This window comes from Papaver somniferum, chromosome 4, assembly GCF_003573695.1.
Source record: "Papaver somniferum cultivar HN1 chromosome 4, ASM357369v1, whole genome shotgun sequence".
Lineage (NCBI taxonomy): Eukaryota > Viridiplantae > Streptophyta > Magnoliopsida > Ranunculales > Papaveraceae > Papaver > Papaver somniferum.
The window spans coordinates 112,935,776-112,989,621 of NC_039361.1; the positions used below are offsets into that span (position 1 = coordinate 112,935,776).

At 35.2% G+C, this 53,846-nt stretch overlaps 5 protein-coding genes and 1 long non-coding RNA gene across 12 annotated transcripts; 3 read left to right on the forward strand and 3 right to left on the reverse strand.

Annotated features, from left to right (window-relative positions):
- Positions 1–2,270: 2,270 nt before the first annotated feature.
- Positions 2,271–5,567, forward strand: LOC113276360 (chaperone protein dnaJ 16-like). The gene is made up of 12 exons (XM_026525958.1): positions 2,271–2,429; positions 2,563–2,878; positions 3,085–3,208; positions 3,388–3,470; positions 3,583–3,694; positions 3,790–3,894; positions 4,057–4,107; positions 4,231–4,320; positions 4,419–4,527; positions 4,645–4,793; positions 4,872–4,925; positions 5,029–5,567. Exons 2-12 carry the CDS (start codon positions 2,733–2,735, stop codon positions 5,314–5,316), a joined length of 1,311 nt encoding a protein of 436 aa, XP_026381743.1. The 5' UTR covers positions 2,271–2,429; positions 2,563–2,732; the 3' UTR covers positions 5,317–5,567.
- A 115-nt stretch (positions 5,568–5,682) lies between these two features.
- On the reverse strand, positions 5,683–7,125 carry LOC113276361 (peroxidase 31-like). The gene has a single exon (XM_026525959.1). The coding sequence runs from the start codon at positions 6,962–6,964 to the stop codon at positions 5,957–5,959; it is 1,008 nt and encodes a 335-aa protein (XP_026381744.1). The 5' UTR covers positions 6,965–7,125; the 3' UTR covers positions 5,683–5,956.
- A 10,156-nt stretch (positions 7,126–17,281) lies between these two features.
- LOC113276362 lies at positions 17,282–22,221 on the reverse strand. 4 transcript variants are annotated; one of them, XR_003324336.1, is made up of 6 exons: positions 21,938–22,221; positions 21,628–21,747; positions 19,378–19,632; positions 18,542–18,591; positions 18,032–18,114; positions 17,282–17,588 (listed from the first exon to the last, which is right to left on the reverse strand). It is a non-coding gene; the product is annotated as an uncharacterized LOC113276362 (long non-coding RNA). The 4 variants fall into 4 exon arrangements; XR_003324335.1 differs by having other exon boundaries at positions 18,538–18,591; XR_003324338.1 differs by lacking the exon at positions 18,032–18,114.
- A 5,914-nt stretch (positions 22,222–28,135) lies between these two features.
- On the forward strand, positions 28,136–30,859 carry LOC113274198. 3 transcript variants are annotated; one of them, XR_003322854.1, is made up of 4 exons: positions 28,136–28,261; positions 29,723–29,812; positions 30,127–30,244; positions 30,367–30,827. XR_003322854.1 is itself a non-coding variant. In XM_026523662.1 (4 exons), exons 1-4 carry the CDS (start codon positions 28,215–28,217, stop codon positions 30,519–30,521), a joined length of 369 nt encoding a protein of 122 aa, XP_026379447.1. In that variant the 5' UTR covers positions 28,147–28,214; the 3' UTR covers positions 30,522–30,859. The 3 variants fall into 3 exon arrangements, 1 of the variants encoding a protein (XP_026379447.1); XR_003322855.1 differs by having other exon boundaries at positions 28,147–28,261; positions 30,116–30,244; positions 30,367–30,859; XM_026523662.1 differs by having other exon boundaries at positions 28,147–28,261; positions 30,127–30,203; positions 30,367–30,859.
- A 3,561-nt stretch (positions 30,860–34,420) lies between these two features.
- LOC113276363 (multiple organellar RNA editing factor 2, chloroplastic-like) lies at positions 34,421–36,968 on the reverse strand. The gene is made up of 4 exons (XM_026525960.1): positions 36,467–36,968; positions 35,501–35,598; positions 35,326–35,391; positions 34,421–34,805 (listed from the first exon to the last, which is right to left on the reverse strand). The coding sequence occupies exons 1-4, from the start codon at positions 36,883–36,885 to the stop codon at positions 34,663–34,665; spliced, it is 726 nt and encodes a 241-aa protein (XP_026381745.1). The 5' UTR covers positions 36,886–36,968; the 3' UTR covers positions 34,421–34,662.
- Positions 36,969–37,280: 312 nt separating this feature from the next.
- On the forward strand, positions 37,281–43,728 carry LOC113276364. 2 transcript variants are annotated; one of them, XM_026525961.1, is made up of 8 exons: positions 37,281–37,525; positions 37,749–38,114; positions 38,236–38,493; positions 38,762–38,886; positions 39,113–40,027; positions 40,601–40,662; positions 41,050–42,263; positions 43,293–43,728. In XM_026525961.1, exons 4-8 carry the CDS (start codon positions 38,822–38,824, stop codon positions 43,509–43,511), a joined length of 2,475 nt encoding a protein of 824 aa, XP_026381746.1. In that variant the 5' UTR covers positions 37,281–37,525; positions 37,749–38,114; positions 38,236–38,493; positions 38,762–38,821; the 3' UTR covers positions 43,512–43,728. The 2 variants fall into 2 exon arrangements, with proteins under 2 accessions (XP_026381746.1, XP_026381747.1); XM_026525962.1 differs by having other exon boundaries at positions 37,281–38,114; positions 38,247–38,493.
- Positions 43,729–53,846: the final 10,118 nt, after the last annotated feature.

The following is a 53,846-nucleotide window of genomic DNA, read 5'->3' on the forward strand; positions in this document are numbered from 1 at the left end:
AACATAATCATTTCAAAAAATCCTGAAGACTAGTCAACCATCTATGCCAAACTCTCTTGAAGAGCATACTCCTTGGAAACGTTTTTGGAATGTCAAATGCATACCCCCTTCCCTAGAATTCAGATATTTCTACTGGAGATTGCTCCAAAAAGGTCCGCCCACTGCCACCCCTATGGAAGATTTGTCCGTGGATCTAACCAAGATTGCAGGCTCTATAAAAATGCTCTTCAAAATTTGGATCATTTGTTCTTTTATACCCAATACAAAGTTTGTGTTATTTGCTTCCCCTATAAATTTCAGTCCTGATCTTAACCCAAACTTGTCTATTAAAACCTGCATCAGTGGATGGCTAGGGAAAGCTGATTGGTTTCGATTATTTTAGATAGGGAACTAATTTATTCTTGGCTATATGGAAAAGCATAAATGAAATGACATTCAATAATGTGAAACCAGATATGGACAAAATTATAAAAAATACATACTACTGGCATGATTTTTATTCCCGGCTAGAGGAAGATGACACCATTTCTTACTCCCTTCGTCCCTAAATAGATGACCTATTTATTTTTAAATTTTGTCCCACTAATAGATTTTTTTATTTATAGAAAAGGATAAATTTATTAAGACTCAACTAAACAATTACATTGTTTCTGTCAATCTCCAGATTGACAAGACATAGAGATGGAATCATTTGGCATCGAGAAAACAAACATAGTGTGAGTGGCCATACTACCTAACGATGTTTGGGTCAAGATAGTTCTACCAGCTTGGTTAAAGAACTTACCTTTCCATATGCCCAACTTACTGCCAAAATTATCCATCATGTTGCTGAAGGATTCCTGCTTATTTCTCTGAAGAAGAAGGGGGACGCCAAGATACTTTTCCTGCAAACCAATTCTCTTTATATTAAAAATATTAGTGATTTCAGTCTTAAGGTTGTTATCAGTTTTTGGACTGAAAGCAACTCCGGACTTTTCGAAGTTAATTGCTTGTCCAGAAGACTTGCTAAAGTTGTCAAGAATGTCATTAAGAGTTCTAGTACCTGCAGGACAAGCCTTAGAGAAAATTAGAATGTCATCAACAAAGAATAAGTGTGTTATGAGAGGGGCAGTAGGAGCTACCTTGAGACCAAATATGCTATTACTGTTCTGAGCAGCAGTCAGAGATCTAGATAAAACATCCATACACAAAATAAAAAGATAAGGGGACAGTGGATCCCCTTGTCTTAAACCTCTTGTTGGTTTAAATATATCTCCCGCTGAACCATTCAATGATGGCTAACGAACTGAAGGCAGTTTTGTTGTTGTAAGGAGGCCAATAAGCTTGCACTGGAACATCTTTCCCTAAAAGCAATGATAACCATAATTTTTTTGTATCAATATCATTATGTGCTTTTGTAATGAGAAATGTCAAGCATACATATTTTCGTTTTCTGAAATTTTCATGCGGAACTGAAAGGTTCAAGAGGCAGGCGCATCGCGCGTGCGTGTTATACTAATTAGATAATAACTCATTCTTTCTCTATTTGATCATAATGTTTTTGCAATAACGTTATCAAATAGTTTCTACGTTATTCCAAAATAAATGTTGTCATTCATAATTTGTCTTTTAATTAATTAATATTATTTGAAACATAGCATTTCCATAACAAAAACCCTGTCTTAGTTATTTCTTTTTATTTGTGTGAAAGGTGAAAAAAGTTTCTAAAAGATACCGTTGTCCCTTCACTGTCATTTCTCTCCACTCTCTTCGATTTAAATAAATGGATCATTACGGGAATTACTAAATATTATTGATCCAACTTGTATGATCAATTTTGGCGGAGATGACCGATATCTCGTCTAGATTACAATCTTGGTCTTTTACCGAGGAAAATCTCTTAAATCTTGAAAAACAGGATTTGACCGAGACAAGTTAACAAGTCTAGGGATAGCATTGTAAAAATCGAAATGTTGTAAGAAACTTGATTTTCTTTAAGAGGTATACAATTTGAAAACATGAAATTTCATCATGAAATTGTATACATGAAATTGAACACTGTAATTCTTACCGAGTCACTGATGATCTGAGTCAACTCAAACAAGTCATATGAATCCGATTCAGACTGAGTCCACGAGAAAAAACACAAGTGCACATGATCTGAGTTTATGGGCATGAGCTGTTGACTAGCTATTGATTATAGAGAATCTCTATGGAAAGGAAAAAGAAAACAAATAAATAAAGCCTAAAAATGCGCCATTCTTCTCTTTATTTGTAAAAAACTTAAATTTGTGTTTCTCTTTTAGGTTTTCACTTCACTTTATACATACATAATACACAGTGTATAAACAGTGGTAGCAAGAAGAAACAAAAAATGGAGACTGTTCTTATACCACTCACTGACTACTCCAAAGGAATGTATGAATCAATGAATAAGTTAAATAGAAAAGGTAAGCCCTTTTTTGCGTGTAGTAGATAGATTCTTACAGTTACAAACCCTTTTTTTCTATATAAACTACCAATTAAATCTATCCATAAATTTCCACTCTATTTTTTTTGAAATTTGGAAACTGGGTTTTGAAGGTATCTCTCTACAAATTAATTATTAATGATTGAATTTGGAGTAAGAATGAGAATTCATCAAAGGGTTTGAAGGATTTGCGAAGAAATTTGTTATAAAGACATAAAGTTTGGATTTTTGCTTTTGAAAACTCGAGATTTGGGGTGTGAAGAAAAATCAAAAAATAAAAAGAATGTCGACTCACTCTAAGAAGAGTGGGGAAAAGAAAGATGAAGTTGGAAAGCAACAACAAAGAAGAGATCCTTATGAAGTTCTTGGTATCTCTAGAAACTCTACAGATCAAGAAATTAAATCCGCTTACCGAAAAATGGCTCTCAAGTATGTTTTTTTTTGTTTGTTTGTTTGTTTTGCGTGAATAAGGTTTCATATTTTTAGGTTTAAAATTTTAGGGATTCAGAATTAACTCTTAACATTAGGCTTTTAGAACTCGGGTTTTGTTGTTGTCTTTACGGTGTGGTTGATGAGTGTCCGGCTTCCTCATTGTTTTGTGTTGTGTTGGATGTCTTGTTTATTGAAATATTTAGGTATCATCCAGACAAAAACGCTAATGATCCTAAAGCAGCAGATACTTTTAAGGAGGTTACGTTTTCCTATAACATTCTATCTGATCCAGACAAAAGGCGGCAGTATGATTCTGCTGGTTTTGAAGTAAGTTATTTACATGCACAGATAGTATGTGCCAAGTATAGTTTTGATGATATCCGCGTCCTGAATTTGTATAGAGGCTTCGTCCGAGTCAGTAATGGTTCTTGATTCGTTTACCCCATATGCATTTAGTAGGAATTCAGAGTTGATTATAAGGTTTATGTATAATTGATTTTATATAGGCCGTGGAATCAGAAAGTCAAGAATTGGAGGTCGATCTTTCAAGTTTAGGAGCTGTTAACACCATGTTTGCCGCACTTTTCAGGTAAGGTTACTTCTGAAGAGAGTACACATGTGGAGAGATTACTGTTTTCATGGAGACCTGGACTATGAATGATACAAGAATTTGATTCTCACTTCTTATTTGTGCAATATAGTAAGCTTGGAGTTCCTATCAAGACTACTGTTTCTGCAACTATCCTTGAAGAGGCACTGAATGGTGAGGTTACAGTTCGTCCACTTGAGCTGGGGCAACCTTTCAACAAGAAGGTTAGGTTTCTGTTTTCTCGTTCTTTTTTACTTTTTTTTCTTTTTCTTTTTAAATCTTTTGCTTTAGTTCTTAAACTTTTGTCATCTATTTACAGGTAGAAAAACAATGTGCACACTTCTATTCTGTAACGGTTACAGAATGGGAAGCACAAGCCGGGTTAGTTTGTAGAGTGCAATCACCAGATAAAAGCAAATTCAAGGTTTGTGTTAAGTGTAAATCTTGTCTTGTTGGAGAACTTCTTGTAAGGTGCTCCAGAATTTTTTTGTCTTCCTGCTGCAGTTTGGTTTTCAGGCCAGCTAGCTTGTATTTTGATTTCTTTACAGTATATGCTGTAATAATCCCTTTGACTGGTTTTATGCAGCTGTTGTACTTTGAGCAGGAACAGAATGGTGGATTGAGCCTTGTACTTCAGGTACTTTAAAAACTTTATGGTGATTCTTATTCTTTGGAATTGGATTATGCTGTTTGGGAAACTTGCTTGGAAAAATGCATCTTTCGGTTAATATAATAATAATTGCATAATTTTCTGGTTTAGGAGGACAGTGCGAAAACAGGAAAAGTTACATCTGCAGGGATGTATTTTCTTGGCTTCCCTGTGTACAGATTAGAACAAACTGCGAGCTCCGTGAGTCAACACTGTAAATTATTTTGAAATTCAGTTTCAAGAAGGGCATTTCTTCTCTGTTCCATCCTTCGATTTTTGATTGTTGAATGTAACAATAGGTGGGATCTGCAAAAGATCCTGACGCCACCTTTTTCAGAAAATTGGATGGATTTCAGCCATGTGAATTAACTGAGCTAAAAGCAGGCACCCATGTATTTGCTGTTTACGGTGAGTCTTATGCCTTGTTAACTCAGTAAAACGTGTTACTTTTCTTCAACATGCAAATCTCATATGCCCAAATTTCCCTTCCCATACTTCCTCTGATGGATATTAATGTATTTCTAGGCGACAACTTTTTCAAAAGTGCTAGCTATACAATAGAAGTTGTTTGTGCTGCACCATTTTCAGAAGAAAAAGGACAACTTAGGGATGTGGAAACTCAAATCTTAAGTAAGAGGGTCGAACTCTCAAAGTTTGAGAAAGAGTACCGAGAGGTTTGAAATTTCCTTCAAACATATTTTTCCCTGTTGAAATAATTGGATATGGTATATACTAATACGCGGAATTAACAGGTCTTGGCTCAATTCACCGAGATGACAAGTAGATATGCACAAGAAATGCAGTCCGTGAGTTCATATTCCTCATAGCTCTTGTGACCTAATTTCATGGTTTGCACGGAGGATTTCTAATTATAGAAATTTGACACCTTTCTGTATTTCTTCCCTTCAGATAGATGAGCTTCTCAAGCAAAGGAATGCAATCCATGCTTCATATACAAATGGTCCAGCCCTAAAACGGAGCTCAAGTAGTAGAAAGATGAGACATTCCTTCAAGGATTCCTTCAAGAGTGCGAAAGAGGAGGAAAGAGAAGAGGACGAGGAAGAAGAGAAAGAAGAAGAGGAAGATGAAGAAGACACTCCATCTAGAGAGAAGAAACCTAGCACGACAAAGGAGGGGATTAAGAAAAAGAAATGGTATAATATCAACATCAAGCTGGATAAGAGGAAACCTTGCTAAAAATTTACGCAGCTCAGATGCCACGGTCATTTGTTTTCCATCTGTTCCTTTTCTCTTTAACTTGGAGACGAAGAACGAAGATGCTAATGGATGGATAGATCCTATTTTTGTAACTCTAGCACTGCAAAGACAACACCTTGCTGTCATTCTTTTTCCTCCTGTTTCAGTTCTTGTTAATTTTTCCAAAGAATCAAATGAAAAACAGTATGATTTTATTTAGTGAAAACTAATATTTTGTTCCTTGGGTTCCAGAATGCATGAGCAAAAAAAATAAAAATGAATTCATTATGGAAAAAGGGGCTGTCATCAACTCACTGCATGTTCCACCGGGGATCTCCACCACAGGTGTAAACAGTTGAAATCAAATTACAAGATCAATACAATTTATTCAATTTTGTTTTAGTAAATTACTCAAATTACATGCAACAAATAACTTGAAAAGAATGCTTATACAATTACACTGGTAAAACTTCCCACTCAAATTTTAACCAAAAGAACAGAAGAACAAGGGGTTCTGATTTTGTTTGAATAGAAATCATTCACACCCATTTTATCATCTTAACTAATCCCATATCTGAATATAAGCAATCAACATTCTGACTCATATCTGAATAACAGTAATTTATGTTTTGGTCTTTGTTTAAGCCTTAATAGAGTTGAAGGCATCACATCGGTGTCGAACCTCTCCCTTGTGTCCAGTCTTTATGCCCAACACACTAAGTTTCTCCATTGCATGAGAGAACGCCTCAAAGAATGCAGTCTGATTTGTCGCATACAATATAGCAAAGTTTTTAGTCCTTGGGTCTTTAATCAACGCATTATCAGAAGCTAATAATCCCAAACCTCTTTGTAGATTCTGATAATACATGTTATCGAATTTGTTTGGCGTAATCACGTCGTTGAAAGCAGACATGGTTGGGTCGGTCTTGTAAGAACCACAAACTTTCTTCAATCCATCGGCGAATTTGGGGTTCAAGTCAGGATCAACTTGAGATGTCTTGCTGTGGCTGAAGAGTCTATCGGCAAATTCTTTACAATGGGAGAAACCAATTGTGTGTGCACCAGTAAGAGCTACCATTTCTTGGACAGAGAATCCCTTTGCATGGAACAGTTTGATGATTTCATCCATTGACATTTCAGATTTAGGCAAATTAGCTGGGACACGGGAAGCTTGTGATACAAATCCATCTTTACGACCCAGACGAACATTGTAGTATGGTCCACCAACCATGATCACAAGGTCTCTAGCAGCCAGAGCAAGAATGTCAGAACAAGAAACAACACCTGGACAGGCAAGCTCGAGAGCAGTTTTGGCACGAACAACGACATCAAAAGCGTCTCCGGGGAGGGAAAGATTGATGTCCGCGTCACGTTCAGCTTTGTTGAAGGCATTGGATGCTATAAGAACAGAACCGTCACAACCTTCAACCATGCAGTCATGGAAGAAGAGACGTAAGGTGGCGCCAGCGCTGGTGGGGCTGTTGATTTGTTTGGTTGTGATGACATCTTGAATTATGGATTCAAATTTTGGGCATGATTTTGCGTAATAGTCCTTGCTGAGTTTGGATTCAGAAGGAAGAAAATGTAAGGAGGAAGAGACAAGGAATATGACAAAGAAAAATTGTAAAGGTGGTAAAGATAGAGCCATGGGTAGAAAGATTGGGATTGTGATCTGCTTCCTCGCAAAAAGGTTGGGGGACAAGAGGAAGCAGATGTCTTTGTGAGAAAGTTTGAGGAAAATGTAGGGGGTGGTGAGAGGAAAATGAAGGGTGAAGGTGGAGGATTTTGAGTGTTGTGGTTGAGAGAAGTTTTAGGAGGGAGAATGTTTATATTTAGTGTATTTGTTTTGTGGGGGAAAATTCAAACATGAGAATTATAGATGATGAGAATGACAGAGTAAGTAAGAGAGAAAAAAGATGAAACAATTTTCTAACATCATTCGACTTTTCTATACCTTAAGAACTCCTAGAGACTAGGCATTTGGGGCTTGTTTTAGACATTTTGACCATACATCTAGTTTTGCTTATTTTTCTAACTGAATTTTCTCTATATTTGTAACTATCTATACAAATAGATTCTAACTTTCAGTTGTTCGATTTCGGACTTCAGATAACGCCGGCCAGTTTTTCTTTTTCTTTTTTAATAAGAAAGAAAATTTTATTCAATCAATCAAACTATAATAATGAGTTTCTCTCTAATGAGAGTTCGAAGCCACTGATGGATTTTGTCCAACAAATAGGATTACTGCTAATTCTAGCCTGTTTTGCCAAACAATCTGCTACATCACTGAACAACATGCCCACTTTATATGGCTTTTACGAAGCTCTAAAAAATCCCTTATAATTGGATTACCGAAAAAGTGGGGGTCTAACAACCTCACCCAATAATTCGCTTAGCAATCTGTAAGGACTAACTCCAATATACTTTCAAGAGAATCAACTAGACAGTCAGACTCAATCTTAAAAAAAGTATATCAAGGAGTTATATCTCAATTTCTCAATTCAATTCTTACTCAAGCACATAGCAACCTGCGAGTCTAATTGAATACAAGAGAAATTAGCTTGAACGGTACCAAAGACCAATGTTCAAGTATCAATCAATTTCAATCAACAGCCAAAGGTTGGATTTACCAATTGATCGATTCAACGCCCAGCCTATGATATTTCAATTATATAACAAAATATAATGAAGAAAAGAAATAACACAAACACCAGAAGTTTTGTTAACGAGGAAACCGCAAATGCAGAAAAACTCTGGGACCTAGTCCAGATTGAACACACACTGTATTAAGCCGCTGCGGACACTAGCCTACTACAAACTAACTTCGGTCTGGACTGTAGTTAAACCCCAATCAATCTCACACTGATCCAAGGTACAGTTGCGCTTCTTACATCTCTGATCCCAGCAGGATACTACACACTTGATTCCCTTAGCTGATCTCACCCACAACTAAGAGTTGCTACAACCCAAAGTCGAAGACTTTAATAAACAAATCTGTATCACACAGAACAGTCTACAAGAATAGATAAATCTGTCTCCCACAGAAATACCTACGAGTTTTTTTCCGTCTTTTGATAAATCAAGGTGAACAGGAACCAATCGATAACCCGGACTTATATTCCTAAAGAACAACCTAGAATTATCAATCACCTCACAATAATCTTAATCGACTAGCGAAACAAGATATTGTGGAATCACAAACGATGAGACGAAGATGTTTGTGACTTCTTTTCTATCTTGCCTATCGGAAAAATTAATCTCGAGCCAATTTTGCAATTGTGCTCAATACGATGGAAACAACAAGATCATATCACACAACTACAGAGAAAATAGTTGGGTCTGGCTTCACAATCTCAATGAAGTATTCAAGTCGTTAACATACAGGGTCTCTATAGAAACCTAAGGTTAAAGGAGAATTGACTCTAGCTTATACAACTAGTATCACATAAGAGGTTTGTGGATTAGGTTTCCCAGTTTCTAGAGTTCTCCTTTAAATAGTCTTCAAATCAGGGTTTGCAATCAATGCTACCTTGGTAACAAAGCATTCAATATTCACCATTAGATGAAAACCTGATTAGATTCAATCTAATATCTTTGAATCGATAGATCGAATCTTATCTTTTGATACACATATAAAATGCACGTTCATTTAGGTTTGTGTAACCGTACCTAAACGTTTACACCTAGTTGGTTCAACAGTAGTTAACCAAGTGGTTAGCCATATGAGCACTTTCATATCAACCATATTCATATTCACCATAACTAGTTCAAATGACTCAAAAGAACTAGTTAGAGAGTTGTTCAATTGCTTAGATCTTATAGAAGTATACAAGACACAATCGAAGCAAAATCGGTTTTGATTCAATCGAATCGATTCATGAACATCATAACCACGGTTTGAAAATTGCATTGCTTAATATATAAATGTTTTAGTTCATGAACAAACCAATTTTAGAAAGTAACACACTTAAGTATGCGTACGGGTATGCATATTTAAGTAACCGGATTTGAGTTTGTTTTGGTTTTCAAACTCAGCAGAAATTCACGGACTTGAACTTTCCGCTAGTATGCGTACGGATACGCATATTTTGTAACCGGATTGAGTTGGTTTTGATTCCCAAACTCAGCAGAAATTCACGGTCGTGAACTTCTGCCAGTATGCGTACGGGTACGCATACTTACCCAGTCTCCATCAACCATTTAATACACACACAAGTATGCATACACTTGGTTCCCGGTTTTGGACTTATACACTAATGTGCGAACACGTTATATGCTTATATCAAAAGATGGTTACATATTCTAAACTCTCTATTTCAATCATTGAAACATTATTATAGGATGTTATATAGAGGTTACTCACATTGCATTTTTCATCAAAGCGATTTTCAAAAGATTGAAACAATTAACATGACTTTTGTCACTTGTAAAGATGAACTTGGCCAAAGCAAAAGCTTACCAACACATATTTCGAGAAATAGATAAGAGAGATAAACTCGGCTCGAAATAGCAAACGTGTATAATATAATCGAAGTCTATATAGCAAATACGATTTTGTCTCAAGATATGAGATAGAGTAGATAGACTTTTGAGTGATAGATAAGTTCAAGTCTCCACATAGATTTTAGTCAATGAAGTTCCACCAATTCCTTGAGTAGTTCTTCGTCTTTGTATGATGAACGTCGTGGAGTCTAGAGCTCAACTACACTTTCTATCCTATTCCAAGACTTAGCTATAAGTAGACTAGAAATCAAGACTTATAGTTTTGGCAACTAAACTTGACAAACAAGCTTGAGATAGCAACGCTTGCGAGTTCGACCGAGCAGTGCTCTAACAATCTCCCCCTTTGTCAATTTTAGTGACAAAATTATCAATAAATATGGAATACAAAATAAATAAACTTTGCAGCTTCTCTTCCACATGCATGACCTCCTTGGTTCTTCAACTTTACTCGAAATATTCGTCACTTCCAAGTACTCCAATGATTCCAAAGATATTCAATGCAGCATCATCCTTGTTGAAGATCCGTATCCATAACAATGAGAAAACAAAAGCTCTCAATCATTGTTACACAGTGTCATAGTATCATTACACAACATCAAAGTTCAATTGTATCACATCTTCGACAAAATACTATGATGATATGTATCACACCCCCTTAGTCAATACTCCATCTCACATGAAAACCACTCCCCCTTACATAATAATCCGAAAACCATATGTATTTTTAGTGTGAACTACACATTAATTCTCCCCCTTTTTTCAATAAAATTGGCAAATGTACGAAAACTAGTGGGATCCTAATGAAAATTCCATAGAGACATTTCATGACCAAAAGAAAGCACATATCAACTTTTTAGATGCAATCATATAGCCGAAGCGAAATGCATTCATCAAGGAGTTTATAAAGATACAAGATAACCCCTATGATATTCCACAGCCGCACTCCCCACAAAGATTTGGCAATTAAGCATAAGTTCAATTAAGAACTCTCCCCCATAAAATTTCATTCCCGAAAGAACAACAAGAGCGACCTTACTTTCACAAGAAAAGAAGGATTCTTTGTAAATTACACTAAGAAACTTGACAGAAAATCAACTTACTAAAACAAATGCAGACTTGAAGTAAACACTTATTGGAGTTCCAAACTCAATTGCCCAAAAGATCGAGATACACATAGGGGCAGGAGTTTTAGGAATAACTAATGAACCAAAACAACCCCAATAGACTGCCTTAAGTGTTGAATTGTAGCAGTGTCTAATGGTTTGGTAAGAATATCATCCAACTATTATTCGGAAGGCACAAATTTCATATTTATGATACCATTTTCATAGAGATCTCGAATAAAATGGTACCTTATATTAATGTGATTTGTTCTTGATTGCTCAACGGGATTCTCAGTGATTCGAATCGCGCTGGAGTTATCACAAAAGATCTTCATTATTCCAGTATCAATTACATAATCAACCAACATTTGTTTCATCCAGAGAAGTTGAGTACAACATGAGACGGCAGCAATATATTCTGCTTCACATGTGGACGGGGATTGTGAATTTTGTTTCTTGCTATGCGAAGCCATAAGATTCAGTCCTACATAGTAGAAACCGCCTGATGTACTTTTTTTGTTTTCTACACGTCTTTCCCAATCAACATCTGAATAAGCAGAAAGATCAGTGTTAGTATCAAAAGTGTAAGATAGACCATACCCGACCGTGTGGTTCACATTTCGTATGATCCTTTTTGCAGCTGCAAGATGAGATTCCTTTGGGTTAGCCTGAAATCTAGCACAACAACCTACACTAAAAGCAATATTAGGTCTAGTAGATGTAAGATATAAAAGGCTACCAATAATAGATCGATACAGTTTTTGATCCACATTTACTCCTTTCTCATCTCTGTGTAGTTTACCAGTGGTGGGCATAGGTGTCAGTTTTGGAGTTAACTTATCCAGACCGAACCTTGAGACAAGATCCTTAGCATATTTTTCTTGAGATAAGTAAATTCCATCATTATGTTGCTGATTTTTTAATCCTAAGAAGAACTTTAATTCATCAACATTGATCATTTCAAATTCTTTGCCAAGAGAGACTTGGAAATCTTTTGCAAGTTTCTCAGAAGTTGAACCATAAATGATATCATCTGCATAGACTTGAGCAATGACAACATCTTTCCCACTCCATTTGGTAAACAAGGTTTTATCAGCTCCGCATCTCGAAAAACCTTTCCTAAGAAGAGAGGTAGTAATTTTTTCGAACCAGGCACGAGGCACGTTTTTTAACCCATATAATGCCTTTTTAAGCTTAAGAACATGATCTGGGAAATCAGTGTTTTCAAAACACTTAGGTTGAGCGACATAGACCTCTTCCTTTAAATTTCCGTTTAGGAACGTGGATTTTATGTCCATTTGAAACATCTTAACCTTAAGAAAACAAGCATGAGCTAATAACAACCGAATGGACTCAAGGCGTGCCACAGGAGCAAAGGTTTCTTCAAAGTCAATATCTTCAATCTGTGAATATCCCTGAGCGACAAGTCTGGCTTTATTTTTGACAATTGTGCCAAATTCATCATACTTATTCTTGAATACCAATTTGGTACCAACAATACTGATATTGGAGGGACAAGGTACTAGTTCCCATACGTCTTGTCTTTGAAATTGATTTAACTTTTCATGCATTGAATTCACCCAAAAGGGATCCCTAAGATCTTCATCAATATTTCTCGGTTCTACTCGTGAAAGACAACAACCAAAATTGCAAATATTTTGAAGTTGTCCTCTTATCTTAGCAGTAGAATCTCCACCTCCAATAATACTGTTGGGATCATGATTCCTTTGAACCCATAGGTGTCGAGGAGGGACACGCTCTTGTTCAACAGGAGTAGACTGATCAGTGCTATTCTCTTTGTCACTAGGAATATCAGGATCAGTAACAGTTAGGATGACTTCAACTGATTCTGGAATTTCTTTGACTTTCTCAATAATCTCAGTTGGAGGCAATTCAGCAGGAGGATTATCATGATGGAAATTACTAATATCTTCGATAATAACATTAGCAGACTCCATTATAACTTGGGTTCTGAGATTAAACACTCGAAAATCACGACTATCAGAGGCATAGCCAAGGAAGATACCTTCATCACTTTTAGTATCAAATTTCCCTCTCTGTTCTTGATCTTTCAGAATATATCACTTACTTCCGAACACTCTGAGATAGTGCAAGTTGGGTTCTCTACCGTACCACAACTCATAAGGAGTGTTTAGGGTTCTATACCGTAGGTAGACACGGTTAATCAAATAACATGTTGTGAAGACATCTTGTCCCCAAAATCTTAACGGTAAGTTTTTGTTATGGAGCATTACCCTGGCCATTTCCTGAATGTTCCTGTTTTTTATTTCTGCAACTCCGTTAGCTTGAGGAGTAATAGGTGGTGAATATTGTTGAATAATTCCTAGTTCGTCACAAAATTCAAACACCTTAGTGTCCTTGGATTCAGTTCCACGATCACTTCTAATTTTCTTTAGTTTGCGACCTTGTTCATTCTGGATTCGCTTAACAATAATCTTGAATTCATCAAGGGTTTCATTCTTATGAGATAGAAATGCAACCCAAGTGAATATGGTGTAATCATCTACCATAACTAAAGCATACTTCTTACCAGCAACCGTGGGTTGTTGAATAGGTCCGAAGAGGTCCATATGAATTAAATCAAGTGGAGCTTTAGTGAGGATATCTCGAGATGATTTATGGTGAACTTTCGTTTGTTTACCCTTTTGACAAGCACCACATAAACCATCAATCTTTGCATTGATTTTGGGAACGCCTCTAACAAGTTCTTTATTAGTGATCTTAGATAGAAGATGATAATTGATGTGACCAAAACACTCATTCCAAAGATGTGTAGATTCCACCTTAGTCAAATTGCAACAGTTACTGAACTGAATATCGATAAGATAATAGTTGTTTTACCACGAGTTCCCTGAAAAATTACTTTCCCAGTTTTGTCTACAATGTCACATCCATTCGCATTGAAGACAACTTTATGGCCTTAGTCACAAATTTTACAAATAGAAAGAAGGTTTGCAGTCATAACTTTTACGTATACTACATCATGGATTTCAGGTACGCGGGAAGTTTGATCGTCCCCTTCTTGCTTATGTAACAACAACTCCCATCTCCAAATGTCACGGGACCTCCTTCATAGTCGTTAGAAGAAACAAACCACTTGAGATCACCTGTCATATGTCAGCTACATCCACTATCAAGAAACCATTGAAAGGGCGATGTTGATCTTAAGGAAAAAGCTCCCGTACTAACACTACTATCCTGATTAGGATTTCTTGTTAGTTTTGTACATCCTTTTACGCAAGCAAACATTTGTTCAACTTTCTTATAAAGATTACTTGCAATGTTTAGGATTTTCCGGAAGGACATACAATTATGTTGAAAGTAATTGTAAGAGTCACAAAACATACATGGACCAACATCTTTAATCTCGTTTGAGTAGTTCTGAGTGGTATCGGGTTTCACAAAGCATAGACCTTGTTTATCATCTGACTTATGACCATTCTTCAGAGAAGAAAAATAAACAGAGTTATTCAAATCCATTGAAGGAGTTTTGACAGATTTCAAATCCTTATACAGTGCAATTTCTGCAACTAGATCAGAGTTGATCCGGATTTGTTCGTCCAACTTTTTATGGAGAATAACTAGTTTTTCAGAACTTTCTCTACGATCAGAATTTATCCCTGGTGAAGCGTTTATAGAGACTTTACTGTCTATAGAGTTAGATCGCTACAAACACAGACTTATGAGGTCTTAAATGTGTTTTCCTACTCTGATACCAATTCACAATGTGGGGGTATAACAACCCCACCCAATAATTCTCTTAGAAATCTGTATGAACTAACTCCAATATACTTTCAAGAGAATCAACTAGACAGTCAGACTCAATCTTAAGAAAAGTATATCAAGGAGTTATATCTTAATTTCTGAATTCAATTCTTACTCAAGCATGTGAGAAGTTTGTCTTGAAACTACATAAAAGAATATATATTATGGTTCGGGTGCCGGAACCGTGCATATAATATTTCATGGACAAATATTCCTTTAAAAACTAATAAGCAATATCGTGATCATTTAAACACTTAAGACTTGAATCATGATACAAATACAAAAAGTGTTTTAAGGATCAAAGATGTCTTAGAGGTGTCCAATAGAGTTGTAGCAATGCTAAACGCATTTATGAAATAGTTCATGAGCATCTGCTATTTAGCACTGGGAAGGTATGCGAGGGTACGCGTACCTACGAACCAGGTCGTGAATTCAGATAGCCAAGGTACGTGTACCGGGTATGTGTACCCTACGGTCATTGACGAACTCAGGCTCTTGGGGTACCTGTACTGGGTATGCGTACCTCCCCCCATTTACGAATTCAGAACACCATGATACACGTACTGGGTATGCATACCTACCTATATTCCAGAAACTCATATATTCATGGTACACGAACTGGGTATGCGTACCTAACCTGAGTCCAGATTTCATTAGTTTTAAAAACTCTCTTCTTGATGATCGAAGAGTTCCCATTGCTTGGGAAATTTCCAAATGATCAACACAGTTCTTGAATAATAAATTGTTTTGAACTAAGATTGCTAAGGACCTACGAACATCCATTGCTTGAATCATATTTCGAGATGTTTCATAATATAAGCTTGACTCAAAACTTCTTCTTTGCAATATCTACTAGAAGTCATACGACGTAGTCTCATATAGGTATAATGGTAATACTTGTGAGTAAATAGAATGGTTCCTTCGTCAGATACCTCTTTGTTGATGATGTTCTCCAAATGTCTTTGTTTGATCTTCATTCTTCAACCTTCGAGGGTTATTTAGTGATGTTTGATACTCAACTACTCTAATCCTAGTCCGAGACTTGACTTAAGTATACTAGAAATCAAGATATATTTTTGTGCATCTAACATTGACAACAAGTTTGAGATATCAAAACTTGCGAGTTCGACCGAGCAGTGCTCTAACAGATGACACCTTAGTCGTACTGCTCGCCTGCGCAGAGGTAAAACATCTATAATAAGTCAACTTTTGACCTCCTACAGGCTACAATGCCTCTTTGATCCTAACCTTACTTTAAGCCTCCTCATAGAGTCGGCCCTACACTCCTTCACCTAAAGGAGAATGTCTACGACTAAGTCATGATAGGACTCAACCAAGCTTGTGCTCTCCATATGACACACACGGATACAAAGAGTCTTTTGGAGCTCTTGACATGACTCTGAATGGTTTCCAAGCCCGAACATGCGCATTCCTCCATTTAAATTTGTGACAACTCAGAGACTGCTAACACGTCATACGACACATCACATACAAAGGCTGGTAACCTCACAAATGGGGGAGATAAACATAGATTTTTGTTCTGGTGGTCTACGATAACATGTGGGTATCATCCTACCCACATAGGAAGAGAATAATCGGTCATGAGGAGTCAACTATATTGGATAGGCTCAACTGTCGATCTATCCTTAACTATTCCTGGGATCTAGTAGAAGGTGTTGTTCCTATCTCCTTATTGATATTCTACCGACTAGAGATCAGGGTTTGCAGAACTATAAATAGACCAAGAATCGGTCATTCGAAACACAACAACAAATAACTAGAACAGAACAACAAGCTCTCAGCAACACTCTATCATAAAGTCTCTTCGTCTGCAACTGAGAAATTCTAATATCATCTCTTTCTATTTCCCTCCCTAGACCAACCATACCTTTTCATCTGCAACTAAGGAAGTACTTGAACATCAATTACCTTAGTTACGCAATGATTGTTCTTTATCAACCTCTCGTCCTCATGTTCGAACTAGTCATATTACCTGACTAACCCTCGTATATTTTTCGACGAATGCAAGAAGCAAAGGAGCAAGCACTCGAACAACTTCATAACCCTTTGGGACTAGATGACATTGGAAACTCAAAGTTTGGAAATTGATCAAAAATTCGTCTAGGTCAAATGCCCCTAGACCTGATCGCGAAGGGACTCGGATAAAGGTGGAAACTTTTTTGGTGAAGCTCTTACAAGTACGTGATTGAGGAAAATGTTGCAGATTTGCCCCACCATCCAATCGAGATATAACTTGTCATTCTTCTTGGAGGAAATAAGGGAAAAATGCGGTTTAGTCCAAAAATCAGTCCAAAAGGACGGTTTACTCCCGCCCGAACCAACTAGGTACATATTAGTCCAAAATATAAAAAAGTACACTAATAACCCTTATTATTTACAGTTTAGTCAAAATATTTGCAGTTTAGTCCATAGTGAGTCACGCTGATGTCATCAATTTTAAATAATATATAAATTATTAAAAAACAATTTATCCTTCGAACCGCTCGTCCAAAATTCACAAACTTTATATATTCGGAAAGCTATTTACGATATCTACAAAAAGAGTACCTGTATGACTATATAATTCTCATTTTTTAAAAATGTTAATTTACACTAGTGTGTACAACTATATTTGACAGGAATATAGGCAGGGAGTTAATGTAATGCATACTGCATCAACTGCTACCTTTGCATGACCTCTAATAACAATTAACGAAAATTCAATGAGACATCGATATACTTGTTCAGGGGCGATAAGATATGATTGGTAACAATTTGCTTCAGTAACTATCTTTCACACGTTCTCCATCATGAGTTTCTTATCAAATTTCAATTTTTCAGAGCTGCAGAAAGTTGATTGTGTTTTCACCACCTGGACGTCTGCAGTCAAATACGAATATTAAACAAAAAAATATGCACCACTTTGTACAAATAACAAAAAACCAGATAGTAAAGAAAAACTACAATTACAAACGTATTATCAAGATGTTAAGAAAGTAGAAGTCACTCTTATTTCATAAGATACGGTAACCATTTAATCACCTTTTTCTTTTATATGGGTCATAGAGTACTAATATATGATGATTTTCTTAAGCTCTGACATATCTTTCACTAACCTAAACAAAGAAATAATCAAGAACTCTACTACGGAATTCTATAGAACACATAGGATCTTAAACAAAAGCTAGTTTAATAAAATCTAGTACACTAACATTAGATTACTATAAATTAAGCAGAAACGCAAACTTACAAAAAAAAAGTTCAACCCTTGCTCAAAATCAGAAAATCCCAAATGAAAAAAAAAAAGAAAAAAAAAGACCAACCTATTCTTGCATGTTTCCTTTTTCACTACCTCTTTTGTTGTTGAGTTCTAGGCTTCAATATACATATACATCTTTTTTCATATCTGCAAAATTAAGCCACACATAACCACACAAACCTACTTTTTCATGGAAATTCTACTGGTTCACCAATATGTACACCCCTGAAAAACATGTATCAAACTGATCATTCATAACAATGCACAAACCTAATTTTTCATGGGAATTATACCGGTGCACCAATGTGTACACTTAGAAAACATGCATAAAATTGATCCTTCATAACCCCCACAAACCTACTTTTTCTTTTTGATGCATCAATATATACACACCTATAAAACATGCATTAAATTGATCATTTATACCCATACACAGACTTATTTTCATGGAAAATACACTGGTGCACCAACAAGTACACCTCCTACAAAACGTATAACCAATCAAAAGTATTCACTTACAAACAATTCTATTTCATGGGAATTACACAGGTACACCAAGTAAGTACACACCTACCGACATTGTATAAATACTAGAAGTCCTCCTTTATTCACCAGAGTTAGCACCTTTATGATCATCAAAATTAAAAAAAATGAGTAAAAAATCAAAGGGTTTCAATGAAAGTATAGGTACCACATGAAATATACATAAATTCCTTCCAAATGCAATTACAGTTAAAATTGTTCATTACGTATTCAGACACAACTAAGAAACCATGTATACGCAAAAAAATGAGTTAAAATGTCATAACAGTTGAAAGCATCACTTGATTGCCTATTTGTGAAATTGCAGCTACATGTTACTACTGAATGTCGATATTACGTAATTTGATACTTTACAAAAAAAGATTGATGTCAAAGGTGTATCAATGTCTAATATGGTTATGTACCACTAAAAATCCATACATGTACAACTATGTACATATTAAGAATCAATAGGTGTACAACTATGTACACATTAGTAATCAGGACGTGTACACCTATGTGCACTTTAACAATCAACGTGTACAACTTTGTACACCCAATACATGTGTACAAATATGACCACACCTGCAAGTTTGAATGTGTACAGTTATGTGCACATTACCAATCAACATATGTACAATTATGTGCACATTAAGAATCATGTATACCACTGTGTGCACGTTAACAATTCAAAATTAAAATCTGCACAAATTGGTAAGGAAAGTGTTTGGAGTATCACATCGTACTCCAGGATCATAAATTTTATAAACAATTTTGAATACAAATTAGGTTTTCCATGTCAAATTGTTGTGGTACAAACATTTAAAGATTCACCATCCAAGTAAACAGAACAAGAAAAAAAATCGAAATACTAGGGTAGATACATACTTTAGCCGTCTTATCAAATGCTCATACTTTTACCCATGATACAACCTCATCGAGACTAGCTCCAGAATCACTCCTATTAAACTCTTGAACTGTATTTATGTATACCACATAATCAACATTATTCTGCATCATATTTGCATTTCAAGTGTGATGTAATTGAATTAATGTTCGTTAAAGTTTGTCCAAACATTCTGGAATTTAATAATGCACCAACATATAATATCAACCAACAAGAAAACCTTTATCCGAGTTACCCTGTCCCAAAACCAACCAAGAACGAGATGAGTAATATCTTTGAAACTTGGAAGTTTCAAAATTCAGCAAATGTACAACTATATACACATTAAAATCAACAGGTGTACATTTATGTACACGTTAACAATAGCAGGTGTACATTTATGTACACTCTAACGATAGTAGGTGTACAACTATGTGCACATTATCAAAAAACATGAAATTACTATAGAAGTATCGTTGATGCATCTCTAATAATCAGTAAAGTCACTGCACTTACAGACCACAAGAAAATAAAAGGGACCGTAAATCCATACATACCCAACTATCCCATGTTATCACCGAGCTAACCACTAAACCATCCTAGAAACTTGAACTGAACATTTATAATAAACTATCTAACGTTGAAAAATCCATTACCTACTATATCATGACTTAAATCAAAAGACAACATTTTTAACTCAAGTAAACTATGACAAATGGGTTAATAAATTGAAGCAGAAAAGTTAGAACTAGGAGAAAAAGATTTACTGCAATGACATGTAAAGAGCTAAGATAACCAACGATTATTTTGCAAAGATCCCTATTAACAACTTAAGACACTAAATTAACAACTCCTAAGACACTAAATTAACAACTGTTCCCAGATAAAGATAAAGGATGGAGTGATATCAAAATCTTGAATACCAACTACTTTAATTGGAAAACGCAAACTTGAGTGTGAGCATCAATGACACACGGGTACCACCACCGATTGGTACCTGGTGGATGGAAAAAAGAAAAAAAACTATAAACTATAAGATTAAAATGAAATGGTTCATTAGAATGACCAATATTCAGTTTCCCAAGAGATTGACTACATGGAAATGTAATTATTTTCCGTCTCTAAGAGAGGATAAAAACCTTCACAGCCTTTTCCTATCCTTTACGATGTAAGATGACATTTACAGCTAAAGTACGGTTAACAGCAGAATTGTACACGCAACTTCCATATTTGCTTATTTCCTTCCATGCACATCATAAATATCAATATACAAACATACAACAAATTATTAGTACTATGAAAAGTCCCGTGTTTGACATTTCTGACGGAAAGGGGGTCTTCCCCTAATAAAAATTACTTAATTTCAAATCTTCCAACCTAATCCGACTTCTTAAGATTATCAATAACAGGTTGAAGCAATCCCATTAACCAATTCACAAGAACAACTCTATAGACTTTACACAAAATTTTCAATTCTCAAGACCAACGCTAATTGACTTGTAATACAAACAAAAAAGAAAAGGTTTCATAACGGTGTTCAACTTCAAAAAGAATGTGCACAACTCTGTACACACTAATAATCAATGTGTATAACTATGTACACACTGGAACCCGAGAGCGCATACCTATGGATCGTCCAAAAGGAATGGTGACAGAGTCTCAATTTGTCAAGTCTAAAACACCAGCAACATTATTTTTTACAAATGTGCACCTGTTTGTACACCTTACTTATTTACGCAAGCACATATTTATGGAGTTATTTTTGTTCATATGTACACTAGTATGTATACCCTTGTTGTTTACGCAATCATAAGCGTAAGTTTAGATTTAACTTTAAATGTTATGGGTACTTTGTTTACATTGAGAGTTAACTGAATAAAAATAGCTCGGGGCGTCTTTGTTTTTGCGATGATTAGAAATTTGTTAAGGTTGTGATGCTAAAAGTAAATAAGCACAGTAAGTGAAAACGTAACACTGCAATTGGCAAACTCAAAATAATTTGTGAAATAATAAGATGTAATCACTTGTACCCTATTTACCGAAATATGTATTAGCAGGTGCACCAATTCATCTATGTATTCCATAAACCAAAAAGGCAAAACATTTCAAGGGATTGATGAACATATATTGGACAAGAAATAATTGAATTCACTATCTACATATAAGAATTAAAGGCAGTACATGGTTAATTAATGCATGTAATTTCATGAAAATATATATCCTACATGGTAATAATACTTTAACTAACTCACCTCTCCTCCGTTCCGAACTGAAACAGTACCCTAAGATCAACCACAATACTACTTTGTGGACATGCATGTGAGGTGTTGATGGAGGGATCGCACTGCAACTGAAGTTCATCATCTCTGTCACTGAAGTAAAAATGCTAATCACGATAACATTAGATGAGAAATTAACATATACAGAAATGAATCTTCAACTATCTTTAGGTAACTGGATCTAAATAAAAAATTTATCCCTATTTTTGCATCTGTAAAAGTAAAACTCAGCTAAATTAAATGGACTATTAATCAAAAAAGTAATATCATTGATTCATCTTACCATTTTAAGAAATAGGATGCAAAAATCCGATGCAAATTAACAAAATATCCCTCCAAATCGTTATAATCACGAAGAACGAATCAACCAACCTTCAATAATTAAAGTGAAACTAATTGATCTAGAATAGATTCTAAGAACTTCACTTAAATGAAAAACACTGAAAAAATCAATTGATTTTGGAAGCTAATAGTATCGCCTGCAACAATGCTAGATGGAAGCTCTGTTCGACTAGGAAATGAAGAAATGAAAACCGAACCACGGATAAACATTTGAGCCCGTGGGCAGTTATGTCATGAAATAAAAATGTCTTGGACTAAATCATTTATAAAAGGACCGAATCGTTTCAGATTTGGTATATTTGGACCTTCTTGTACCGGGCTTGAGAGGGAAGGACTAAACTATCTAAAGCCCAACAAATTTGAGATTAATCGTTAATTTCTACAAACCGCAATATTCCGTCCAAATGTATAACACAAAACCCAACAATTTCTAAAAATAAAAGTTCGGGCCGTTACAACACGGGTCGTAACCTAGTACTATACTAATATAAAGAAAAGAGGCATTTTTGGTGAAGCCTTTTCTTTATTACCATTATAACCTCAAATATCAATTTATAACAACATAAAATCTAGGTGTTGTATGTAATAGTTGTACCGTGAAAGGATATTTCTGTAAAATAGGTATAGAGATTTTAACATCGAATCCTACTGAACCCAATTCCGCTCACTGTTGACATTTTTGTTTCCCTCTTCTTTGTTTTTTCGATGACTCACCGAAACAAAAACATGGGAAATTTTATTTTTATTTATTTTTACTTTTCCTCTCTCTCGAATTCTTGAGTCTGTGTAATACATTCAACCATGAAAACAGCGGAATCCCTCAAAATGACGATACATGTATCGCTTTGTGTTTTCTATGTCAAACCTCCAGCAAAAACCGTTCGTGGTAATCACCGAAAGGGGAACTCAGGAACTGAAACCCAGAACGTGAAATTGATAGATTACCTTGAGTTTTTGAACAATTACAGACTTTACAGTAGCTGATTCAAGAATAAATACTTCCACCGAAGAAAAGCCTTGGATCAAGTTAATCTTAACTTGAAAGTTTTTTGTTTCTTTTGAAGCATACTTGAAAGTTTAGTATTGTGCACATTCAATATTTTTGGAAATTCCTTAATTTTGTAAGGCAGAGGAATCGTCTGTCATGGAAAGATTAGCATGGTGCACATTAGGTGTTTGTTGAAATGTCTTTTTCTTTAAGTAGGTATAAATTGAAATGTATAGTCATTTTCATTTTGATCCCAAGTCCAACTATATAAAGAACATTATTATATGTTGTCCCAGCTTTGTATATGTATATTGAATTGTTATTATGGGCTGACACTTGACATCATTGCAGATAAAGTATGCAGAAATTCTCCTATACAAATTAGCTTTGGACCTTTGATGGTAAGCTACTTCCGACAGATATATTCTTTGAAGTTTAATGGGTTTCCCATTATTGTGCCAGTTTGTGGAGTTATGCAATGAAAAGTTTGTTTTGCATGTCTCTATGTTGTTTATATAAGATTGAAAAGTCTGAGTAATTTTGGATTTTTGGATGGTTAGCTCTATGTGGCAGGCGCATAGCGCGTGCTTCTTTCTAAGGCAGATTTTCCCCACAAATATTGTAATTTGTTACTCCTGTGTTTTATAGCTTTTGTAACGACAGGTTGGTAGGCGCATCGCCCGTGCGTGTTATACTAGTCATTAGTACAAAACAAAGCTAGGCTAAGTTAGCATGTATTAGTGGTGGTCAGGATTTGTCCAGACAAAGATAAATCAGAGGTTGTGGTTCTCTCGCACGTGTGACACCAATTCCAATATTATGAATGAAAAATGAATACTCAAGTCAAACGGGGAGGTTCGAACTCATGACCTATTGTGTCATAAGAGTGGCCTCTAACCAGTGTTCCACCTTGGTTGGAATTAATAGAAAAGATAAATCAACGGTGGTGGTTTGTTCAACTTAAATATCATAATTGCTTTATTAATTAGTGTTTCACTAGTTGCACATAATAAATAATCTATTCATTATAAAGTGTATTAATTAGTGTTTCACTAATTGCTCATAATAAATGACTAATCATTTTTTAATTATAATGTTTTCTTAATTAACTATAATATCTATTTCTATTGATAAGTAATTTTGATAAATAATATCAATAGACATTTTTGGCGACAATGAGTAGTAGAGAAGAGGTGGAGGCCGAAAGATTAGTGGTGGTTAAGGGCGGCACCAAGCACAATTATATTCTTTTATCATAAAATGGGATACAAAGTCCATTTTTCACATGTATCCAACTTTCCAAGAGTTTTTTCTCCTTCTTTCATCAAAATCCTGGCTCCACCCCTGGTTTATGGTGGAAGAAGTAGTGACAGTGAGTGCTGGTGAGTAGTGATGGAAAATATTAATTTTATGTTGTCGTTACAACATCGATAACATCGTAGTGTGGAAGATGTGGTTGGTTGTTTTTAACACTTTTGATAAAGGAAGGTACCATATATTTCAGGGATGATATCATATAAGATAATATTTTCATGATCGTAGTTGGATCACCCAAATAGTACTCCTGTTATCTTTGGTACTATATTGTATAAATCATGATTTTTTAATGTTTAAAAAAAATTGATTGCAATACAAAAATAATATATACACGGAAGAAAAAAATGAAACTAATCAATTGACGACATTTTGTTCAATCTAAACCTCATACATGACATTTGTCATTGAAAATTAGAATTGTGTCCAACAACTTACATGGGGTGGGCGGCAGTGATGGTGGCAGTGGTGGAGTCAAAAATTGACATTGAGGAGGCCTACTTTAAAAAAAAAAAAAAATGTAAACTTTGGTGGACTGAACCATAAATATATATAGACAACGTACTATTTATAAAATAAACTAAAAAATTTATGTAATTATTAAAAATTTAAGGGGTTAGAGCCAGGTTAGTCAACCCTTGGCTCTGCCACTAGGTGGTGGTGGATAAAAAAAATGAATTCATATGGTTTTATGGTGGTGGCGGGTACTGGTGAACAAAAACATATTATGCTAATTTCGTAACGCCACAAAATATGTAACGTTATATTATAAAGTATGAAACATGGTTGATCATTCTAATGTTAAAATAAACTCGATAAAACACGTGTCCATTTTAAATAATTGGTCCAATCAATTTCCATGTTATGTAATAACTAAACGAATGACACGAATCAAGATCAGAACATATGAAATTACTTATTATCGATTTGTCTATGTAAACAGTGGTCAGGATTTGTCCTTGAAAAAGATAAATTTATCAATGAAATTTGTTTAACTTAACCATTTTTAAATATTTTATTAATTAGTGTCTCATTGATTATTCATAATGATTAATTAAATTTCTATTATAAATGTCCCTTTAATAATCTAACATAAATACATAAAATTTTTAATAAATAATTGTACTAAAAGCTATATTAATTCTAATGGTGGTCGTGGAAGTAGGGTTAGAAGAAACGGTGGCGGGTGTTTGGGAATGGTGGAGGCGGTAACATTACTATTGGTGGAAGAAATAGTGGCGGTGGATGGTTTTATGGTGGTGGGTGTTGGTAATAGTAGTGGATAATAATAGTTTTTGCTTTTTAGTGAGTTTTATTGACCGATTAAAAAAAAATATTCACAGAACATGCAACATTGTATTGTAAAAGATGTAATTGGTTGTTTTTAGCACCATTGATAAGGACAAAAATCAAATATGTCGAGAATGATACCAGAACGTATAAGACAATATGATCATGACTGTTGGATCACCGAAACAGTATCCGTATTATATAAAGGCAATTGGTATGCCCGCGTAAGAGAACATTATCGCTCTCTCAAGTACTATTACATTTTTTCTGAAAGACCATCAATATCAAGTTGTTTCGCGACAACTACCTACAAAGACAACAACTTTCACTCAATTCCCGATATAAAACATTATTGACCGGGAAAATGTATTTGCATTCTAAAATATTTGTTTGAAAATTATGTTTGTTCATCAAAATCATCATAAAAAACTCTAAATCATAAATCTAAATTTCGCCTCCGATGTTTATAGAATATTTTTTGTATTTTACATTCTCAAATCATGCGACCTCTTGATTATAAATCAACAATATCAAATTACGGATCAATATGTATAGGTTTCATTCACTGAGTTAGAAGGTAGCGTAGATACAGATGGGTAGATCACACAAAGAAGAACATGACTGAGAATACTTCAATAATTTGGTCAAGAAATAAGGTCAAAAATTTAAGATTAACTTTCTATAGGACTAATTAGATCGGCTTCGATAGGAGCCGACTAAAATATGGATTAATAATAATTTCCACGTAAGACAATTTCAAAACATAGTTTGGCTAACTCTGCCTATGTAAAGAATGGTCAAGATTTGTCCTTCCTCAATTGCTATGTTATGTGAGAAGAAGGTGATATCTAAGATTGAGGTACAATTCAAATCTATTAGATTCATACCATTTACAACTGGACGCCTTGAAAAAAATTGACGTGTTGTTATTATTATTACAGGTAAGGGATACATTGACCACACTTGCACAAATAGCTCACTTCGCAACTGATTGGTGTTGCATGTACTGTCTAGAATTCAACGATGAATTTGAGGAAACAAGGCACCAGAAGCAGTGTCCGGAGTATTTTGGATATAGTAACTTAGACCCGATGTAATACGTATGTTCTTTTTTTTTTAGTTTTTTCCACAATCTATTTATTTAAGAAAAATGAACATTGCAAATACATAACATCAACAAAAAGTAGACAGATTGTGTTTGATAATAATGGCTACCGATGGTCCGGAAACGGCAAAAGAAAGGAATTGATGTAGAAGAATTGTTGGGATATACGGCGGATTACTTGATACGAAGGAAAGATGTATAACTATTTCGATTATGAAATCACATAAAGTTCACAGTAGAAGATGACATCAAGTTTAAAGTTAGTAACAAACATAATATGGCTAACTAAAATGTTAAAAACAAACAGGATATATAAACTTTGAAAGCCGTAGGACTTGAAGAGGCCAATTTTAAAAACTATAACCTTAGAAAGCAACGATCCACAATACCATAACTTTTTTTATAAATATTCAATGTAGAAGATGTGAACTTTTGGTAAAGGATCTATTGACAACCTATAAATTTGAAATAGGATCAGGGAGTACAATATGTGTTCAAGGTTCTTTTTGAGGTAATGTGTCACCAGATTGTATTCCAAGTGAGGTAGGAACATATGGAAGTGACAAAATGTCCAAGACTTTTGAAGTTACCAAAACCTTCGTTAAGACGAACTGCTGGGCACAATACTTTGTTGAAGATTTAATGGCTGAGGTTTGCATATATATAATCCCTTTGAAATGCTAATTGGTACACATTTTAAACATTGTCATCTACTGGGTGTTGAAAAATTACAGGAAAATCATGTCACATTGGAGAGTTTGTATCATCCGTTCGATGCAAAAATATATTTTTCTCTGCCTATTTGGAGGATCGACAACATGACCATGATAGATGAGTCAGCTGGAGCGAAATAGGAGCATGGGGAGACTTTTATGGACGATATTGATTAGTTGATTTCACTGAGATGAGCGCTACTGACGACATATTTCCAAAAAATATTTAAACTTCCATGCTCATGTAGAGCATTATCTCATTATAAGCAATGAACCTAAATAAAAAAGTGTCTGGAAGTTAAGATTATATTTCTTTCGTTTGAGAAAATCTCCAGCGGTAAAATATTAAAAGAAAAAAACAAGAAGAAAAGAGAGGAAAATCCCGACTATTTTTGTGACAAACCCATATTAAATCATAAGAAGTTGATAAGTATTCGGGACACAAATTATATGATATATTAAAAAATGAACCAACATCATGGCCCGTGCCATTACGGCACGGGTTAAGGGCTAGTAATAATATAAAGAAAATAGGCTTTTTTGGTTGGTCACAAAATTTGGTGTCACCCTGATTTTACAATAAAAGCCCTCAACTTAAAAGTCTAGACATCAGGTATGGTGCGTAGTATTTCGAAATTCCGAAGGGTATATTTGTCAAATAGACAAACGGAGGTTCCCTCATCGAATTTTGGTAGCACTCTTTTTTTGACGAACATTTTTCTTATTAATTTTTCCTCTTTTTTTTTTCTCATCGTCTTCGTCTGTTTTCTGTTCACTTCCTTCCACAGACGAGAGACCATGAAAGACGATGGAGAAGTTTGAAGATCAAGCCATTAACTCTAGGAAAACTCTCAAGTAAGTATCAGAACTTTGAAATCTATCTGTCAGTTTGGGCAAATTTTTGTTCGCTTTGACAAACTACGGCGAATTGAAGTTTAACTTGGTTTTAGGTTTTTGTGTTGATTTTTTGTTCTATTGTTACGATTATGAAGATTAATGTCAAAATTCAAATTGGGTTAGGTTTAAAATTCAGATTGGTTAGGTTCTGATACTGAATTTAGGGCACTTCGGTTTAGTTCTGATACTGAATTTAGGGCAAATTTGTTTTCATAGACATATTCAAGTTCAGTTTGGAATTGAATGCCTGTACGGTGCGCATCTAATTGGGAAGGGTACTCATCTTTGTGTTTGCTACTTCCTCATTTTCTAAAATGATATTCCTGCTAACTGTTAACAAACCATTCCATGTAAAGTCATTTTTTTTATGAATTTAGATAATTAGAAACTTGGTCATCTCCAGTTGCATTCTAGGTTACATATCAGATGCATTGAGGGAGAAACAGAAAATGGAGACATGGATTTTGTGTTTTAGATTGAAATGTTTTTTATGCATTGAGATAATTAGAAACTTGGTCATCTCCAGTTGCATTCTAGGTTATCTATCAGATGTATTGAGGAAGAAACAAAAAATGGAGACATGGATTTTGTGTTTTAGCTGCATTTAGGAATCTTCTACCTATAAAATTGGATGACATTTTGACTGTACGTTGAAATTGGATGACAATTTTCTCTCTATAAGGGTTTGTCCTGTACGAAAATGGTATTTGGTAGTTTCTTATGTAGATTTATGATGTGGAGACAATTTCTGAATAGTTTGTTATACTAGACTAGGCACTAAATGAACGCACCTGTCAAAAAAGGAGTATTTGTTTTTCTAAATTACGTACGGCTTCGAGAACAATTTATACTCAGTGTTGAAAGTATAATCCATTATTTATCGTTTTTTTTAATCTTTTATATGTATGCGTTAGCTTTTCTGTTTCAAGCATTGCTTCCGAATCCAAAGTTGTACAGAGTACAGTTTCTTAGAAGAACATGATACAAGAGAACTTCAACTACATCTTGCTTTTGATAAAAAAAAAAAATTAGATCCCATAGTAGTTCTGTGTATTTTTCAAAATCTCAAGAAAATGATTAATTTTCAATCGCCATTAGAAAAATGGGTTTGAAGTACGTAGTCGGATATGTAGAGTTTCAACTACCTGCTTATAAAAGATATGAGATATGAGATCACGTCTGTACAGTTTGTTAGAAGTACATTATAAAAGAAATTTTCAGCTACATCTTGCTTTTGATGTCAAAGTTTTTAGATTACCCTGTATATATGCATTTGAAAAGATGGAAAACGTATCACATGGGCCTTAAGGCATACCCCCAGTTAGGATTTTTTTTGTCTTCTTAGGTAAATAAGAAAAAAGTTTAACACCTTACAGTGAAAAGGTTAAACAAATAATCAGTAAACATTGTATATTGCAGGTATGAGAACGAACAACACTCGCAGCAGGCTGTCTCTTGGAGTCGCTATACTTGGACAATTTTTTATTTAAGTGGCCCTCCATGCATCAGGTAATGGTCTGAATGCTTTGATTTCGACTAATTAAATCTATCAATGCTAATAGTTGGCTTTGGGAAACACTTTTATAATTTGTATTGCTCTTCAATTGATGCGTCTTCAAATCTGTTACGTGCACATTAAACAATTTGTTAGATCATCATCATTTAATTATTTGTTCACCTTATGGCTTCGTGCTAAATTTATGCTTTCTGACCAGTCTATTTTATTTTATTTTTAAAAAGATTTAATTTTACTTCCTTGACATCCACTCTATCTTCTTTCTTCTCTAAATTGGTTTCAAATTGACATACTAGCATTCATGCAGTTGCGTTGGAGAGGTACGGAAATTAGCTGCTGCTGGTAGTCATTGCACTGCACTGTCTGATGTATGTTCCTTGAAAGGTGTGTGAATTAATCCTTGCTGACAATGTGACTTTTTAAAGGTGAGTTTGCGAATTTGGCAGACCAACAAAATTTTCCTCTCTATTCACCTAAACACTCTATGATGTCACGTAGAAGTTTTCTCTTCTGATTTTTGATTGATTGAGGCTGTACCTCTTCGCAGCAATGGTAGGAAATAAAGTCATAGCCCTAGAATTACAGAGCAAGCTCGAGTACGAGGGTCGACAGAAACATCAAAGGAGCACAGTAGAGTACCATAACTCTGTAGATGTTCTAGAATGCAGAAGCAAGCTTGAATTCAGGATAATCTTGATATGAAAAAAATGAAAGGAAAGGATAATGTCGCCATGAATTGGAACCACATCAAAAGCTAATCAGCTACAGCAGTGGCAAATTCTTGGGATAACCAAAGAAAGCTGGATGAAGAAGTCTACCTGTCCTAGAAAAGTATAGTATATCATAATACGTTTTTAAGATGTAAAAAAAATGCATACAGATACGTTTTTGGTGTAAATGGATATTTTTATTAGAAAAGCTATTGATTTTATTTTGAACGCAACGGCAGGCGTATCGCGCATGCGTGCTATACTAGCATACATTAATAAGACATCCTATGTTCAGATTATCACTATATATCTTGAAACTTACTCGTGAAATAAGTTCAGATTATTACTATATATCTTCAAAGTTAATCTTAAAATCCTGTTCATATGTATGTATGACTATTCTATTTTAATATCTGGGCTAAATAAAACATGTGGATAATTTCTTCGCATAGTATATTTCTGCAAAGTTAAAAAGATTTAATTGTAATAAGAGCTATAGATATTTTTCAAGTTTGTTTTAAGCTGTTAGGTTCACATAATAGTTTAGTTGATGGCAAAATAGTTTCTTTCCATAACAATTCAAAAGTAACTGAGAAAAAGAATACTGTGCATGAACCCTGCACATAAAAATAAAATCTGTGAAAAATATCTTCACATAATAATTGACATAAAAACAAATGCAGTCTAGTATAAATTTATTCCTTCGAAAGTTTTTTTTTTGAAAATAAATGGTTTATATTAAAAAAAAACGGCTAAGTAATTTGGACTTGTTCCTTGAACGTTGCCCTAGTGAACGCCAAAATCACCAGCTTCGTAAGAATTACATATAAGAAAAAACTTGCAAAGAAATAGGACACGCATTTGTTGCCTCATTAAAAACCTTGCCAAGAAAAACCCCTAGTGGTAAAATCTTGACTAAGAAAAAGAGTGCAACGTAAATTGGGATAAATTTTTGATGTGGGCGTTCTTTGATGGGGGTATGAGGGACAAATCAGGAGTTGACATGTGTTTTTCATATTAATTGATTCAACTAATTTTGCTTCCAAAAATATCAAAGATAAAATATAAGCAATTAAGATAACCAATATTTTCTCAAAAAATAAACTTGTCTTGTTTTTTTGGAAACAAAATTAGTTGAATCAATTAATATGAAAAACACATGTCAACTCCTGATTTGTCCCTCATGCCCCCATCAAAGAACGCCCACATCAAAAATTTATCCCGTAAATTGTCCATAAAGCTATAATAATTCTAAAGCTACCTATTAAGATAAAATTACATTTTTATAATTCTACAAATAAGTAGAAATTCTTCGTTCTCCATCGATACCCAATGAATTGTCTTCTAATGCTGGTAATATGTATGTCGCCACAAGCAAGTTGTGGAAACTGAGCGTCTTGACTCGTGATAAAACTATCAAAATATGGTCCTGAGCCCTTCTACCAATAACAAGACTAATAGAAGTGCCACGATGGCTTGTACATGATAGAAAATTCGTCCTTTCGGTGATTGAGGATGCCCTTATAGCATTTTCTGCAATCTAGAACTTATAAAATGAGAAATGTATCTCCAAGGAAATACAAGTAAATGAGTCACGGTTTGTAAAACCCGACCAAGACAATACATAACCAACATTGATTTCAACATCATGTTGTTTCACAGGAGCATTCATAATTCCTATAAAAAGAGAAATAACCATGTAATCTAAGCGCAATAATGATACCACATAGTGTTAACCAACTAAAAAACAGTAAACTAATTAACTAATAAAACTGGCAAGCCACTGTACAGGATGATGTTTAAATTAGCTAAACTAGTTATACTAGATTCCTAAAAAAGCTAAGAAGAGAAAAGACACAGATCTCAGCCAAACAGACTAACCTAGCTAGTGATAATTTAAACTTACGATACTAACACCAAACTAAGGCATGTTTCATGCAATAAGGATTAGTGAACTACTCCAACTGACAGTACTAAAGGGACAAAATAAGATCGAATTAGCTAGTTAATACACCATTTGTACCGGTTAATGACCACTGTGAAGGTTTCATGGTAAGCTTAAAGTAAACTCGCAAGTAAAAATTAGGTACACCTAAATGACGCAGCTTTAAAAGGACACAATCTAGTGAACTTGAATTACAATCATCATGAAAATTAGACAAGTAAAAATGAAATTTAAAGAGAAGTGGTGAAGAAACGGCCCCTATATAGCCAAATCAGAAGTTCAGCCCGACACTTAAACTTTTAGTTTCAGTCACGCCAACCAGAACCAGGGAGGGAAAACAGTAGCGGCTTGAAAAAAAATCAAGAGAGAACGATATTGAAATTTTTAAAAAGAATCAAGGAAAAAATAGCAGCTAGCCTTTGGGTTTAGGAGGGTCAGCGGAGGGAAGGTGTGGATTTGAGATTCTTTTCAAGCATATATGTGATGATAAAGAAACAATATTAAGACTAAACTAACAAAAAGAACCAATAACGAAAAAACAGTAACTAACTTGCATTAAAGCAATCAAAACCATACAGCATCAGTATCCTACATCAAACAGCAAGTTCATTGGAAAGAAGACAGAATTTTCAAGAGAAAAACCATTACTGGACCAAATAAAATGGACCCAACCAAAAACACATTAAGCAGATTCAAAATATCCTCGCAACTTAAAACCATGGTTGCCAAGACTAAGAAACAGATGAACAAACCACGCAGAGAGATTCCAAAACATACCGACCTTTTCTCTATTTTTTAGAAAAAAGGCCAACACAGAAGAAGAATAGGATGATCTCTCCCCTTTTCAATTGCCACTAGCAACTGATAGAGAACATCAGAAAAAAAAAATTAAAAACCTTGCATCCAAAAAAGCTCCACTTTGAAGAGTTTTTAAAGAAAAACAAAAAGAAAAAGGATTTGACTGGGAAAAGGAAACACTTTTATTCGTTTCCGATTTGTAAATCAAATGGCATTCCTCACCATCGCAACTAACTTAAAGTTGTTTTTTTTTTCTTTGAGTGGTGCAGGCTATCACAACATAAAAACAAGAGATCAAATTGGAGGAGAGTACCAATCAAAGGAATAAAATGGGAAAACCGTTCACCAATCAAAACAACAATAGACCAAATTCAAGGATATGAAACAAAATATCCGGAAGAAAGAAAGGACCTCAGCCGATTCAATCGCAAAAGAAGAATCTCAGCTGATCCGCTTAATCTTACAGTTTTAATTTATGAAAAATTTCAAAATTTTCCAGCGAAATCCAAGGAAATTTGATATTAACTGCTTAATTAAAAAAGAAATTGAAGACAAAAGAAGACATAGAAGCTAAACAGACACGAGCATCAAGGAAAAACTAAGCAAGAAACACACAAAAATAATATCAAGTCCACTGTTGTTGTTGTATCAAATACAAGAATACCCACAACAACCTGAAGAGGAGAACAAGACATGAAAAACCAAAGAAATAAGAACCAAACAAGCATATTTAAAATTAGAAATAGACCCTCAGATCCCCTGTTGTTGTTGTATCAAAAACAACAATACCCACAACAAGCTAATCGGAGAAAAGAGGAGGGTCAAAACCTAAAAATAAGAACACATAATCAGATCCAGAGAAATACCTGTGTTAATTTGAACCACAGCATACTTTCTCACCCGATCTAAAGAGAAAAATTATAATCAGTAAGATGCAGCAAAATAAAAGAAAAAAATCATCACATCAAAATTTATAGAAAGTCAAATCCGTCCCTCATACCTCATGACCCAAATTACCCAAAGGTCAGCTTAAAGATTACTCATCCATGGCGGAAGAGTAGAAAGATTTATTGTGTTTTTTCTTTCTTTTCCTTGAGAAAGGAAAAAAACACTATTCAGAGAGGAGAGAGACGATTTAAGTTTTTAGGTGTAACAAAAACACTGGTAGACCATTCCTTCTAAAGTTAACAAAAACTTAGGTTAAAGAAACTAACATAATAATTTGTTCAAAAAAGATAAATGTAGCATTCCAGAACCAATATAAACTGAGAATAACCACAAATGTATACTGTTCAGGTACCAGAAACATTGGCAGCAACCGAAAATAACTAAAATTGCTTCCGATCCACAGTATACATCTATCACACTCATCCATCAGCCAAGTGAGCATCTATTGTTGGTTTTCTCTGCGCCTAACGTATCGGGTTCTGTCATTGTATCTGGGTCTACTCTGAGCTCTCTGGGGCACTGGCTCCACCCTCCTCTGTCTCTCAGGCGATCTTTGAGCTATCTCTCCATTTACAAACAGTTCAGCTTCAAAATAGAAAACCATAGAGCAACCCACAGTGTTAAATATTTCATCTTGATTCAATCGACAAATAAAAGGAAAAAGAGCTAATAAGTAAACACAGTCCGGACTCTCATTTTCATCCTCTTTACTGGTGTACAACTATACTCAGGGTGTCAAAAGATCAGTTAAAACATCTTTATTAAAATTCTGGACTGCCAATAGGCATCAGAAACCTATACATTTTAAAGAAAGTTTGCATGTTATTGTAAAATGCTTAGCCACAGGTTTCCTGGGCCCTAAACTGAAGAAGTATAACATCACCAACATATAAGACATGAATTATCTCTAGTCATATCTGGATTTGTTTTAACGAGAAGTAGCGAGCTTCAAATTGCATCTCACTCAGATGTCAGATTTGCACGTGGTCAACAGTTCCAAACACAGATAACAGATGCAGAAGGCAGCCCTCAAAGTATATACATAGCAAAAAAGCGAGACAAATGAAAAAACAAGATTTTCTTTCGGGTGTAAATCAAAGCTTACCTCCATAGTCCTTATTCTCGGCGTCCACATAAGAATCTGGAAGCACAAATAGAACACCTGGCAAACCTGTAGATAATAAAAGCAAGCAAGCACAATTAAAGAGAACTCTGTAGCAGATCATAATTGCAAACACCAAATACTTGACCAACAGAAATAAAATGCTAAATAGACCAACCTTCAAGCTTATTTGAGGTCTCTTCGTCAATCTCACATCCGAAACCAAAATACCTTTCACATGAAACATTGTATATCTTTCTCTTTGCTTCTTCCTCACTGTATTCATAATGCCAAAGATTGAATAAGTATGCAAACAAAATAAAAAGAAAAAGAAACTGTAAAAGCTACTAAGCTAGCGATGAATAGTACAGGGTAGACATATAAATTAAAGAGATAAATCTCAAGAAAATTAGAGAAGTTCAAGAAACCGAATTGTTGTAATCACATAGATTTCTCAGAATACTGTCTTCAGTAAATAATTAAGACAGAATTAGTAGATAACCTAAGACAAATCATATTCAAATCAGACATGCCCCTCAAGCAGCACTTAGCCTAAATATTCAAAAAGGAACAACTGTAACACTCTACACTTTTAATGCTTTGGGTAGTTCACCATAAAATACAACAAAGAGATAATACACAACCGCAAAACCATGTTTAGACACTGTAGGCAACCACGAAAGAAACCAGCACTAACTAATCCACAAAATCTTAAACAATATCTACTAACTAGAGGAACAAAAAAAAAAGTTAAACTAAGACACAAAGCCAAAAGTTGTGTTTTACATGTATACCTTTGAAGCAATGAAATATGGTAAACACAAACATGAGAAAACCAACGGGTATAAACATGAGAAAACCTGATTCATAACAAAATAAACACAAACCTAAACCTAAAGACATATCAGCCCAAATTACAAAATGGTTTATTCTTTAGATAATACCTTTCAAGAAGCCTTAAACCCTAGTCAAAATGCAGGCAGGCACAGATAAAAGTGACAAAAACACATCAGAAAACCCAAAATCTCCAAACTAAACATCATGGTCAGAACTGCAAAACTCCTAGTTGGAAACACACATACATAAACTCTAATTTAGAAAAAAAAATGAACAATTCAATTTACGAGTTTATTTAAACTTTTACCTTCCAAGAACCTTAGCTAGGGTTTGAACATAACAATCAATCATCTTTTGTTTATCAGCACCTTCACCACCAGGATTATCCATAACAATAAGCCAATGTTCATAATCACAACCAGGAAACAATGGTGCCATTTCAGTAGGAGGACGATCACTATAATTGGACCCAGAATTCATAGGTGAATATGAGTCAGAACCAGACCGATTAACTCTACATCGTATAGTATTCAAACGAGATGCACAAGGTGTAAGTACTTGAACAGCATGAGATAAAAGAACCAAATGTTGTCTTTTAGGTCTAATGAAACCAGGAAGTGGGGGGGATTTAGCTATCGATGAGAAATATGATGATGAAAAAAGACGACTTGGGAGGGTTATGGAAGTGGGTTTTGTGATTATAGCTCTTGCTAATGCTGCAGCCATCGTTGGGCGAGGGTTAGAGAATTTCTTCAGAAGAGACCGAGAGAGGATGGATACAGTAGAAAGGGTTTTGGAGAGAAATGACTTATCTTCTTTCTATTCTTTTTCTATTTTCATTTTATTTTATAATATAAAATTCCGTTCAACGATTAAATGACAAAATTGTCCCTCCGCGTTTCATTTCCTCGCTGAAATTCCCGTAATTGATTACAACTCAGAGGGCAAAACAGACTTATGAATATGTAAATTACGCGATTGCCTCTCCGTGTTTTTGAGTTTCCTTTAGTTTTTCGTATATTCCACCAAATCCAGGGGCAAAAATGTATCTCTATTACTCTTTCTTCTAAACCAAAAAAAAACAAAAACGCAGAAAAAAAACTCTCTCGATCTCGATTCCTTTCTTCTTCGAAATCGACCAGCCATCAATTTCACACTCTCGATCTCTTCTTCTCCGTCGAACATCATAAATCTCTCTTGATCTTGATCAATTTCCCACTCTAAATTTCGAATTTAGAGTACAAGGTTTTGACTTGATTTTATCAATTCAGAAGCTGTAACCCTAAATTGGAAACTGGGTGAATAGATTTAATCAATTCAGAAGTATCCTCCACAAATAATTCCAGATTGGGTTTCTTCACTTCAGGTAACGTATTTTTGTGCACAAACCCTATATTCGAACGCGAACTCCGTTCTTTGTACACAACTGTATTCTCCGCCTTCTACACCCTAAAAACACATCATTACATCAAACTCTGAAATTAGAAATTGGGTGTAGACTGAATTTGTTGAAATGATAGGATTGAATTGAATGAATTGGTTGAAATTAGACATTGGGTGTGGATTGGATTAAATTTGTTGAATGACAGGATTGAATTGGTTGGATTGAATGAATTGGTTGAAATCATAGGATTGGATTGAATGAATTTAAGTTTGTGAACTCTCCTGTTTGTGTAACTGTCCAAGTGCATCATTGTGCTACTGCATTTGCATCTTCTATTACCATTGTGGATGGATTTATCAAGTTCGCATCCACGTCGAAGTCCGAGACTTACTGATCTAGCTCGAGTTCGAGACCTAACGGAGACTGATACTGAAAAAGAAAGGCGCCTGCGTCGTGCTCAATATAGGGCAAACAGGATTCAGTTACTGAAGGCGAAAGAGAAGACGTCGTGCTGCTTATCATGCAAGAATTAGTGCAGCAAATCGCCAACCAGATGACCGGGAAACCAGTTGTAAGCTTACTGAGTTCAATGATATACCTTCAGCTCAACACATTTTTAGTTTTTAGTAAATGTTTATCCCATAAGTAGGGACCTAGGAACATGATAAGATTATAATATAGATATTTTACAGCAACTGTACAGGTTTGTAAGTCAGCTGGAGAGCATAAAGCAGAATCAAGTTGCATTCTTCGCCGAAGCCCGAGAATTCAGCTGCAACAGAGAGCACTTCAGTTAGAGAAACGCCGTATTGCAATGGAAGAAAGACGAAGTTCAATGAGTGAAAGTGACAAACAGCAGATCCTTGAACAACGGCATAGAGCTTATCAAATGCGAAGAACAACAAAGGATGATGCTACTAATAATGAGCACAGACCGGGACCAAGTAATGGTAAGTCTTTTGATACAAAAGTATAATTGCAATAATGGATTAGTTGAGACTTGAGACATCTCTTAACTTGATTCTGTTTTATAATTTGTTGAGTTATATATCACACAATTCTGCTTGAACCATGGATTCTGTTTTGATATTTCTTTATAGATGTGTGAGATATATGATACTTATAACCTATTGCAAGCTTCAGTCATGCTAATCAACAGACGCTGCACTTTTATATCTTCTATCAAGGTACTAATCGTTGTATCTCCAACTTCTGCAGCAATGAGATATATGATGTCCACCTTAACGTCAGATTTTTCCCGGCAAGTTCACCCTCAAGATGAGCAAGAGGATCACGCCACAGAAGCATCTCGAAAGGGAAAATCAGTTGCACTCGATAACCAGGTATTTTATTACCAACTCTAATAGGACTAACGAATTGATCTTCTGCTTTTTTTTTCTTTTTTTTTAATGATTCCATGGTATCGACATATTGGATGCATGTAATTCTGTTTTTCTTTATTATTATTATTTAAGTGTGCAGAGCTTATTACTTATCATTTATACTCTTTACTGTGTTGCTTGATTATTGTATTGGAGGATTTACTTTGTTTATTGGATTCTTGCAAAGGTATTACCACCATCGCGATATATTTCTTACCATGATGGTGAACCCACGATGGGAAGATATTACAAGTGCTCTGTTAGGAAATCAGCAGCCACACGATAGGCCTGATTTAGTGGCAAGGGTATTTGAGCTCAAATGTAAGGCGCTGATAAAAGAAATACAAGAGAAGAACGTGTTTGGCAGGATGGTTGGATATGTTTACACAATAGAGTTTCAGAAGAGAGGGTTGCCGCATATGCACATGTTGATTTTTCTGGACAAGGAAGATAAGATACACACCCCAGAGCAGGTGGATAAAATAGTATGTGCTGAGTTCCCAGATGACAAGCAAGATCCAGAACTTTTTCGAACAATACAGAGATGCATGGTGCATGGACCGTGTGGTGCTAGGAAACCGAGTGCATTTTGCATGGAGAATGGAAAGTGCACTAAGAACTATCCAAAACAATATGCAGAATCAACTTCAATTAGTGATAACGGGTATCCAATATACCGTCGACGCCAAGATCACTGTGTTTTCAAGTATCAGAACCAGTCCACTAATATGGATGTGGTCCCTTACAATCCACACCTTAGCAGGATGTTTGATTGCCATATCAATGTCGAGGTTTGCTCCAGTGTCTTAGCTGTAAAGTACATACACAAGTACATATACAAGGGACATGACCTGATGACTATAGTTGCTTCTGGTGGCCCCAACGAGATTCTTCAGTATTTGAATGCAAGGTACATAGGAGCACCTGATGCAGCTTGGCGTTTGCTTGGAAACCGTATGCATAAAGAGAACCCTAAAGTACAGCGTCTTGCAGTCCATCTTCCAGGTAAGCAACGAGACGATCCAGAGGATCCAGTTGAGGTGATACAAGATAAAGCAGACATTGTGGTAACCACATTAATGGGGTACTTCGACTACTACAGGTACAATATTCCCTAACTACCCCTCTTTGTTTTCAAGTCAATTTCGCGTTCATCTCTAACATAACCAGTGATACGTCACCACTTCCTTCACCACCAGCAACACCATCACCACTTCAGGTTAACCCTAAAAGTTTATCCTATTTATCCATGTCACTACTTTTAGTAAATTGTAGTTGAATTTCGCTGTAGATTTTCAGTCAGATGAGTATTTTAGGTCATTGACCAATGTTAGGTCATGGTGCAAATTTCATGAGCCACATTTTGGCTCACTGAATTAGATGGACATATATGCTTTTTAAAGTTTTGAAAAACACTAAGATCCAGAAAGGCACACACCTACCAAGACTACTGAATCATTGCAGGCTAGAGTATTAAATTAAACGGAGAAGAATGACAATGAAGTTATAATGCAAGCAATGGAGGCACATTTGACTGAATAAACTTGGTTAATATTCTACTTTGCATAGTACATGTGGCTAATGTACAACAATTTATTTATGTTTATAGATACCAAGTCATATTGTTTTCATGAGTTTGTTTGAAAGGCATATCTCAAAGTTTGGACTGCTGCAGGTTACATCCTAGAGCAAAGGCATACACCTATCAAGACTTTCCACCACATTTCGTATGGTCCGGTAAGAGATTCTTCAGTTTACATTACATGTCCAGATTCATTCTTCAGATTTTGTTATTTAAACTATTTCACCTTTCTCTATATTTACTGAAATGATACCCGTACACTATGAAAATAGGACTTCGTTTACATGTTTCTGAGTATCATTTGAATTATGACGATAAAAATATGCAAAGGCAATATTGAAATAGTATATGGTACATCTATAATATAAGCTAATACCTTAGTTTCTGAAATGATCAACACTACATGTTGTTATTTACACATTTATGAGTATAGTCTGAATTATGTTTTTGAAAATAAACATGTTTCTGAGTTTCAATAGTCAGATTGCGATGCGTATTTATGAGTCATCATGTTTCTGAATATGTTCATATCACTCTGTCAGGTAAGGTATGGACTCCTCGAAAGCAAGGCTATGCTATCGGGAGAATGTATTTTGTCGCCCCAAACAGTGGCGAACTGTATTATCTGAGGTTGGTGCTTACAGTAGTAGCGGGGGCGAGGTCGTTCAAGCACCTGAGAACTACGATGAATAGTGGTGTTCAAGAGGTCCACCGGACTTTCAAGTCTGCCTGTATTGCATTAAATCTGTTGGAAGATGATGGAGAATGTGATAAATGCTTGAAAGAATCAGTCGTGATCAAAACTGCACATCAGCTGCGACAACTCTTTGGTCTTATACTAACCAAGTGCAATCCTACACGACCAGAAGTTCTGTGGGAGAGGTATGGAAAGGATATATGTGATGATTTGCCATTCAGGATCAAAAGACAATACGAAATTGAAAATCCAACTGAGGAGCAGGTTCTTGATTATGGTCTGTATCTCATGGAGAAGATAGTGCAGGAGGAAGGGAAGGAAATGAAGGATCTTGGAATGCCCCAACACACCGGTGACTGGAGCCGAATTGTTGGAAATCGATTAATATGGGAGCAAAGACAACTTCAGTTTGACATTCAAAAACCAGTGGTGGACTCGAATGTGGAGAAATTCAATGCTGAACAAAGACTTGCATTTGAGACAATCACAGATTCCGTAGTGAATAATCTCGGTAAGACATTCTTTTTAAATGGTAGTGCCGGGACGGGGAAGACTTTTGTGTACAACACATTGGCAGCAACACATAGAAGCAGCAAGGGTGATGTTGTTTTGACCGTCTCTTCTTGCGGCGTATCTGCATTGCTTCTGACCGGTGGAAGGACAGCACATTCAACATTTAAGATACCTTTCGAGCCACAATCTGATTCCAAGTGTAATGTCGATTTTGATTCGATCGAGGCAGAATTGTTTCGAGCTACCAAGTTGATCATATGGGATGAGGTAGCAATGCAACACCGATTTTGTATCGAAGCCGTAGATCGTACCCTAAGAGATGTCAGATCAAGTAGCGAACCATTTGGAGGGATCACTGTTGTGCTTGGAGGAGACTTTAAGCAAACTTTGCCGGTGGTACAAAAGGGTCGTAGAGAACAAATCATAGATGCGTCAGTTAGAAGCTCTGTTTTGTGGAGAGACGTGAATGTGCTTAAGCTCACACAAAACATGAGGCTTGAGAGTCAAGATCCTGATAGCATTGCGTTCGCTGAGTACTTACTTCAGGTACGTTGTCTACACATGAATTCTTCTATTTCCATTATGCATCTATGAAACGTAGTTCACTATCTCTGAATTCATGTTTCTGAGTTTGTGTAGTCTTTTTGTGTATAGGTATGGTTTACTCTTTAGACAGTAACCTCCCATTTACTGTGTATAGTTTCATCCTTCAAAAAGAATGGAAACTATGTGTCAGCGACAATAATAACGTTACATATGATATTTCCTATGGATTCTCTGATTACTGCTAGACATCAGGCTTTAGGATGCAAAAGGGTCTGTTTACTTGGTGTGTTGTACCATATAGACACCATTTGCCATCACTAAATACTCTTTGGGAAAGAAAAGCGTACACCTAGACCATATTGCACCTCCTAAACACCATTTTCACTTACTGTACAATCCACTGGAAGTGGAAATTGTGTGTTAGCTATATTTCTGTGTAAAAAAAACAGAAAACCAAACTTGATACCCGCATCTCAAAATGATCCAGATGGTAAAATGTCTACGATGTTTGTCAGAACACTATGGTATATCCAGACGGTAACATGGTTTTCAGTAGGTGGAGTCACTATGAACTTTGCATTGTGGGAAAGTGTCCCCCATAATGTTTCTATCCCAGTATAATGGATTCATATGTTGCTATGAGCATGGAATGTAAGTTTGATTGAATGGTGTTGCAGTCCTGAGCCTCCGGTTCTTTTTTGTGATAATTAATGAGGTTTCCTACTGTTAGCTAAGATGAACAAAATTCTTGAGGTATCACTTACTTTTTAATAGGCTCTGATGTGAGCTAAGTAGGTTATGGTTTTTGTAATATTTTTCCCTTAAACATCTCCACCAAAGATCATTAAGTCTGTTATGCAGACTTCAATTACCTTGAAACCTCATAGAACTGGATAATTGCATTACATAACGGAAAGCTAAGACTCACAGCTCATTAGGTGTTTTTACATTATTGCTACTTGCATTCTTAGCCACCACATTTGCCAAGCTAGATACTAATTCCTTCGATATACTCATGTCATTTTGCAGGTGGGCGAAAATCCAGAGCCAAAAGTTAACTTGCCATCCGCTATGTCAAAATGTGTCAATCTACATGAGTTGATTTCAAAGATATATCCGAGAATTGAAGAAATGAGAAAGCCCTTTGCTGAATATATGACCGAAAGAACGATATTGTCTCCTAGGAACGACGAGGTTTCAGAAATTAATCTAGTTTTTCACCTGTGCTACGCACGGGAATGTTTTTGACTTGAGAATGAGTTGGAGCAATTCCTATCAGATGGGTGAATTAAAGATTTGTCTATTTTGATCCCATTATGGGATGAGCAAAAGTGAAAAATGGTGCAACGTGCAGGTCTTCTTCAACCTCCGTCAATATTGCTTGACCACTCGGCAGTTTTTGTGTTTCCGATAACTAATTTACTATATTTATTTCACTTTATCCTATTATATTTATTATTCTTTATATTTTTTTATTAAAAAAGAATATGCTTAGGATCCTAATAACCAAATTGGTTCATTTGAGCAGAATTTTCTTTTCCATCGTGGAAAATCATAATTATCCATAAATGTGGTTGGGAAAATAAAATATTCCCTCTGTTTCAGGAAAAGTGTTATTTTCATTTTTTTCAATTTACACCGAGACAGTACGTTTTTACCCATTAACATAGGAATAACGAAAAATCGATAAATATAAACATTATTAGAATGTTATGAGTTTGTGGTCAACATCATCAAACGCTACAACACTTATTGATGCTTTATAGATTGACTTGTTTTGTATATAAAAAAATTGAAGCACATAGATGGACTAAAATTATGTCCTTAACTCTTTATATCCATATCCAAATTTGTTGTAGTTTTCTTTTTTTGTTATCTCAACATTTTCACTGTTATGAGTTGGTTACACCCAATCAATCAAATCTTTCCGACAAACCTTAACATGAAAAATCTTATACACCTATTAACATATCACTATAAATGCCATGCACACGCATGTATGATTATCACTACGATTTTAACAAAAAAGGTCTTTTGCTCAGTTAATGCTATCAAATGTACATAAAACACAAAATGTTCTACTCATTTTGCGTGCTAGCATATGTACATAAAGTCAAACTACCAACTATCTTTTGGTTGTACATAAAATCAAGTTAGCTCTGTCCCAGTATATAGGCGGAGAACGAGAGTTCTCCTATAATAAGAAAAAGTTCAGTTTTCATAAATTTTTCTTTGCTTTCTTAATTTATGTTGTTCTTTTTTCAATACAAATATTATATATTAATATAAATCTTTTTCTCATGCTTTACTGAATTGTATGATTATTATGCATAGTAAATAGGGAATATGAGGAGAAAACAACCTTAAAATTGGAACTCCGCATATCTTATAAAACTACAAAATTTATAAACTCCGTTTTTATAATAGTGACGGATGGAGTATTAATCATCAACCATAGGAATTTCCTCCTTACTTCTCTTAAAAAAAAATTTATATATATATCGACGATACTCACTTTTTTTTCTCCCTTTCTTTAAGTTAAGTATTTAGAATAATTATGGATAAGCCCCATGTTAGGAATTATATGCATCCTTTAAATCTTTCCACCCTCCACCGGATTTTTGTCTCATAGTACGGAGAACACAATAGCTTCACGCAAAGGCAAGCAAGTTTGAAGCTTGTACTTGGCCATAAAATAAAATAAAATAAAGTAGGCTTTGAGACTTGTATGGTAAAGTAAACCTCCCCTACACAGCGCTAAACACAATAAACATTAAAAAATAATATTAGTTTATTTTATAAACAATATGGATCGTCGTAGCATTTGGGTCAAATATTTATCACCTAAAAAATTGAGAAAATTGATAAGGTATACAATTCTGAAAATAAAATAACAAATGTAATCACCAAAGTAACCAAGTAATAATACAAAAAATAAATCCAACTGACCCTAAAAATTGTTAAGGATATTAATCAAGTTGTGGCTTACTGTATACCCGATGAGCAAGATAAAAATGAGTAATTTAGTAGAATGTTTTTTTTTTTGCATCCATGAATTCTTCTTCATAAATTGTGTTTTTATGAATTCTATTGTGTTATCTATAATAATAACAGTCTTCTAGGTAATATATTTTAAAGATACAAACAAACAAATTCTTCTGGTAACACAACGACGTACATAGACGTTATATATAACATCGTGTCTTGTATCTGTACAATACTAATTTATGACCGAAAAATAAAAATGAATAACAAAAGTGTGAGTGATTATGACAGAAAAGTAAAAATAAATAACAAAAGCGAATTTTTTATTTAGATACAAAAAGAAAATAACAAAAGTGATTTAGAGTCGTACTGCCAAAATTTCATAACCATGGATGGTGATGCTTGACATGATGTCCGCCGGTTGAAAAGTGTTATCTATTCAAAACCTATGCAACAAAGTCTAAGAACATTTAAATAAGTAATCTATCATTTAAAGACGGTTCATTTCTCGAAATTCACTTGCTTTATTACCTCTTATCTACACTGCATTAATAGATATTGCACCCCAAAATCATTTCTCGTAAAGAGACAAAGATTTAACATCCAAGTATAAGAACTATAGTATATAGAACCTAGTTAACTTGACAGTTTCCTAACATCCACCAAGGCGAGCTTTTTACCACCCAGTTACATTCCTGAAACATGGGAATCGATGCAGTCAAGTAACAACATTGGCTAGCAGGTAATGCATTAGAATCACCATGGACTGAGAAATAGCAAGCTAATAACAATGTTTCATAACAATAGAGAATGATAGATTAACACTCTTTAATGAATTGTGTACGCACAAAACGTTTCTTACACGTATTTCAGACATTCATAGCCGATGGTTATGGACTATCCAATCACACTCACCAGGAAAGACACCAGTAAAAAACAACGTTTAGCTAACTCGCTACAACTTGGTGAAGAAGGAAACGGCCTATTACTAATAGCAAAAATAACTCATCCTAGCTATTTTTTTTAACTGTATCATCACATGAGTATTACTAATAGCAGTTCCTATGGCAATGGCCAAACTCAAACATTTGTTGAGCCACGTGGATGGTCAAACTGGGTTTTCCACTATGGTAAAGCGTAGGGCGTTGGACCATCAGACACGCGACCGGAAGACATACTCTGGCGTTGGAAGCCCCGACTCGGGAGTTCGATGTTCTGACGCGGCGTTCGGTGTTCTGACTCGAGCGTTAGACACAAAGTCTCTAACGGTCGACTCTCTAACGCCTATATTTCCAACGTTCGAATTCCAACACTATAAATTCGTTCTATTCATTTCATTTTCAGTCACACCACTTCCATTTTCTTCTTCTAAAAATCTTCTAAATCAAAATTTTCTAATACAATATGAACATAGCGAGAAGAGCGGTGAATAGTATAAAGAAGAAAAGAGATCGAAAAAATGAATCGGCACCGTTGCCTCACACAGGTGTAGATTTTTCTCAAAATCGAGAAGAAGAGTTTGCTAACCCAGATATAGTTGTTGCTCCATCATTAGTCCCAGGTCATGTATCGGGGCATCGTGAACAATCTGAGGATTTTTATGTCACGAAAGGTGAATTTTCAGAATTAAATGTTGTTTATGTTGGTCTACCTGCTGCAGTCCGAGCAAGGGTTGACAGATATCCTTGATATGCGCTTTATAGAATAAAGCCTAGAAAACATAACAAAAAAATTCCGAAAACAGTGGTAGAAAGGTGGTGGATGACGACGCACACATTCCATTTTATGGATTTCGAAATTAGTAAGTTTTTTTAACTTAACTTAAATTATTTTTTTTTAAAAATTATTAAATAATCAAAAAAATTAATCATATTTGATATTATACTTGTAATAGGAATTACTCCCCTTGATTTGTATTTCATTGTTGGGATTCCTAGTGGAATGTGAGACCCGCCACCATTCAACCAAGACGAATGGGTGTCAAATAGTAAATGGGAGACGCTTTGTTCCTCGTTTGTGGAATCAGATATGCGTCGAGATTATAAAAATTTGAAAGGAGGTGGGATTAGATGTGAGTCCTTGAATATTTTCCTAACCAAACCCAGAAACCCAGAACATGTAGATGACTATCCTGAACTCTAAAGGATGTTTATCTTATGGGTACTGGGTCAGGCATTCTTTCCAAACTCAACTTATGTTGCTCATGTTGGTTGGCTTGAAGCGTTAGCAGATCTCGACAAAGCACCAGATTATGACTGGGGATCTGCAATTTTAGCAGAATTGTACTGTGCGCTGGATAAAGCGTCCTTGGGCGACGGAAACTTCACTGGTTTATGGGGTATCATAGAGGTAAATATCAAAATTATTATTTTTAAATTTATTATTATTACTAAATTTGAATAATTTTTGTGAACAAATGTAGATTATTTAGTCAAAATACTAAAATTATGGAGTAATTTGCAGTATTGGTGGTATACCTACTTCCGTGTTGGTAAACCAATCCTAAAAGAAGGAACAGTTAGATTTCCAATGTTGGACATGTATATGAAGAACAACTTAGAGAAGAACACTGGCAACGACGTCTTGGGTTGCAGTTTTGTTTACAGGTTACATCAGATGACTCGGAGCCACAACAACGTAGTTGTTCACCCTTAAGTTGATTTACCTCAGTATAGTGTTGATGTTGGAGTAATAACTCTTGATTATTCTGTGCGTAGAGTTGTTTTTTACAGTCCGGAATCACTAAGAGGGGTTTGGTGTATGGGAGAAAGAGTGTAGTACCAAATACAACATATATTTGCAATTGCAATTAACCCGTTACAACAGATGCAAACCTATGCATCAGATTTTATCGTCTGAGAATAACCGGTTGGGAGAGGGATGGACTAAATACAATTGTGAATATTAGTGAACAGAAGTATGTCAGCTGGTACCGGTCAATTACGAAGCCTGTGATTGGGACAAAGAACATGCACGTCTATGGGTTTGATTTCCCAGGATTATCAAACATGTCCCATAATCCAAATATCGTTCCTAGCCAACCACCTCCAGAAGAGCCAAGCTTTATGACTTATCCCAGGACGGGTGCAAGTTCTTCATCATCCTCGTCAAATATGCCCGAAATTCGTTTATCACTTCACAAGGTGAGCCAACCACGATCCCCATTTTTCCCCAAGGTATGGACCGTGATTATCCTTACTACAATGTCACTGCCAGTGAGGAAGAGTTGCGGATTCGACTCAACGATTTGCATTGGCGGAATCGGCAAGTAGAAGTGATGCACTTGGAACAACTATGAAAATTGCAGACAGACAAAATGTTTGGATTGACACCAACTTTAAGTCCAACTGCAAATGATGATGGACGACGGTCACATTCTTCCAATTCCACCAGGAGCAACAGATCATTGCACGAAAGTGAAAAAAACGACATATCATGGCAAGAAAGTGAAGAAACAATGGTGCGAGAAACACATCACAATACTACTTCACTATAAATTGTGCCTGTATCTCAACCTCAGGCATATCGGCTTGAACCTAGGCGCATTTCATCATCATCCTCTCCCTACAATCCAAATGTGCCCTACAACCCAAATGAATGCTACACACCAACACCACCACATCAACAAACCTCTTATATTCTTGGAGTACCGAGTACACAGAGTGCATCGCCTTATTTTGTTCATCCAGGTCAATCGCCTTATTTTTTCAGCCAGGTCAGCCAGGTCTATCCCCAGGACTTTCTGAATTATTGGCTCCATAAAATAACAATGAGGGAGCTAGAGATGAGTGACGTTAGAGAGATTAATGTAATTTTTAATTCTGCTAACATTTGTAGTTTTAGTTTTAAAAGTACGACAGTCTTAATTAAATAAAATTACATATGTGTAAAAGTAAGTGTTTTACATTGGCTTCACTAAATTACGACGGACTACATTACATTGGCTTACTAATGAGAAGAAGTACTAGGTGGAACAACAACTACAAAGAAGGGGTTGAAACTGTTCAACCCCTTAAGGATTTCAAAACATTTTTTCGAAAGGAAAAGCCACATTTTTCCATCTTCGCCATTCAGCCAAAAATCTTGTTACCATCTCAGCATCAGGTTCACCTCTCAGTCGATATCGATTTACTTGTATGGTTAAAGTTACAAACTCACTTACTTCTTTCTTAATTGTACCAAAACGATGTTCTATGTCGCAAGTAGAACGACGGCTAGGATTATGAGTGTCACTGCAGAACCCATCGTGAATAACCGCCCAGAAATTCGCCCATGGATAGTTTGCCGAACCAAGCTGGAGTAGATAAAAAAAACATAGTTTCTGCAAATAGATTCATCTTCTTCTTTAGCATACGGAACTCGCCGAACTAACCGGGGCCGAGACATGTTCAATCAAGAATTGAGAGTGAAGAGAAGAGAAGAATGTGTAGAATGTGTGAATTTAGAGTTGAATGCGTGAATTTAGAATGTGTGTATTTATAGATTTCAAAAAACGTAGCCGTTGGATCACAAGTTTTTGCAACCATTCAGATTGAGCCGTTGGCGCCATTGGGACAGACGCTGGTGCTTTTAATACTGACGCGGGCGCTTTAAGTGAAAACGCGCGTTGGACGTACAAATACTGGTGTTTTTCCTTCGGACGCCAGCGTTGGTAGCAATGCCTCCCGTCTTTATCACAGACGCACGCTGGATGTTCCGACTCAGTGTTCAAAGCAACAGATTTTGTTGATTTGAACATCCATTTTTCATGTTTGTTCATTCCATAGTGGGAGCAAAATTAACAAACTTGGACCAAGAAACTTTTAATAGTAAGACTCTTCTTTAGAATTTTTCCAACTGCATGTTTCTTATCAACATCCTCCTTAGGATCTAAAGTTATAAACCTCTTTTATCTTTTTTTGTGTCAAAAAATAAGAGATAATAAGCATAAATCAAGGATCAAACTAATAACCCACGTAGATTCTATGAATGCCAATGCATAAGAAATTATTCAGCCCTTTACATATCAGTATTTTCACTTACCCTCCACAAAAGTTGGAAGGACAGTCACCGAACCTAGAGTTCGGATCAATTTAAAAAAATTCTTCTCGTAAGCTTTGATAAGAGTACCAATAATTTTAATTCGATTAGGACCCTGCAAGCCAAAAAAATCAATGATAGGCGACTGAAAAGATCATCATCACCAACGAAAAAATTTATATACCTCGCTTTTGTTTATGATATCATGCCCTGAAACTCAGAAAGAACCCGTATCGATCATCATGACCTCCCATTGTCGCACCAGATCAGAAGCAGCAACCGCACCACGAGGAACATGTAAAGCAAACAATTTTGAAATAAAAAAAAATTAGACAACAAAAACTCTATGCAACAAAAACCCTATACGCAAGATTCAAAAGAGAAAAGGAAATCTACCAATTTCTTCCACGCGAGAGTATATTAGAGTAAAATCCTGTTGCAATAGTATTTTCATCGTCAATCGCTGCACTTTCAAAGATACATGAACATCAAACAACGGATGCGTCAACAATCAAAAACATAAAACATAAATAATCAAAGCCAGAGAGAGACAGCGTACAGGAACAGTGGTCGAGGTTAGCTTTTGCTCTTATGATTTATATAGAGACACCAAACCATAAATGAAAAGACTTTTTTTCGGAAATAGTATTAATCAATATCAAAACATATCTGGAATTTCTAATATTTTTGGCAAGCTCAAGCATGGAGATTACAGATTTTCCTTATTGTATTATCTTTTTACCAAAAGTATATATTTTTTTAGTAAACTCAATATTTTTGAGTGAACAATATAAATAAATTAGTTACCAATATACTTACAATATTTGTTTCCGAATAATATATTTTTCATGCTAAAATTCGTAAGAAATTTAAATTTATATAGTTTGTATATTTTTGGATTGTCGTTTTTCATTGTACGATATTAACATTTTTTTACCTAATAGAAATATTTTGTTCATTTGACTTTTTTACACAATAATATTAAGAAAAAAAATAATGTTAAAAGCATTCACTTGTCTGTTGAATTTTTATTGAAGTTTTTTGTTGCTAAATTTTTCTTAATATCATCTTTTGTTCATCACGATTTTTTACTAAAGCTTTTGTATTCCGATTATTGGACAGGATTAACAAAAAAATTGCTGAAGAGAACTACGTCAAGGTATCCACAAATTTATGCATTTTGATTTTAATTATAATCATTATCTAAATTTGATCAGATCCTTTATATTGGTAAATTTTAATTTAGGTTAAATTAAATATCAGTAGCTTAAAATTGTAATGAGGATTAACTTAAGTATAAAAACTGTAATCGAACATTGGACATTTGAAAAATTTTAATTAATTTATCGTATGATCGATTGAATTTCATGATTAAATTGTGATAAAAATGCATATCTTGATTTGTTTTTGTTTCTAGATTTTTTGATATGTTTACGGAAATGGTGTGAGATTTTTAGGATTCAGTTATTTTAGGTAAAAATATTAATCCATTGTGATTGGCCGAAAAATATATTATGGAATAAAAAGTATATTTATGAGATTTTATTCGGCAAAATTCCATGATATTACCAAAATAAAGTACAGGTGGGGCCAGAATCAACCAGGAGCTCTGGTGAATGAGTGCGCTTTCAAAAAATCTGTTATTATATAGAGAATTGTGTTGGAGAAGTATAATGGTGAATCTCACACGTTTCTCGCAGCAGACAAGCAGGAACAGGTTAATGGTGAATCATCAACAGGTACAACCTATACAAGTAAAACATTGAACCAACGGAATCCTAGCACCTGGAAGTGGATTATGTAACGGAACCAGGTATATGTTTTCTCCATATTATCGTGTTGATTATATTTAGAACTCTAGACTTGCATCAATGATTGTTTTAATAGTGGCATGATCTGTTGTGTTACCAGGTTAAGGATAGATATTTGCGAACAACGTGTCATTATGACAACAATATTAACAGTAGACAAAGCTGGGGATGTGGTTTTTATTCCACGCATATCACTAACACCGTATTCATTGCACGTCTTCATTCGAACGACAAGGAGAGATTTCCCAATCAGGTTGGCTTATGCGATGACCATTAATAAATCTCAGGATCTGTCGCTGAAATACGTGGGGGTACACTTGAGGAGTCCCGTATTCAGCAATGGACAACTATATGTTGCACTGTCCAGATACACAACGCCGGGAGGATCCATGTGTTACTCCCAAATAACAGTATTGGACACGAAAAACCAAATGTTGTCTATCCAGAAGTCATGTCATAAGTTTCTTATCAAAATTTGATTTTATTGCTCTTATCAACAGCGTCTATTTTTGGCTAATTTGATTGCCAATTGTAATGTTGAATGTATACTTGAACTGAAGGGATTATTATTTTTATTCTTTGCCAATAATCATGGAGATCATGGAAGGAGTTGGAAGAAAAATTACAGTTTAACGCATATTTTCTTTTTAATCATAGATAGCCCCCTTCCGTCCCCGTGCCATTATGGCACGAGCAATCCACTAGTTCATTCATGTTTTGGAGTTCTTGGAACACTTTGGGCCCAAGCAATTAGCGCCCACCACTTTAAATGATTGTGATCCCATCAAGCGATACATTATTAGGGTTGAGCAATTGGGATTTTATTTCGAATCCTGTTGAGGCATACTCGAAAAAAGAAAGAAAAAAATCAAATGTTCCAAGACATACCTAATGGTGTTAAAATTCCTAGTTAAAAAAAATTCATTACCCCTTATTCACCATTTTTGGTAGTGGCATAACTACCCTTACATATTTAATATTAATGACTAGGGAATCACCCGTGCCGTAATGACACGGGCTATTTCACACTATTACTTTATCTTTGGTTTATTCGTATAAGCAGGTTGTAAAATTTATTTTTTTTCTGAATGTTATTTGGAATGTTAATATCTGATCAGCAACAAAGATTGATTTAAACCGGTGACATTGTTATTCTGAATGTTAATCAACAAACAACCAAGTGCATTCTTTAAAGCTTCCAGCAGCGTACCCATTTTAGAAACTAATGCAAAACTCTGTCCACTTTACATTTTTATTTTTATGGTTATTATCACCCAATCTCATGTTCTTCTTATCACAAATTAGTCTCTTTTTTTTCCTGTACATCTTTCTAAAACAAACGCACATTACCTTGAGTATTCTGCCATCAAGATAAATTATTCTTTTATTCGGGAGTTTCACATTTTCGAGGGTTTAATGGCAACCAGGGATACCATAAGATCGCTTAATATTTGTTCGGTCATGGGTGGAAGAGGGACTACCATCGAATGGATTTAAAACCCATTATGATCTTAGATTCTTCATGGGAGATCAAGAATTTTTCGTTTAACATTTAATGAGAGAGTATTATGGGCATGTACAAAGACTTAGACTAATATAACTGACCATCGTTAGATTTAAAGTATAAGATGAAAATCTGAGAGGGTGAGGGGAAATCCTAACCGTCGGTTAAAAAACGAATATGTCCCAGCCATACCGTGACACAACAAACACTACTTTTTATAATAATAATAATGATTAGTTAATAATTTTAATGATCGATTAAGTT

Bases quoted from the DNA above. Each gene is read 5' to 3' on its own strand.
- LOC113276360 (XM_026525958.1), top strand. From the start codon at position 2,733: ATGTCGACTCACTCTAAGAAGAGTGGGGAAAAGAAAGATGAAGTTGGA. The intron at 2,879-3,084 runs GTATGTTTTTTT...TGAAATATTTAG, and splicing joins TACCGAAAAATGGCTCTCAA to GTATCATCCAGACAAAAACG. The intron at 3,209-3,387 runs GTAAGTTATTTA...GATTTTATATAG, and splicing joins ATGATTCTGCTGGTTTTGAA to GCCGTGGAATCAGAAAGTCA.
- LOC113276361 (XM_026525959.1), bottom strand. From the start codon at position 6,964: ATGGCTCTATCTTTACCACCTTTACAATTTTTCTTTGTCATATTCCTT.
- LOC113274198 (XM_026523662.1), top strand. From the start codon at position 28,215: ATGGAGAAGTTTGAAGATCAAGCCATTAACTCTAGGAAAACTCTCAA. The intron at 28,262-29,722 runs GTAAGTATCAGA...TGTATATTGCAG, and splicing joins AACTCTAGGAAAACTCTCAA to GTATGAGAACGAACAACACT. The intron at 29,813-30,126 runs GTAATGGTCTGA...GCATTCATGCAG, and splicing joins AGTGGCCCTCCATGCATCAG to TTGCGTTGGAGAGGTACGGA.
- LOC113276363 (XM_026525960.1), bottom strand. From the start codon at position 36,885: ATGGCTGCAGCATTAGCAAGAGCTATAATCACAAAACCCACTTCCATA. The intron at 35,599-36,466 runs GTAAAAGTTTAA...TTATGAATACAG, and splicing joins CTAGCTAAGGTTCTTGGAAG to TGAGGAAGAAGCAAAGAGAA. The intron at 34,806-35,325 runs GTAAGCTTTGAT...TCTATTTTGAAG, and splicing joins CGAGAATAAGGACTATGGAG to CTGAACTGTTTGTAAATGGA.
- LOC113276364 (XM_026525962.1), top strand. From the start codon at position 38,822: ATGAGCAAGAGGATCACGCCACAGAAGCATCTCGAAAGGGAAAATCAG. The intron at 38,887-39,112 runs GTATTTTATTAC...ATTCTTGCAAAG, and splicing joins CAGTTGCACTCGATAACCAG to GTATTACCACCATCGCGATA. The intron at 40,663-41,049 runs GTAAGAGATTCT...TCACTCTGTCAG, and splicing joins ACCACATTTCGTATGGTCCG to GTAAGGTATGGACTCCTCGA.